Source organism: Dendronephthya gigantea, unplaced genomic scaffold (assembly GCF_004324835.1).
Source record: "Dendronephthya gigantea isolate DGI-Jeju-01 unplaced genomic scaffold, DenGig_1.0 000140F, whole genome shotgun sequence".
NCBI lineage: Eukaryota > Metazoa > Cnidaria > Anthozoa > Malacalcyonacea > Nephtheidae > Dendronephthya > Dendronephthya gigantea.
The window spans coordinates 496,905-568,208 of record NW_021163150.1 but is presented as its reverse complement, the minus strand read 5'-3'; the positions used below and the strand labels follow the sequence as shown (position 1 = coordinate 568,208).

The following is a 71,304-nucleotide window of genomic DNA, read 5'->3' as shown; positions in this document are numbered from 1 at the left end:
GAAAGAAAATGATTCGTTTGTTCGTTTTATGAGTGAAACTGAATCTATATACTTGCTAGTTGCTTACAGTGTGTTAAGCGGGCGAATTACGCAAAAATTTTATCAGTTGCATGCGGTACTGTAATAGATATGAGTGTTTAAACGTCAGATTGTACATCTCACTACTGTACTTGCAACACAGCATGCCTGCATCTTATCATTCAACACGTTTCTTAGTGCTCGTTTCCGTGAGACAATGCGGAATGCATTTAAGTTGCCTGTAAGAGAATAGTTTTACTGTTTACAATATGTTAAGACCACAGCACTCTCTATACTGCGCGAGACGATTTAAGTGGGTGGTAATTCCTTTTAAAACTCTTCAATTCAATCAGTAAAAATCCACCTTGACAGAGTCTCGGAAAAAGGGAACATTTTTTTCGGATTAGAAAATCACGCGATGTGTTTTTCCCTAATTTTTTTTGTCTTACATAATAATTGGGACTTTTAACGAATTAGAGAATGTTAAAAGCATTGCATTTTATGATCGTTGAGTAAGTTTAATGGAGTTGTATCTCTTGAGATTGTTGGTAGATGATGGTACATAGGACCGTTGACGTATTATCGAAGGTGGGTATTTTAAGACTTTTATATTTCTCTTCTAATCAACAGATTATATTCTGGTACGTTCGAACGAGTTTTATAGCATTACTGTATAAATGCCGACAGCAATTGATATTGATATAGCGTATATTTTCAAACGGAATGATATTAACAATATGGTCTTCATATTAAAGGCGATTAGATTGTGTTTAAAATGTCAAGAACAGAATCAAGTATGAAATTGATACTCCTATTTGCGATTATGAATTGAAAGAACAATATACGCCCTTATTATAGAATTATATATCATAAGTAGGACTGATTTGAGTGGTTCGTGTCTGCGTTTAGTTCGTTAAATAAAAATGTAGACTTCGACAGCTTAGCTAAGAGACCGCTGATCTTTCAACCTACAACGTTCGCGGTGGAGCACAACACTTCGTATATCGTTCAAAATGGACATAATTGCATGTACATTATCTTTCGTATTACTTTACATTAACCCTGTATCATGCACTATTAGCTAATCTGTCAAATCCTCTCAAAACCTTACCATTTGAGGTAAATTCGAGTTTTTTTTCTAAAATTACTTCGACGTATGGGCATCCATGCAATAAATATACTGCCCAATTCTTAAAATCATCAGCATGCACTAATGAGGGCCCTAGATACTGACACTACTTTTGTGTACAGTTGTTAGGAAATGCTAACCTTGGCCCGACTCCTAGTTCGCTGCTTGTTGAGTGAAGTGATTTATACGATTGCTCTCCGGAATACAATTATTGAGGATTTGTAGTAAAACCATGCATGTATGCATGCTTGCTTGCTTATACGCACGAGCAGTATATAACCGTAAGTTATTGAAAAAATAGTAACAAAGAAAACAATAACGTCCTGTCATTGCCGCGTCTGTCAGTAGATCATAAAGTACAGTACAAACGAAACTAAAATCATGGCTTTTTTTGGTCATAGTAAAAGTTCCACTGAATCCTATTCAAAGTTAGACTACTTGCATGCTGCCTAAAATGCAAGTCTTTTAACAACACAAATCGGTTAATCTTATAAGAATATCAATTAGTTTTTGAAGGAAACGAGATTTTCATTGAAATCGTTTCTGCATGGCGATACCAAGAAACCACCTACTACTGTCAGGAATGAGTTAATTAAGATCGATGTGGTTTCATTAACGCGTTTTATTGATAGCCACAGACGTCGCGTTATCGTTCTGAAATATACATGCTTTTAGCACCCTAACATAACAAATTATTTTTTAATTTTGTCGATTTCAGACAGCAACTTAATTCTGGTTATTTTCGTAGGCCGCAATACACACACACTTTAATTTATAAATCATCAGCTGGTGTTTCGCTGTCCAATCTATTATAAGAAAACCTTGTGGTATATATAGTTTGGTGTCATGAGAAATGAGAAATGGAAAAGGGTTAATAGCGACCTTAAGATGCACGAAATCTTCGACGCGGACATGACATGAAATGACTTTGTTTATCAAAAGAAGTCCATAATTTTTTTCCTGTTTTAAAACCGCGGAAATAACGACAATATAATACCTCACGTCCGCGTCGAAGAGATTGGGTGCATCTTAAGGTCCATAATAGGATATGTATCGACCTTTATTGTTATTACTGCAAGCCGAATATTAGGTTAAGAATGATTTTTTTAGGTTAAGAATGAACATATTTGCTGCAGGTTTTCGATGGCAAAGAATGTGTGTACTAACCACATGTGAATATTCACATGTGGTTTCTTCATGCAAAACTGAACAGATGCAGGCGGAAAGATTTCACGAGTTGTTTTCGTGTTCATCTTCGTGTAAAACGACTTAAAAGTTACTTAATGCACAAAACAAAAGTATTTCTCATAGCCATAGCCAATTACGCTAATTTATCGGAATGCGTGCTATTTTAATTACGTGGATTAGATGGAATTTGCCCGTTCGTTGCCAACTAATTGGAAAATAACGAGCAACGTCAGTGTAAAACAAAAACAATTCATGCACTCTGCCTTTTCGCTGTCGTGAAATTATTAATAATTATTATCCAATTAGGATTCTGAGTGAATTTCGAAATTCCGGCCAAACAAAACGACTCCCATCGCCTTAGTTCTATGAGCTCACTTCTAAATTCACACACGCGTACTTCCCTAAGTTTGACACTAAATTTGCTTTCCCACTATCGCGTCGGGCTGTATTTGCTTAATCAATAGCAAGGTTTGGGGAATAACATTTCAAACAATGTCTTAGTCGTGCGCATCTACTTTTTGTTGAATATCATTACGGTGAAAATCCAAAGTCTCCCGCTCCGATCACTTCTTGAATACAGCATTCGGGATATATGCTTACATTGCTTTGCTCAAATGCTCAAATGTTATTTTAAAACTGGTGGACGTTAGCCAGTAAACAGTTTTAATTGAGACTAGAGAAATATTTCGACAGCCAAAAGAGGGATGGCAAGTTGCCAAATTTAGCGCTGGAAATCCTAGTTTTTTGTATAGCATGCAGTGATATAACTTGGACTAGGCTTTGAAGTTACTCGTTATTCGTTAAACCCCGTTGTCCGGCAAATATATGCACGGATATAGTGGCTCAATTAAAGCATCAGAAATATCGAATATATAAGTTTCGCATCTAAATATCACATAATATAGACCTAATTTTATGCCTCAATTCATTGCGCGGCTCACCGTTCACACTAAGATAAAAACACATCTTGTATACTTTGCTCACGGACAACACCGTGGTCTTTGACAAAACACAACATTTTGAAGCATAACATATATTTGAATGCAAGGCTGAAACTACATATTGGTCTGTCAATGATGATGAGAACGAGAGTTCACGCTTGCACAAATAACGATGTTTGGAATGGATAGCGTGGGGTGCTTATCCCAGCTCTTTTAAATTGGCTTTGTTAAATACCACTGCAACCGTAAAACGACGTCTATTGTCTTATTTCGAAACACAATAATTAAGAATTAATTGTTACGCTTTTGTGACAAAAAAAAAATGCGTGTCAGAGCTGTAAGAGTTATTATAGACAATTAACGCCTTCTAGAACAACTCATTTACAAAATTTGACACAGAAAACACGGGTTTGCTAAGTATTCATTAAAATCGATCTCAATCAATAGTAAGAAAAATCGACTGATTCTTCAGAGCTAGTGGAGATCTAACATAGTGGATTGCTGGTTATAGCTATGTCTTTTGAGCTGAAGCGATTTCGACTTCTTATTTCACAATCGTGTGGGCGCATTAAAGTTTCGTAATTCTCGTGACATTAATAGTCGCATTTTGATATATAGCGGAATAAATTTTCAAATTTGAAAATAACGACGAGTGAATTGATATGGAACTCTTCCAAAATTACAGGGTATCGTTTCTTCAAACAATATTTCTGATAATTTACATATATCGTTCTTTCAGTTTGAAGTTGCCCTAATCAAACGCGTTTCATAGAAGCAATGTGAATCTCGTGCTTTCCAGTAACATAAGCCATTGTGGGTTTTAAAAGCTTCACAAATTCAATAGACCGTAAGCGAGATAATAATGAACTTTGCTTGGCCACTATTGTCCTGAGTTTCGCACAGTATACTGATCCTATAGATTATAATTATATGGTTGCGCGCGCGCGATACTTAATCGCGAATATAAGCTGTACTCGTATAGTTCTAGCATATTCTAATAAATAAATTTGTTCGGAAAGCAAATCGAAAAATAAAAGTTTGATTGTTCGCTTATAATTTGGTTACACTCACTTAGCTTTGGCATATCTCTCGACCTATTTTTCTTTTACTATTTCTGCAAGTCGCATTTGAAAGCTACATTACATATTATGGTTTTCCGGTCCCCTTTCTTTCTTTGTCTGTTCAAAAGAGGCTATTCATGCGCTTGGGATGAAGATAGATGCGTGCACGTATGTATACGGCTAATTTGATCAAACAATCGTTTTATGGCGTCGAGATACCATAAACGTAGATTAATATTGCCCTACACTTTCATATGTGACAGACAAGCCATTTAGACGTTGTGGGTTTTGTAAAATACGGGCTATATTTGTGATGTTATTTTTGAGGTTATACGTGTTTGGAGATTGGCGTCGCGAAAATCAAGTGATTTGTAGTTTATCGATTGCATGTGCTTGTTTTCGTAAGAGAAAACTCGAGGATCTTTATTGTTCTTTCGCCATGCATCGATATATCTTTTCATAACAAAATCGTACGAATCAGTGCACTGTGAAAAATTTCAGAAATAAATAATTCAGACTCTTGGAATATGAGATTAGAGCGATTGTCCATATAGGTGTTTCAAAGTACTGGGTTTACCCAATGTTAAAAATAACGAAAACACTTACAAGTATAAATTTTGCGAAATGACAGAAGTGTGAAAGGATCAACAAAACTTCGGTTAACGTATGCATTCATGTAGAGTTGTCTATATACAATGCTTCGTCGTGCGATTAAAATACTCCTATGCTAACCTTGGAAACAGCATTTGATTTTGATGATGTTTTAAACGTATATATTTCCACGAAGAGCAACTATCAAGCGAGACAGCTGCATGCACGAATGCTCGAGATCTATTTCACACCTACATATACTTGTATCGATTAAAAATTTCACAACAGGTAAAAATATATAGAAAATATAATCATTTAGTGAAGTTGAGAGTTTAGCTTGCTTCAGTTTCGTCTTCAAGATTTGTGGAGAACCTCAAACCACTGACTGTATGCCGAGCATAAAAAGAGGTTTTTTTGTAAATTTTTGTCAAGGAGTTTTGAAGTTCGCGGCGACATGAAGAGAGTGGCCAGGTAATAAAGTCACGCATTCGTACGCCTACTAAAATGAACACCTGTACGAGAATTCTTATAATATTTTTTTGTATCATTCGATTTCGTAGAAGTTCTAAGCTGTCTTCTGCTTTGTTTACATGTTCCTAGATGTTGTTTACATGATAGTATATCGGAGCAAATCAGCGCCCTGTCGGTGCTATTGAAAGTCACGCATCTGCACCCACAAGTCTTTTGCATGCAAGCTCGATTTTCCTGTATTACAGCAACTTTAACAAGTGTTAAAGGTATATGCATTTGAATAGCTGCTAAATTATTATCATTGAAATCTATTCGAACGAACTCAGATCGTCTTAACCCACGAGCATGAAGTGTGTACATCCTTGCTTTCAGTTGTGGACCTTGCTTATATAGAGTGTTATTCTTCATATAAGTGCCTTCTTTATCTTATAGCTGCATTTAATCTTGCAATAACAATGGCCTTGGACTCGTTGTTTAGCGTTTAAAAGATACATCGTACACTGGCAAACGGTGAAGTGGGAACGAATCAGATTTAAATCTCGGCTCCATGAGGGCGGAGTAAATTTAAGCTTCGTGCATGCATTTGTGTATAGACATCAGTGGTTTTGACTGGCTTTTGTGTCTATGTTTTTAGTTGTTCTAGAGCTGCTGAACCAAAAAGCTATGTTTAGATGTTCGATTAATATTACTATCGACGAAGAAGGACATAATATCAATAATCTTAGAAATTTTTGCTATGTCATTTTAGAACTGCGTTTGTGGTAAATTTCTCGTTGAAGACATGACATGGCCCAATGCCATTGACCTAATTTCAGTCAGTCATAACAGTGTCTATTTGTTTCAATAGTTTTAGAACTTGAATGAGATTAAATTCCGTCACTCAAACGAATCTTAGTTCTGCAAGAGTACAAACTAGAAATATTGTGTGTCATTTTGAATATATACATATAGCTATATAACAGTGTATATTTGTGACTCCAAAGTGCCTAGAATCGCTTTGTTCCGGCGGGTCCTCCTATAAAACCCCCTCTTCTATTTATAAATATACATGCATCTCTATATATTGTGTGACCAAAAAGCTTTGCTATTGTACAGATTTCATACAAGATTCCAATATATATTTGTGCGTGTAGCACAAGGAAAGTCCAAAATTACACTGTTCAAAGTGCGCACGAGTTGTTGTTTTTGCAAAAGCGTCCTATTCAGTACTATCATTGTTTCAGGTTGAAATAAATCATGTGGCTCCTCGATAAACCAATATCTTTTCGTTGACGTTTAAATGGGCCAAATTAAATTCGGCTATTGCTTATTTGTGCGTTAAACTTGGATGATATACAGGAATTGTACACCGCGCTGTAGCTATGTGAGACTGCACCTGTGGTATATGTTTATCTTCAAAGACCAAAATACTCTACTTCGTTCAAATGAACATCGCTTCAAATATACCCGTAGCTTTGTAAATATGTTGTAGCCTTGATTGCATGCGTATATCATAAAAGACTATGTACCGTTGCCTATTTGAAGATAATTTGCCACGAAAGAAGTATATAAATATATAGTAGAAATTAATTACACAATGTTGTACTTCAATTACAGACAGGGTTCATCCACGTATTTGCTTTTGTGGCATAAATGCCCTGTTCTTCGCAAAAGAGCTTTTATCTAGTTGCATACGATGCAAGGCTAGTCAACATTGTTTATAGTTTAGCCGTCAATTCCTCGAAGGATCAGAGATAAAGTAGAAATTTTTACCTAAAGCTGTTGTACTTGAAACTGCATTCGGGCTGATTCATTTTTAAGGACTCTTTAAAAGCGCGGAGCCTGCTTTGTTCAGTCTTTTGTTGTGTATCCAAAGAGCACTTGTACTTGGGTTTTATAGAATTCATGAAAAAGGTATATAGTAAGAATTTTATAATCTGCTCTACAAAAGTGCTTCCGTTCCCTTTTCACTTTATTTGTCTCGAATCTTGATTACTTTATTTGCCCTTTCATCTGCATGAATGCAATGCCTTGTAAGCGTGAATCATTGTTTGACAGGGCCCAACAAAAAGGTTCGAACACAAGGAACCGTTTCTACACGGGGTACGGCCAATTCTGCGCCTGTATTCCGATAGGCTTGAAAGATATTAAAGCAGTGCGCAGAGTTGTTGTGACCGAGCGTAACCCAAACAGACATAGTAACCCGTCAAAGAAATGCCATGCCATGGACACATTTTGGATTTGTGTTGCAAGTTACCGTCATAGCAGTTTGTTTGCCCTAACATGTAACTAACTACCTCCCCTGCTAGTCTTATATCGCACCGCGGCAACTTTGGGTTCAAACTATTTAAGCGTTTGTATCTCATTTAACGAAGTACATATCCGGAATTGTATAGTATCACCCCAAGCAAGAATTACACCCTAACACTTTGCAATTATTGTAAATATTGTTTGCTCGAATGACCTTTACGTTAACTGATTGTCTCAAGACTCGAATTTGCAGCAGAATTCAGTCTGAGTGGTGTGAAAAGTTTGGATGATTATACACAACTATGAAATTGACATCGTGCCAGTGATAGAATACAGGAATTTTCTCGATAATTCTTGTATTATCCATGGTTTATCCGGTAACTTTAAGTGTTTCACGCGCAGAATACAGCCTAGTCAGTGATAGTAAATTAGAAAGAAAGTCTTACCTCTTTCTGTAATCATAGTAGCTCCCCGAAAAGTGATTCAAATTTGACATAGTACAGCATCCAAACCTCGCTGCTGGCTAACACTACTATGAACTCACATCAAAAACGATCGACTGATGTCGCCCCAGTCCCCTTCCAAAATCCGCGCGCTATTTGTTGAGGTAATGAAAGGTATGCCATGATTGCCATTGTATCTTAGTGCTGGACGTGAAAACAAGCATTTATGTACACGGGAGGGAAATCTTTGCAATTTTCGTCACCCCATCCAAAGGTGTTACCTCTTGCTTTATTAAATTCTTACTAATATATCCATTAGCCTCTGTCCGTGAGCTTTTAAGTGCGTGATGCGAATTGAAGAACACGAATAGATTAAAGGGATCCGCCATTGTTTTATAATCTCGGTCGAAGGAAAGCCCAATTCTTTATGTGAAGAATGATTAAGTAAAGGCGTTAATATCGAAATGACATGTAACAGTATGTAGAGCAAAACACATTTACCTATCAGAGTGAAACAGATTATATTGCACGTTCGTAAAAAGCTGCTATGGAGGCCATTTTCTTGAATATTCCAAAGTGAACTTTCTCGAACTTACATCGCCTATATTCAAACAATATTGCTTTTCCCTTGTATACATGTGTGCACAATTTTAAGACTAATGTACGTCCCTTATTCGAGATCTGTAATCTGCTTTTATCTCATATTCGTGACTGATTTACTTGCCTATGCTTTATTCTCGAAGTAGGGCAATATAGAATGGTTGTTTATAATCAAATTTTTGTATCGATTTCTGACGTGTTTGCGTGGCCTTTCTAAAGAACCCGGATTTAATTCGTCAGGCTTTCTTATATATACGTGGAAGTTGTTTTTTTACACAGAAAGCTCCTTTACTCCTTACACAACTGACCCGAAGACTATGCAGTTAAGTGTATTGGAAGAGATATCAGGATATACTGCTCGATATATTCACCACGAGGTCTATAGCTTTCGTACAAGTTGGTCTTGTTAGCTTTACTAATAGAATATGTTATACTCGATCATAAGCTTATCTGTGGGCTTGGCTGCAAATGACGCAGTCAACTTAATTCTAATAATTTTCCTATACAAGCAGGAGAAAAACCTTTCAAACGAAGGAGGTTTCTCTGCATATTCGCAGCCGAACAATAAACAATTTATAGTCATATAGATAGTTGCTTTGGGCTGCATTGTCACCTTTTTACTGTTTTGTCCATCTAGTGAAACTTGCCTGTATCAAATTGTTCTTTCAATGCAACCTTCGACTTCATAGTGTCAAAATGTTTATTTTGTGATGCCTTTGAACAGCCATTTCACCTTGTTAACAAACGTACATTTACAATTCCATAATGCGGTGTATGTATTCTAAATATTATAGAGTATAGGTGCTTGAAAAACAAAGACAATTCTCTGTGCACATGCTGATGGGATGACGCACGTTTTAAGATCCGTTCTCTATAAAACACTTGACCTCGAGTACCGACGCTGTACTGTGTCCAGTCATTACAACGGATCGACCGTATTGTACCAGCCAGCCTTTTCTTTGGCAAGCTGGTACAAAGTAACTTTGCAAAACGCTGATATGAACGTCGAAGCTTGGTACAATGAATGGCACCCGTATTGGTTCTGTACTTTTGAATAAGCTTTGGGCAACCCCTCGAATGCGCCCAAAATTCTGTAAAGCCTTACCTATGTTTTTGTTTGTTTTTGTTGCACAAATCATGCACTTCATAGAGGAAATAAATGATTTCCCAACTGTCTCTGCTAGTGGCAGCTACTTTGAAGCGTCGATTGTTCAGATGTAGATGTAAAGTGCATCTCCTCGAAAGTATTCTAAAGACGCATGCTCGAACTTCTTGAATCGCAGCCGTATATACATCGATCATAACTCTCGAACTCGTGAATATATGGCGTGAAAGATCTCAATTTCTGTTACAACGGAACAAGTTTTTATTTCATCGCTGAGCCGGTCTTACTCAAACTCTCAATAAAAAGAACGAACAGCGCGAGTTTCAGTATCGCAGACACATAAAGCCGCTTGCTTTGTACACATCAGGCTTCAGTATCTGGAATACTGTACGCGTTATACAGTTTTTATGTAATATATATAATATGATACCGTACATTTATATATACCCCTACTTGTTTTTGTCAAAAAGAATAGTTGATATTAATATGAGTGACATAACAATTTCGGTTCAAATCAGTTTATCACATCCGGCGAGAAAAATTTCCTTTGATCAATGTGTGATTCTCAGTGTTTTTGTCTGATTAGTTGACCCAGGAAATGTTACCTCGGCATTGAACTTTGCGGTGTTCATTAGCACAATGTTACGGCACTTTTAAGTCAAGAAAAGTGAGGATATTACTATAGTATATGTAGACATAATATGGCAACACTTTGCTATGCAAAGGTGTACAGAATATTTCATTTATCTAAAATTTAGCTGATGATTACAGTCAACTCATATATTGATAATATAAGCATGGTCGTTAAAAGAAGACGTTCGTGGCGAAATAATCACACTTATTCCAGTGAGGAAAAAAGTGCGCGGTGATAAATAGATTAAATACAAAGTACAATCAGTGCAAACATGGATATAAGCTTATCGCAATAGGAAATTAAAAAAGCATTCGTTGTAGCTTTGTGTACTGTACGGTATTGTACATGCAGAAACAAATATTTGCGCGTGGAATTCCAATTACTGCAAACAAACTTGATTTAGTATGTGATAATGAGACGCAATATGGCGTTAGTGTTGGTATCTGGTGGTTTGGTGCCATTAATTTCACGCGGCATTTAGATTTGATCTCAATAATAATTTTCCAGATCATGATGGACGGCGGTGGCTCAATGATACCAGCCCAATTATTTTTCGTGTCAAAATACATCCGGTCGGATATAATTATACACAAACTGACACGAACGCTGATCATTCTGTTTTCTTTGAGAAAATACATGCAGGTATTAGAAGCAACAATCCCCTCACAGGAAACTAAGAGAGGGTGAAGCCTGGTACCATATTTATCGTACTGTATTGCAAATCTTCTAAACGTGGGGAAGTTTTCCCCCTCCCCATCCAGGCTGGTTCACACCTGTACATATATCAGTGACATGAACCTCGACACGAACCACACAGCTTTCCATTTTGTGGACCTTTTAAGATACACATATATTTATAGGGTTTTCGGTAAAGTTTGGTATGGTTTTAAATAAATATATTGTCATTGCATGGTTTCAAAAGGCCAGATTTTTTAGCACTATCGTAGCGTCTCCATCGAGTCAAATCATGAAGATAATCCTTGTTACAAAATGTATTTTGCATTTACAAGCGCTGCATGTGCAATTAATACGGTATTCACTTCGAGGCTTTGTTAGTGACCTCCTCGCGAGCTTGTAAAAAAATTCCAGACGAAACCTTGCCTATTACCTAAACCATTTAATAATGGTCTCACTTCGAAAACAAAATGGACAAAAGAGTGCAAAGTAAGATGGGTTATCTCTCACGAGGTACATTTCCTGTGCCTTGTCTATCGTGGACCGACTGCATAGCATAACAATCGTATCAAAGAATTGCTTTTGCACGCTCTTCAGATAATCTCGTTTTGGTTTAGCGAATATCCCACTTTATCAATTATTGACTTTCACAAAGAATTTCTAAAAGATTCAAAGGACGGGCGGATTAACTCTTTTTCTAAAGCCCGGAACCAAAGAATGAAAAGACTTCAGAGGGGAGGGGATTAATGTGATTTCTTAATCATTTGATAAAGAAACGTGAATTAAAATGAATGATACATGATAACAGAGCATCTTCGAACAACAGATAAATGTAGACTAGCCTCCTTCAGAAGGGTTTGACTATAATACCTAAAGTAGTTATATATACGTTGAAATTTTGGGGTTGTTTCCCAAAACAACGTATAGTCCGTAGAACTCGAATCAGTGTTCAAACCACTTTGATTATGCTATTTGTGAATATTTGTGTTCAATTCAAGCTAGAAATTCCTTTGGCTCAGGAAACGATTAAATGACGATCAGTTTGTAATGAAATCGAAACACCACAAACTCATTCAGGGACAGTTTGTTTTGATCCCGTATTTTGGATTTTTAGATGCTAATCTTGGGATTAAGTTCTATTTTAAAAGATTTGAGGTTGTTTATCTTTTGGAATTAATCCAACCATGAAATCGGTTTGGTTGCTTGGCCCTTTCTTATTGATTTATCACTCAGCAAACAACCAATGCGTTTCATAATAATTATATTTGTCGCCACAATTCTGGTCGTTTGAGTACCATTATAGATGTTCAACAAGGTAATTTATTGTGCACACTTAAACGGCACAACAAGATCTTTATCGATAAGCTTTTGCGGTCTCCTTGCTTTGAGCCAGCTGAGCAAAGAAGTGCTTCACTTCTAAATGTGGCGTTTTGGATTGTGAGAAGTGTTGATACGTGTTGAAGGCGGTACTGACTCGGTGATCTAAGGTTTTAGATGTTTTTCACAAGTAAAAACAGGCGTTGCCAAACTAATTTAGTTTGACCTAAGATGGACTATCGTTAAAACTGGAAGTTAATTTGATTAATTAACTAAGGTAAATTGTACTTGATCTCACTTGCATGGAAGGACAATAACTAGAAACTATATATTTACACTGCACTTAATTCGTTGGCACGATACGGATTAAATGTGAACACGGCAGCAGTAGAATTCATGGGCATGCACAGTTAAAATTAGTACTCTAACCCAATTTCATTCGTGATACAGCTACCTTGTACCATTTTTTAAACTAAAGGAGAATTCGGTTTTGAAAAAGGAGGTTGCAATGCAGAATAAAAGTTATTAAAAATAATGATTGCGTATAAAACGCACGTATTAATTAATTGTTCGAAATATACAGTTTGAATTAAAAGTTTGGTAAGTTTAGTATTTGGTAAAATTATCTGGCAGGAAAGGCCGGAATTTTAGAGTTTGATTCGTCGCCATAAATTCAGTCCTGGGCGAATGCTGTGGACGGTCGGTTTGTCGTGTTTCACCAGCCGGGGCTCTATTTCCGCCCGGCGCTGCGAGCTATAGCTCCGGTTGCGAGAAGTATTCCTGCCTGAAGGGATATATGATTCCAACATTTAACCCTCTATCAACAACATCTTTTCATCAGAAACGAATATCCAAATGTATGGTTATCAATTCAATAACACGAGAGAGAGCACTAGTCCGGAAATATATATGTCAATGATCGAACTATGTGGTCATTTTCTCAAGTTTAAGTGCTGACATACTAGCAAACAACTTCAGTTTTTATAATTTAAAAGCACTCAAATTAAATGGTTGTATTTTCAACGCTACGCAGTTGGTGCATTAATCTATTTCGATAGACCGTTCTATTAAAGATGGCTGTAAAAGCCTGGTATTTAACTTTAGAACGCTCAAAAGGGAACAAACGTCTTCGAGGTTTTTCTAGCGAGCCTCGCAAATATAGAAAAACAAACTTCTCCAAAATACGTGTGAGGAAGGCTTTAGTTTTGCTCAAGAAAACAAACCTACAAGTGGGATATTGGACGAGTAAGACGGCTTAGCATGAATATAAGGGTCATGACCCACGAACCTCAATTACGTGTTAAAGCTTATTTTCACGTTTATTTGCGAATGTTTTGCAAAAGGTGGTTTCATAGGACGCCTCCACCTGTGGTCTGTGGAAAAAGCTGGAAAATCATCCAATTAAAGGTAGTCCAGCTGAGCAGTAAACAGTTTTGTAGCCGCCATCTTTAATTGAAAAGTCTTAACGCTATCAGTCATACTGAGACTGAGACTATAAAGACTATAATATATGTATATTTAGAGAGGGCTAACGCAACATGTGATTTATTACAGGATATGAACTGAAGAACTACAGTCACTATATTTTGTCTACTTTGACATCTGCTCTTCAGTGACTATGGCCGTGCAAAAGTTTCCCAATATTAAAATCCACTCGTATACCGCAAGCCAAATCCTCGGCCCACTGTATAATTGTATATGTTTGGGCCTGTTTTCCATACTTCGCAATTTGTCGTATTGTGTCGTAAATGATTTCTCGTAATTCATTGTGATTCGGTTTGCATATTCGTACGAAATGCGACGAATTACGACATATGAATTACGATGAATTACGATGAATTACGAGATATGAAAAACACCAGCCTTTATAAAAAAAAACTCATATCAGCAGATTAACGGCGTGCAAATACTGCTGACGATTTTATGTGATAATTTATTGGTGGACATACCCTACCTGTCAATTTGAAGGTGATAAACTGTAAGGGGCTGTTCAAATGATCGTGCTTAGCAGAAGATTAAGGGAAACGGTAGTGTGCAGCGATTTTCAGGCATTAAAAATTAAGTAAATATTATATTCCTGTTAGTTCTGTTGTATAATTTTCCCGACAATATATACAAGGATTTGTTTGGTCTCCCAAGGACATATTTTAACGCCACAAAAATCATTGTTCATACGCTTCGTTTAATCTCGAGTAAGTAGGAACATGTAAACAAGCCTCGATATCATACCAAATATTTCTTAACCCTTCGTGGAAAACATTGTGTAGTGTTTACGAGCGGCATTTCATTTTTTATGGTTATTTATGGACTTATTTTCGCGCATCGAATCGTTTCTCGTTCATGAAACGAAGCTAATGATCTTAATCAGCTCAGTTGTGGGCCTGCAGTTAAAAAAAAATAAAGGATATGATATTGTTTGAGATAGCGTAAACATTGTGCTTTTGCATATTTTAAAGAGGGGATAAAGGGAGCCGCCACAGCAGGGGCTGGTCTATGCGTCATAAACTTGTTACTGGACTGTCACTGACGTCATTGTACACCAATTCCAATCAATTTTCATACTGACTTTGTACATCAACACGCCAAGTGTTTCTAGTAAAACGAATTGTTTACTCTTGCCTCCATAGTTTTGATCATATCACTAATTCCATGCATATTTTATTGTATTTTTCACAATATCTCAATCCAAAACCTGGTTTACTTTATCGCAATTCATCGAGCGATGTTTATCTACGGTCGGTATAAGAAATGCCTTGTCTGAAATGAGAATGAGACACTCTTTGTTGCATGATCGAGCGCAAATATTGGTTTGCCGTGCAGACTGATATAGAGGGGAATAGACTCTTGGGGGACATTTTTCGTCTTCAATTCGTTGCTTGCTCGTTAGTAACTTTGTAAACATCCAATAATTTACTCCATTCAGACGAATATGATGGTATCTGAAATTAAATCTAAATTACAAAATCCTCCTTACAACAGTTAATATATACACACAGACATATATTTTTCGAGAGAGAAATGAAAGTTTATGTAGATGTTTTGTTATTTTTGTTAACGGAATGCTTGGACGAAATGAACGGGTTTTTCCGTCTTCTTTATTAGTGAATACTGAAGTATTATATTTGCTAGTCTTTTGGATGTAACTTTCTCCAGGAACTGTTGGGTAGAGCGACTCTCCACATCGTACAGTAATTTCATTTAATTGGTGTATATCCAGCGTGTATCCGAACAAACTAGAAGATTTTAAAATGTTCAAAAACCTATCGTTTTATCAGTCAAAATATATCAAAAATATATTTACGTCAAAGTATTTTAGCATCTTCTGGCTCAGTCTAAAAGTAAATTAACTAGCAGAAAACTGATTAACCTCGAAAATTTCCCCTGTGTCTGTGACAATTTTCAAGCAAAGATCGACGTTTATACCTTTAATAGTTTGACGGAGATTTCGCTGGAGTCAATGTGCTCATTAATCTTCATTATGTTCAGGGCTGAAACTGGAAAGATAATTGGAGTGGGTGAGTGCAATAGTTTACAAAAGAAATCCGTTGGGAAGATGTTGCGTTTGGCGTTTTACAAAACGTTTGCTGTTTGCTTTGGAAAATTTGTTTACTTTTTTCCGTAATGGACCGGCGGTCCATCGCTACATCGCTAAAAATATTCCTAAGCCAATCAAAGCGCGCTATTTCATCGGAAGTGACGCTTGCCATATAATAAATAAATAAACACAGCCAATCCCAACTACCACCCCCCCCCCTTTTTTTAGTTTAAGTTCTGTGTGATTGAGCGTTTTTGAAACGATTTTAATGGCCTCCTTATTAGGTTATAAGCCCTGAGAAAATGTGAAAAAATTGATAGCGTGCAAGTTGTTTACAAAGTATATATTGAAACACCAGATTATACATTTTATCAACTTTGTACAAACAGTGAAAAAATGGCTGTTTGTCATATGATGTTTTTTAGAATCCTGCTTGTAAGTTGTTTATGAAGTCGTCAGGTAATGCTTTGAAATTCCTTATGAAATTGTTCACATTACATGACAAGCCAAGGTCAGAATATAAAGTTGTTATAAACCCTTTCGCCGAGTCTTCCAAATAATTACTAAATAAAATTCATCCTTCTTAATGAAGATTATCTGTCTTACTGTCAACACGAGAATACATGAAGCTATAAGCTGAAATTTTTACTCCCTGATGCGAGCTCAGCGCTGTCACAATGATATCCAGTGTACGAGTAATGTTTACAGGTCCCGCAGTCACCCGAGGCCGAGCTTTAAACGAAGCGTAAAATAGTTTTGAGGTATTGAAATAAGTTTTCGTGATATCAGATAAGCACATGCTGTGTTTGTTGGATTGACTAAATCACTTTCAGGATTACGTTTTTGCTTATTTCAATACAGTTAGAGTCGTGTCGCGATTCGTTTAATTCCCCTGTGTATAAAGTGCGATATTTGGACAGGCAGCGACGTAATACTTCAAACATGCACTCGTTAAATAACATTTTAGGCGATATAACATTTAGCAAAATTAGTAATGACAGTTCTGTAAAGGATGTTTAGCAAGGTTTTAATAAAACCATATTCTGTATACAAGAATTAATGATTATTTTTATTTTTATAGAATGAAAACAACAATGAAATTATATAACATGAAATTTACCTTAACCGCAGAGTATTATGGAGAGTTGAAGCCCACGATAAATCTCAGACGGAAGGGCAGGGGCCGGTTGTATCAAGCCCGTTTAGCTTAAACGGTGGATAAGTTCAAAATAGAAATCAAGTCTATCGTTTTATTCAACAAGCGAACAAAATGTTTTTAACCTTAATACAACGATACTGTTTACAACTACATATTCAGTGCATAATATTCAAGTTGACTCATTCAAGAGAGTTGTAAGAGTGTTATTTAATTTTGACTTATCCGCCGTTTAAGTTAAACGGGAATCATACAACCAGTCCCAGAACAGGACCTAGAGACTTTAGTAAGCTAATTATTGATATAGAATTAACTCTACCCTTGGTCGGGGTTGAATTAACCTTAGCTATCAAATTGAGCCCAACTGTGCTATCCCGGTAAAAAACAAGCAAATCGCGGCTCCTTTCCTTGTTCCGTTCTCGTTCTCATTAGATTGTTTCAACCACATTTTTTTTGTTCAATTCGTTGCTACGGTCACGCACATGTGGTTAGGTTCGGGCGACGGTACTTAATAGAAATGAATTCTGCATCTACCAATCAAAATCAATTCTGCATCTTGCGGTATTATAAGCAGGTATTTGCTATTGCTATTGCGACTCTAGCAGAGAGACCGTTATATATATGCGCCTGCTACCTTTTATGTGTATATAGCCACGTTTGCAGTGGTTCAATACGATAAGAGTTGTCATGTACGTGTTTTCGGTAAGTGAAGGCTTATGTTATAAGGATGTAATATAATATGTTGAGAGTGCATGTGCCTTTAATAAAAGAAGAAACTAGTTAATGTAACCCGTTTAATGTGAAGAATTTCCCTTGAAATAAAAAAGGACATAGCTACGACATACATTCGTATGTTTTTATTCAATGCAAAAAAATTATCATTAATTTCAAGTTGTGTTGTATCAGCCGGATACGTGTAGGCACATAACTGACATAAGTCAGTATGGAGGCCAAAGATTTAAGCGGTTGTTTTCGCGGTGCTTGTGAAGGAATTTCAGCGGGAAGATATATTTAGCCTCAATTAGCAATTTAGCCTCTCCAGATCGATAGCATAGTTTATTGGGTTTGTTTGTTTGCTACAGAGCATTTCCAGTTATTGAGCGATGCTTGGCTTAATTAAATTCAATGCCGGTGACGACAATAGAATTGAAAACGGTGAAACAGCGTTTCGCACCGGCACCTTTGTCTGTTTTTGTTTATAATTTGAGTTTCAAATCTTAAATAATTAATCGCTAATAATATATTGCCATGAGATGATATACGTAATGGAATATGGCAACTCATGCAATGGGAATGAGATTACCCAATGGTAGAGCAATTAATTAACTTATGATTTAGCTAACAAGAAGGAAATAAATCACCACAAAAAAGAGTATATATAATATACTGAAATTAGTATCATTGCCAGGCTTGGATACAAACTTTGCAAATGTTATGAACTCCAAAAGCCTTTCACGAAGCAGCATAATTATAACTATTAACATAATATTATCATGCTAAATAGATCTGAACTTTCAAACTAAGCATTTGCATGGTGTGACATTACAACATGGTACCAAAACTACCAACTAAAAGCTGTTGAGGCAAACATGATAAAATCAAGTCTTGTATATGAAACAACGAGCAATTGAAAGTGATTGAAAAAAGTTATAATGGAAAGCGTTACCCACCTATCGTGAAACTGGGCCCTGAACACGTCGAATTTTTGATTACGTTTTTCGCTTAGATAGATTTTTACGCGAGAATATTAACACAGTTATTTTACAATTTAATCTTTTAGATTCTGCTTTTCTTCTCCGTATTGGAAATTTTAAAAGGTACGCAATGTTGATTTTACAATCTGTTTTCCCAATAAGCGGAAAGATCCCCCTAATTGCAATTCAATTTTTTATTACATTAATTAGCTTGCAAATCAGTCCCTGCTGGAATGGAAAGCACGGCGATTCGTGATTCTGAGATCAGTGCTTCTTCCAACTACGATGTCTACCATCGTGACATTTACGCCCGATTGAATCACATGACAGGCTATTGGACTCCAGCCATCGCTGATTCCAATCCATGGCTGCAAATCGACTTTAAATCGACGACAACTGTGGACTCTATCAGTACACAAGGAGCGAAAACCTTCACTGTTAGCTATGGAGACGATGGCGTAGCATTTACAGTCTTTACAGATTTTACCGATCTTGACAAGGTGTGTGTAGTCAATACCTAGAAAGGGAAGGGGAGGGGGTACAGCCCGAAGTAAAAATGGTGGGTAACTGAAAAGAACAGCAAGATATGGGGTAGGGTGGAAAAAACGAGAAAGTGAAAGGTGAGGTAAAAAAATTACCAATAAAACTTTTTCATCGTACGAATCTAAAATCAAAATAAACATCTAGTTTAGGTATAGTCAATGGTATGACTTTGTTTAACCCCCGTAAGCAGAGTAATTTACGACTGTCCTGAGATGCATTTTACTGGGGGAATTTTTTCAATGTCTTACTCACGCACTTTTCGTACACTGCGTGTGTTTAGATCTTTCCTGGAGACTATGATTTGCAAACTACGAAGAAATATTCGTTTTTTCCGCTTATCGAGGCACGATACGTTCGCGTCAATCCGCAAAAAACCGTATATCACATTGGTCTACGAGTGGAATTCCATATATGCGCTCAAGGTAAGACAGTTGAAACATTAGAATTGATTTAATTGATTAGGGGCGTGGCGAACGAGGCTTCGAGGGGAGGGGGGTTAGGAGGGGGGGTTAGGGGTATGTGATGTTGACCAACTTTTCAAGCCCCGTTTTTTACTCTGGAACGGTTTTCGGTCGCAGCACGGTAGCTTTGAAGGTCAAAGCAATACCCAGGTTGGATTTCATTCGCATGCAGAATGGCGTTTCAACGTTCCTGTGCATGTAACGATGACTGCGACAATAAAAGACGAGTACTCCCGAGTCTGTCTAAAAAGTATTTCTCTTACAGATTGTTTTCCTACCAACCCATGTCAGAACACCGGAAACTGCGTCAGTTCAGAGCTGGGTCTTTATAATTGTGTTTGTCCTGCACTAACTAAAGGCACTCGTTGTGAAAGTGAGTTCTTCATTTATCAATAAGTTTTCCTGGTCGCGAACAACTGGCTTTCGTGTGATTACCACTTAAAGGAAATTGGACTATTTTCGTGAAGATATATAAATGTATTTGCAATAAACAGGAGACTCTTACCTTTTTATAGCTTGCTCTGGTTCAATTCCTCTTGGAATGGAAAGCGGCGATATTCTGGACGCCCAAATCACAAGCTCGCCAAAGGGTTCGCGTTACGGCCTCTACAACGCAAAATTCGCGAGGTTGAACCAAACAGCTATACCTCACGTTACACTTGGTGGTTGGAGTCCAACACCCTTCTCAAATTCCTATCTGGAGATTGATTTCACGGCAAGTTCCCTGAATTTTTCGTTACGATTTCGATTTGGGTGCGGCGGGTCGGAAGCAGTTTTCTCGACCTGGGGGAGGGGAATGATTAATATCCTCCTCATGCGCCCCCCTCCCTGTACGCTAATGGTCAAAATGCGAAAGCTCACTTAATTTCTGTTTGTTATCAGATGAAAACAACGTTGACATACTTGTTGACGCAAGGCAAGGAAGCCACTATCGGCGTAACGGTGACCAAATTCAAAATGACCTACACAGCATCGTCTAGCCGCACTTACTTTTCGTACATATCAACTTCATCTGGTCAGGTATAAAGCATTTTATGCACTGTCTATACAAACATAAGCGAGCTCAGATAATCACATGCTAGAGCAAAAAAAAAAGGTCCAGCTTGAAATGAAAAGACTTATTTCAATCAAATACGATTGAAGATACTTTTTTGGTCTCATTTGCACTGAAATTCAAACTCGTATAAAATTATATGAGAAGAAAATGAAACGGACGATTCCGCTTAATTCAAAAGTGGGTACGCAAGGCGGTCTTTTTCACACTCTATAAGACTAAACAATTACTTGATGGAAAAGCGCGCGAAACACGAGCCGAAGTCGAGTGATTTTGCTCCAGCAACATTTCCGCGTGTTTGGATCAGGCCATCAAAACACGGGAAACCATTAAAACGTCCATGTTTGCATGGCCTGATCCAAACACCGGCCTCCAGAAATCAAAACACACGTTATTATACATGTTATTTTATAATCTGTAATATTTACTAACTTTGAAGGTTTACTGGTTTGCTAACTTTGAAGCTGTAACAATGAAATTTCCTAGTTTTAAATTAGTTTAAAGGGAGAATGGTCCATTTTTTTTTCGATTTTCTTTTGATTATCCCTGTTTTGTTAGTTGCAAATTCCCTTTCTTTTTCATTCTTTTCATATATCGGTTAATACATTTTCAGCAGTTAAGGACTTCCGTTCACAAAACGAAAAATTACCTCGACCGCTGCGTATATTCGCGAGCAGGATACTTTTCATTACAACTGAAATCCATACGTTTGATTTCCTATGCTCTGTCGCCATTTTGACAATCAGTGACATTCACGTTAAGTCACTCAACGATTTTTTGAACAGTTTTTTTATATGGATGCGAACAACAAGAACATTACTCGCAACGATTTTCAGCCCATGGTCATAGCACGTTATGTGAGATTCTATCCACTCGAGTACAACATTCAACCAGTTGTGAGGATGGAGTTCTACGGATGTATGGGGGGTATGTGTAGATCATTCTGCTATGGTTTCTCTTTATAGATGTATTCCTAAATGACTGTTTCGCTGAAGCTTGCCCGTCGACGAAATTGCAGCTACCCACATGAACTCTAAGCGTACCTATTTGTTCTCTTTGTAGTCCATCACTGTTTGAGTTATCCATGTCTAAATAACGGAACATGTAGTCAATTATCCAACGGCTACAATTGTATTTGTGTTGATGGTTTTATTGGGTCGCGATGTCAAAGTAAGTTATCACTCGTTGTAATGGACCCTTCTACTCTTAATGACGTCAAGTCTGATACTACACGCAGTTTGATTGTCAGCCATGAAGTTGTTACAATGAAGTTACTCCAACAAATATGTCGAAGTGCCGCGGACGATAAAATCATAACAATACTGAATAAATAGAAAACGTGTATTATCAGTTTGAGCCTTATGCCGCTAGACTGCATGTGGTCTGTAGAATATTTATCATCCCTTCAACTGACCATGTTTAATTTATATGACAAAAATATTTCTCGGCCAGTAACCCATCAGTTCAATTTTAAGCAATACTTACTAACAATTATGATGTGCTTTTTTACAGCTCCAGCCCCAACTACGTCTCCTCCTAGTAAGTAGTTCTAAAATTTTTAAAGGTTCTGGAATTTCTGACCGTTCTGGAAATTCTGAAGGTTTTCCGATTTCTGACGGTTCTGGAATAGTTAATAGTCCCAGAAATTTTTCATTTTTTTAAAAAACATCCGTAGTTCTTCCTACATCCTCAGAGACTATCTCATCCCCATAACCTCATTGAATACAACATCTTCTTTATCAATTCCTCGTCTACTTAAAACCGAACTCATGGAAATTTGTTCCTACCCATTTGTTCTCTTTATAGTCAACTACTGCTTGAATGATTCATGTCTAAATAACGGAACATGTCGTGAATTATCCAACGGCTACGATTGTAATTGTGTTAATGGTTTTACTGGGTCGCGATGCCAAAGTAAGTTTTGACTTCCTTTATTGTAAAGGACCCTTCTCTTAATAACGTCAAGTCTGATACTACACGCAGTTTGATTGTCAGCCATGAAGTTGTTACAATGAAGTTACTCCAACAAATATGCTGAAGTGCCGCGGACGATAAAATCATAACAATACTGAATAAATAGGAAACGCGTATTATCAGTTTGAGCCTTCTGCCGCTAGACTGCATGTGATCTGTAGAATATTTATCATCCCTTCAACAGACTACGTTTCATTCATTCAACAAAAATATTTCTCGCGCAGGAACCTATCAGTTCAATTTTAAGCAATACTTACTAATAATTATGATGTGCTTTTTTACAGATCCAGCCCCAACCACGTCTCCCCCTAGTAAGTAGTTCTAAAATTTTTAAAGGTTAAGAAATTTCTGACCGTTCTGGAAATTCTGAAGGTTCTCCGATTTCTGACGGTTCTGGGATAGTTAATAGTCCCAGAATTTTTTTCTTTTTTTTTCAAAAACCTCCGTAGTTCTTCCTACTTCCTCAGAGACCATCTCATTCCCATAACCCCATTGAATACAACATCTTCGTTATCAATTCCTCGTCTACTTAAAACAACTCATGGAAATTTGTTGGTACCCGTTTGTTCTCTTTATAGTCAAATACTGTTTGAATGATCCATGTCTAAATAACGGAACATGTCGTGAATTATCCAACGGCTACGATTGTAATTGTGTTAATGGTTTTACTGGGTCGCAATGTCAAAGTAAGTTTTGACTTCCTTTATTGTAACGGACCCTTCTCTTGATAACGTCAAGTCTGATACTACACGCAGTTTGATTGTCAGCCATGAAGTTGTTACAATGAAGTTACTCCAACAAATATGTTGAAATGCCGCGGACGATAAAATCATAACAATACTGAATAAATAGAAAACGCGTATTATCAGTTTCAGCCTTCTGCCGCTAGACTGGCTGCATGTGGTCTGTAGAATATTTATCATCCCTTCACCTGACCACGTAGTCCACGTTTCATTCATATGACAACAGTACCTCTCGCCCAATAACCTATCAGTTCAATTTTGAGCAATACTTACCTAATAATGCTTTTCCACAGTTCCAGTTCCAGTCCCAACCGCTTCTCCTTCTATAATAGTTCCTGCCCCCCCTGGGGCCATCTCAGTTTTTCCAACTGCCGTATCAACGCCTCGTCTGCTTAAAACAACTCATGGGAATTTAGGAATTACTACAAGTCCTTCGCCTATTCATCAAGCAACTCGAGCAGTTTTGCAATCAAGTTCAATTCCGACTAATTTGGTATCGATCCCGCCAGGCTATGTTTCAATTGCTGGCTTCGCACTAAATCCTTTATCACCTCAGGAATTTGCGCAAAGTTTCACTGTTGTGTGGAACATGACCGCTGGCACAAATGTCACAATTGCTGTATCATACAACGGTATCCCATGCTGCAATGCAGGCCCACTTACCAACGTTAGTGGACAATGCGATTGCTTAGTGTCTGATCCAGGCCACTTTGACCCTGATGGGGTTGTTAATATTAGCGCCGTGGCTTCAAATTTACTGTCTAGTTCACCCTCATCAATCGAAGTGGAGGTGTTGAAAATCATCACCCAAGCGGGCTTCACAGCGTTAGCAAGTTACTCGGACTTCGGGGTCAACATCGAGGGTCGTGGGAGCCAGGGAAATATCTTCCCAGCTGAACATCCCGTGAAATTCAATTGCTCGTATGCAGGTAATATGTTGCTGTAAACATTGTGTACCTCTGTTTAACATGCTGCCCTTTATCACTCGCTAGGAGTGAAATCGATTAACAGACCGTCCCTTCTTATAATGCGTTGAAACTGAATTTCAGATGTTTAAGGCGGCGTTACACTGTGCAACTTTCCTTGCAACTTGCAATGCAATTCTACTTCTGATGTATCTAAAGTTGTCAAATACGAACATTCTTACGATATGCTAACGTTTTCTTAGCATTTCAAACACATTCACAAATTAGCATCCCTTAAAATTATATTTGCATTGAAGTTGCAAGGAAAATTGCATTGTGTAACACGAGCAAATGCACTTTATAGCTTGGTATCAGGTTTTCTTGGTATCAGTTTTAACTTTTGCAAATTTCATCGTTTTATCTAACAATAGGAGGTCCAGTTACAACTGTGACTTGGACGATTAATTGTGATACAGATGGCATGATCATGGAGTCCCAGTGTGTTTTCGACAAGATCTTTCCAAACAAGACCAGTCAGACCTGTCAGATTACCCTGCGACTGGAAAATGTCGTCAATTCAACGTTTGCACACGGTAGCATTGAACTTATGGAAAGCGTCGTTTTGTCAAGTCTAACAAGCGACGGTCCTGTGAAAGAAAACCAAACCATCACATTCACAATTTCACTGGAAAAACTTGGCACCCAGACCTGTATATGGGTTGATTTGGGAGACAATAGTTCTCTCCTGGTGTTTGGTAACGACTCGTGCGCCACAAAGTTTGATGTTACTGCTATTAACCCAAATATCTTGACTCAACCTCGCTTCAAGTTTCTCCCGAATTACACTTCGAATACCCAGGAGATCGTCTTCCAGCATGTCTATCCTGATATTGGCTCTTATGACGTCAGAATGAACGCGTCAAACGAGGTTTCCATGGTAACAAAAGACATAGTTGCCGTTGTCTTGCCTTTCGTTTGCCATAATCCAAACGTGACAATAAAAGGTAATTCATATTCTTCCGTAATTCACCCGAGCTGTGTGGTATATTATCTCAAAAGTACAGATTCATGGTTTTCATATTTTAGGAATTAGAAGCATATACATGTTCGACGAATGTTCCTAGACCCAGGAAGGAAAAAGCGCTCCACCCCTTCCTTAACCGCTCCCTCTTTGTGAAAGATTCCCCCAGTGAATGCCCCCTTGGAGTGTAAATATTAGCAGCATAGCCATGTTTAGAAACTTCTTTGGGTTTAATAAGAGTATAGCGAAAGTCTATGCTATCATCTCATCTTTTTTTCCTCCTCTTAAGCCCTGGTCAAACGAGAATGATAGTTGATGAGAGTTGAGAAGCGAGAGTTTTCCAAACTCTCGATGCGACGGTCAAACGAGAATGAGAGTTGATGAGAGTTGAGAACGAGAGTTGATAACTCTCATCAACTCTCATCAAAATCTGAACCAGTTCAAAGTCGATGAGAGTTGATGAGAGTGCACGAGAGTGTATGAGAGTTCGCGGTCAAACGCAAGCGAGAGTTGCAACTCTCATCAACTCTCATCAACTATCATTCTCGTTTGACCAGGGCTTTAACCATTTGTTTCTTTGCATTTTCATCCGCATTTCTAATGTTTAGGTTTACCTCCAAATACGTCCAACGCCTTGAATGCGGCTCAAGTATACCGCTCAGTCGTCATTGCTTTGTCCACCCAGAACGACATTGATTGCGAGACCACGGAACAGACAAAGACAACGTGGACTGTGCTTAAATTTGACGATGATCCTCGCGAACTGACAACACTGCCTATTTACAGTTTCTCCAAGTCACCTTATCACTCCAGTATCTTTGGCCCCGATCTTTTACTGCCCGGGAATGATTTACCCTACGGTTTCTATGAGATCAGTGCCCGGGTCGAGATGCGTGGCTTGCCTGATGTTTTCGGAAGCGACACATTTTACATCCAAGTAGTTCAAACCCCCTGGCTTGAAGCTGCTGTGGTTGGTGGGTCCTTCTATACCGCACCTTTTGGCTTAACTGTAAGTTGATATGCGATAACCTTTCGACTCCTAACAGTTAAAGCGTTTCTGATACTTGATTCTTATCCCAATTTCCAGGGCATCTTGAACTCTTCCGCATCTTCGGATCCAGATTTTACTGGTACAGACGGCATGAATTTCGCATGGTATTGCAGGGATGTCGAAGATAAAGAGTTTGTTCAAAGCAATCTAACAAGTGAACCACTTGTCTCTGACGACGATAATATCGTTCTCCCCATTACTTCGGTAGGAACGACAAGAATACCGTTATTGAACCATCGATTGTGATTAACATAACCGATTTAAACTTGCCAGCCAGTGGCTTAACCATGACAAGTCACTTTATTTCACAGATGAGCGTCTTTTTTCCGCCACTGTTCCATGTTTTCAGCGATACTTTGTTGAAGATGAACTCTTCACATCATATACAATGCTGTTCTTTTCTAGTTTCGTGGCTGTTTTGGGTCAGGTCGGGGTCGTATAGATACCTCAAATTCTACACTTGTACTGGACACCAGTAACATGATGGAAATGAAAACGTAAGTCGAGTGTTCTGTAGCCTGCTCGAAAAATGAATTTTGAAGTGGAAGTCAAAGCCGTATGTAAACAAACTGATTGTTCACATTTTGAACTTCTGTTATTTTTGAAATACGTCGTCCTGTTAGCCTGCTCTGTCTGAATATCATAAAACATTTAGGTTTGCTATGTCTTTAAATGAATACGAACTTGTGTTTTTGATGAGAAAAATCTGAAACATACGAAATTTGGTCAAAATTTTTATTTCACGACCTGGCATTGTTATGATCAGAACCGATGCGCAGACTTAACATCCACTTCAATCTTCGGTTAGTGTAACCTTTTTATTTCAGTTACGAAATTCTGCTCGTTGTATCAAAGACTCATCCAGAGTTTGGTCTCCGTCAGGCGATGACAACGATCTTCTTTTACGTCACAACTGGTCTTCCTCCAACGCTAACGCTGGGGTAATGTCGCATCGAGTAGCACATTTAGACTAGATTTACTTCATAACCACTTCATTCACTTCATACTCACTTTATCCACTTCATTCACTTCATACCCACTTCATTCACTTCATACCCACTTCATTCACTTCATACCCACTTCATTCACTTCATACCCACTTCATTAACTTCATACCCACTTCATTCACTTCATTCACTTCATTCACTTAACTCACTTCATTTAGATTAGATTTACTTCATACCCACTTCATTCACTTCATACCCACTTCATTCACTTCATACCCACTTCATTCACCTCATACCCACTTCATTCACTTCATACCCACTTCATTCACTTCATTCACTTCATTCACTTCATTCACTTCATTCACTTCATTCACTTCATTCACTTCATTCACTTCATTCACTTCATTCACTTCATTATTAACAAGTGATTTTACAATTTTGCAGGTGCTCCAAGAACTGTCAATCAAAAATCACTGCTGAGGGTAAGACCATCATGCGAGCCGACTGTTCGTCGTTTTGTCAAGGGGAGTTAATGTTCAATTGGACTTTACATTTATACGATGACATTCACGACCCTGAACCGCTGAATCTGTCAGCGTTGCATGAGATTTCATCGAAGGAATTTCAGAATATGGTAAGGAACCCAATCAACGAGCTGGATCTGTCGATTAAACCTGACGCGCTGCAACCTGGCAAAAAATATACGCTGGCATTTCGAGCGACGCGTCCGAGTGGAATATTCGGGGAAGTGAGGACTACCCTTCTTGTGAATGGACCACCGCTTGGGGGTGAGTAACTCGTATTATTTTTTTTCTTGCGGTCCGAATTCATATTTTAGCGTTTCCTGTAATCTGATTAGCGTACGGAGCGCTCGTACGGACCGCGCAGATTTAGAAGCACGCACGCATGGGGGACGGGTAATAAAAAAGATAAATCTATTATTTACCAGTTTAGTCGGTCCGTATAGGGAAATATTTCCCTATACGGACCTCCAATCTGGTAAATAACATATAATTATGATGACATTTTGAGCAACAGCTTATCATGTTTCAGACGATCAATTTTAATGTCTGTTCAAATGATCCAGTTTTGTCTAATAGATGTTTTAATTATGGTTTGTTGACTTGCAATGTATGTGGGCAGCAAATCAACTGCAGCAATGCAATACTGTGAATGCAATAGCAAGTCAATGCAATACTGTGACAAACTACATTCCATATGTCAAAAGTTGATCAGCCCTGTCAAAATTGGTTTATGTGAATACACCCCCTTTAGGGACCAATTGCTCAAACATATCATTCACACTACTTGACTTTATTCAATCCAGGCACGTGTTCTGTTACTCCTTCCTTCGGAATATCACTCTCGACAAATTTCACTTTCGCTTGTGAGAGATGGTCCGACCACGAATCACCGCTGACCTACAAGTTCTTCTACGGAAGCAACCAGAGCAAGACACTGTTCTATTATCGTACAATTGCATCTGGTGTGAGCATCAGCCACACTGATAGGCTACCAGCTGGGGAGGAAAGTAACAATTACACCTTAAGTGTCTCCGTGGAAATTACGGATGCGATAGGGTCAAGTTCATTTGAGGAGTTTCTTTTACGGGTAAGCTGGGACTTTGACGTTTTTGAATGACTTTGAAATTTGTGTTTTCCCAAGTGGATAAAAGTTGCTTTTGCTACTGAGGATTTTGTTCCCGCATGATTCAGGAATATTCCCCAAGATTCAGCTATTTTTATATAGTTATTTTCAGTATTTTTACCAACATAAAGTTATATTTTGAAATAAATTTTTTTTGCTGTTCAGCTCATTAGCGTGCTCTGGAAATTAAACTGATTATATACTGTACTGCACATTATTTAGACCAATTCTATCCGTCTCTTCAAATTTCGTTTGAGGTCGGCATCATGAGTTACATACAGTAGGAAGCTTTAGATGTGGTTTCATTATTCTAAGATCTTTTGAAATTAGAATTTTAAAACGTTTGCAAAGACCATCGCGCTTGTTATACACTTGCTCAGAGGTTTTCAAAAACGCTTAAAAGAAGACAAGGTGGTATTGTTTGTTTATTTTAGAATAACTTTAAGGTCTAAATGGTCAACGCTTTTTTTCTGTACGATTTGCATTGTAGGTCGTTCCAAGCGATAAACTTAGTCTTACCGAAATGGTACTTCTGGTTGCTGAATATGCAAAACTTGGAGAAAATAAAACAGCCATGAGTCTAGCTTGTAGTGTGGGGACTACTTTGAATTCCCTGGGATCGAAAGTTAGCGAAGCCTTAGAAGCAGGACAAACGTCTGACCAGGTACAGTTATTTGTTATTGCCTGACTCCGATCTATAAAGCCTGGTTTCTAGTTATATAGTCGGAATAGTTTACAATAGCAATCCATCGGGCAGAACTGGATATATCAATATTCAGCAACCAACACTCCCCCCCCCCCAATTATCGTTTTATAGTTACGCAATTGTGCCGTCAACAATGGCCGATTTAAATGAGAAAATTAAGACACATTAATTTGCATCGTGAAAATGACTTTTTCACGACAATTATGACTATAACGAAACCAGGTTTGAAAGGTAATCCAGGGCGCTACAAGTCTAGAATATTTTACTGGGGATTTAGTGACGTTTCAGAAACAAACACGCCAGCACAGCTCTTTCAGATTATCTCATTGGTTTTAAATTATAGATACGAGAAGATATGCTGACGATTATTTCTGGAATGAATCCAAAAGACTTGTCCGAAACCCAACAAATCAGCGATTCAGTTGTTGCTCTTGTTGGAAATGCAGAACAGTTAACTGAAAAAGCACAGGTATAGGGATAAATGAGGAAGAATGAGGACGCGCACGTATACCACTTGATAACTAATTGAAATGTATTTTCAGGATGCGGCGCTGACCACTATTAAGACTACAGCGGATGAACTGGAGAAGTTAACGCAGAACGATATGATATTCAAAAACGCCAAGCCTGCAATTTCTGACATACTTTGGATCCTCGGTGCGTTAAATTCCCGCTCTGAAAACAAAACTGAGGTATGTGCTGGTACATAAGCGTACGGGGCCTCGGGGCGAACCGGGGACCTGCTCTCTGGTTGTTCAAAAGCCAACTATTTGAAGCGTAGCCGAGCTTTTTTTCAATGGGTGTGATTTTGTTCAGTTGGTTGCTCAATTACATGTCAAGTTTTGACATTTAAAAATTATTTGTATACTTCGACGAACGTTTCAAAAAAGTCTCCTTTATTCTTTCTGCTTTCACTGGTGGAGGATGCAAGCGTATCTCACCTTCTTTGTAAACGTCTTTTTTCTAGGGTTACGTCAAGCGCATTTTTAATTTAGTCGAGAAACTTCAAGTTATTCTACTGGATTATTTGGTATCAAACGAAGGGCCGAGTATGATCGAAACGGAAATGCTTTCAATGAGTTTGGAGAAGGTATCTGCCTACGCTTTAGGAAAGAAAGAAAGCGAGCTAAAAGGTGCTCGCTTTAAACCTCCGTCAGGCTCTGCCTTTGGCTTAGGCGATGGTAAGTAGTTTATTATGTTCAGATTTAACTCCTACTATCATGAACCAATCATGAGGCATAATCAAATCCGATCACTCTCTCAGATTAACCAGTCACAAGCGCAATAGATTAGCGAGAGGAAGAAGGATGAGCTAATCAAATCCGATTACTCTGTCAGATTAATTAATAACAAGCGCAATAGATTAGCGAGATGAGGAGGTATGAACTAATTAAATCCGATAACTCTATTAGATTAACTAATCACAAGCGCTATTAGCGTGAGGAGGAAGCATGATTAATGAACCAATCAAATCCGATGACTCTATTTATCCCAGGTGATTTCGCGCTTTTATTTCAGCCAATAAGCGCTTAGAAAGGGTTGTCCAAATAGAAATCCAATTTTCAGTATTTAACCGCTTATGTCTTTCGTTATTCTTTATAAAACTTGTCAAATATTTGTCATTGCATTTACGTACAAGAACTATAGCACTGACATAAATTTCGAACCGAAAAAAAGGTTAACCATATCTGATATATGTTTCCTCACTTCAAGTTCTGTCAAATCCCAACAAAAGCTATCTTCACGTCCAACCGATCGCTATCGAGGTGAGAAGAGATAAAAATGATGCAAACTTAGCGTCAGCTAGTGCATTCTAGAAAACGTATTCATCCTGGAGGACTTTCTTCGATTATACGCCTTGAAAAAACGATAAGTAAATAACTATACTTCCACTTGTTTTTTAACAGCTCACTTTGTTTGACAAGAATCCTTTCACTTGGGATAACTCGAGTGAAAACGTCACGTCCAACGTGATTGATATTGTAGTTGAATCAAAGAGCCTGAACATGTCATCTTCCAACCTTACAGAAGATATTACTCTTACAATAACCCGAGATCCATCATTGATTAAGGATGCAAACAATTCGTTCTACCTAAAACCTCTTGAAATTTTGAATGAACGAGCAAAAAAACAAGAGACTATTTGAAGTTTCATTGCTTTACTCGACGGAGTAACTACACCGCCATGAATTTCGAAATGAAACCTGAAGACGTTGGAATTTCTTATAATGTAAGTAACAGTGGTTATGTGAAGTAAAGTAGAGCTGTGGAGGTAGTTCATAACCGTGAAGAAAAAGACAAACGTACGAATTTAATTAATCTCATTAATTCTGTTCCTTAGCTGACACGAATTGAGTGATGCCAGCCATTAGCAGAAAATTACTACTACATTAGCAGAAAATTACTACTACATTAGCAGAAAATTACTATTACTAAATTATAGCAAGCGAATCCTGAAATATTGCTTTTTTATTCTACGTAAAAATAGTACATTGTCCTCTTGACTTCCTACTTTCATTTCCTGGCTTTGTTCAGGACTTGGACATGTATCAGGCTTCTGAGTATCTTTCTCTGTCTACTTCATGTTAGGTATTCCTGAAGAAGGGAGGAAAGCCCGACGTAAAAGCAGGAGATTACGAGTTCGTTTACAAATTGCCAGACTTCAGTACTTGTAAAGTCGGTAACGACAGCGTGTTTACATCACAATCACAGTCGGGAAACGCTAAACCTGTTCATATTGACCCAACAAAGTGTGCAAAAGATCTTTACACAGTGTTTGTATCGAATTTGGATTTCAACGGTACTGGGGAGTACTGTTTCGGTAAGAAATTATTGAAAGTAATAATACATACATATCTTTTTCCAAGAGTACGTCAAACCGTTGAAATTCTCTTTGGAAATTTTGTGCATGCACATGAGCTTTGCCGCCTTTGCGGTTTCAAACACTTTGCGGAAGGACAGAGCTGGTTCTCGAGTACCGTCCTTGAGTATCAGCTCTGGATGAAGTCTTACCGTGACCAAGTGCCTCTTGTTATCACTTCCTCAAGATTCAAGGCATTGCTATTCTGTTTTACTCTAGCTGTACAACACACTGAACAATTTCATAATGAAACTTACCCTGATCCAGAGTCGTCCTTCAGCTCTCGAAATCGGCGTTCAGTTTCCTGTGAAGTTGGCGCCAGACGCGTTCGTCGTTCGTGTGTCATTATCCCCCCTGCCCCACCGAAGCCAACTGACCCTCCTGGAAAGCTTAAGATCCTCGTGGCCGACAATCTAGGCTTTGATGGCAATTTCTTTCATCCCAACCAAACTCCGAACTACAACCTGACCATGTTCGAATCCAGCTGTATATTCTGGGATGTTGTCAATGAGACATGGAAAGGTGAAGGCTGCAGGGTAAGCCTGAAAATTGTTATTCGAAATTCGACGTGTGAGATTTGTGAACTCGGCTATTTACACAACAGTGCGTTTGAAAAGTTCATATAACCTTTTTGTAAACAGGTTGTAATAGGAACGAACAGAGAACAAATCCTCTGTTCCTGTAATCACTTGACGTCGTTTGGAAGTGATCTTCTTGTTGCTCCAAACCCAATCGACTTCGACTCGGTCTTCAGTAATTTTGGAAGTCTTTCCAACAATGTTGCTGTGCTGGCTTTGATATCGACCATTCTTGGTTTATACATCATTGGAGTGATCTGGGCAAGACGAGCGGATAAAAAGGATTTGTTATTGGTGAGTTTGTTTCTCCTGCCTGCCGTTTCTTTCTAAACCGCCATGTCATGTTATCTTATCTTACCTCGTAATGCGTCAGGTTACCTTGCTCCATTTATGCATTTACTTACATTCAATAATCTTACTGCATCTTAAGTCTTCTAATCTTTCGTCTTACATAATACCCCTACCTTGTTCCTCATTTTACCTATCTGATGTATATCACCCAACCCCGCCTTATCTTTTGTACATCACCTGTCATCTATACATCAAATCATCCACATGCACCTATATATACCCCATCTACCTCTCACCTCATTTCATATCACCAAACCCCACCTTACCTTCTGTACATCACCTGTCACTCTATACATCAAATCATCCAAATGCACCTCTTTACACCCCACCTACCTCCCACCTCATTTCATATCACCTAACCCCACCTTAGCTTACCTCTGCAATTCACAATAGCTAACCTTGCGTGCTTTGCGTCAACTTCTTTTCCGACAAATCAGGTTGGTCCAACGATCCTTCAAAAACCTCGTGCAGACTATCACTACCTCATCACCACCGCCACAGGTAGCAGACAGGGAGCCGGCACTACAGCAAGAGTTGTGTTTACGATAACAGGCGACGAAAACGAAACACTACCAGTTTGGTTACACGATCGAGAAAGGCCATGTTTCCAACGAGGTCAAACCAACTCTTTTGTAGTTTCATATCCTCACGGTGTTGGTGATCTGAGCTATATTCAAATATGGCACGATAACTCAGGTAAAGTTAGTGTAAGGAGCAGGTATATGCGGTAAAATGTCTTTCATAGATTTAAAAACACCTAACATTTGAAGTTTAATTTCGTCCACTCGCCCACCATGATTTTTACATAACGAATTAAGCCTTCTAGGTTTTCAAATGTAACCTTTCATGCTATAGGTTCCTCGCCATCTTGGTATCTCAGTCGGTTGACCATAAAAGATCTTCAAACAGGTGTAACATGGACTATGGTTTGTGAAAATTGGTTGGCTGTTGAATCAGAGGACGGGAAAGTTTGTCGGATACTGTCTGTGGCCAACGAAGAGGAATTGACAAGCTTCAATCATGTCTTCTCGAAGAAAGCAATCAAAGGTCTTGCAGATGGCCATATATGGTTCTCCATTGTATCCAGACCTCCCACAAGCAATTTCACGCGCGTCCAACGTCTCTCATGCGCTCTTTGCTTGCTGTGTTGCACGATGATTACGAGTGCAATGTTCTATAACATGGGAGGTCAGGGTCCAAGTCCTTTCGCTGTTCAAATAGGTTCGATGGTTATCGACCTAAAGCCGTTCGTGATTGGTCTGCAGAGCAGCATCATCATTGTCCCAGTGAATGTGCTAATCGTGCAGATTTTTCGCAATCTCCGGCCGAAAAAAGAAAAACCTGAAAAAACAACCGTTTCCGAGGAAGAGGGAAACGACGAAGAGGGAGGCGCAATAAAAAGGAATGATACAGTCGAAGGAGTTCAAATTGAAAACCAAACTTCACCAAAAGGCAAACTTCCATATTGTTTTATCTACATGGCCTACGCGATTTGTTACCTCGCGTCTGCCGCTTCGATATTTTTCACATTGCTCTACAGCATTCAGTGGGGAGAGGAAACTTCAACAGAATGGGTGATTGCCATGGTTACATCATTTTTCCAATCAGTGTTGCTTCTTCAACCAATCAAAGTCGTTGTTGTCGCCGTCGTGTTTGCATTGTTTATCAAGAAGGCAGATGACAGCGAGGAGACTGGTGACGAGGGACTTGTGGTCAATAAACCTGACGTAGAGGAAAAACAGTTGGCTGAACGAAACTTGGCAGAACTGAAACGGAAGATGGGAGCCATTGGCAATCCAATAGGGAAAGTAAAAAAATATTACAGGTAACTTATACCGGAAGTGTATGGGCTCTTGTTAAACGCAATGCCTTAACTAACTTCCCACATTGTGTACTGTTGATAAATGCTGTACTGTTGTTAAAAATTTGTGCAGTCAAACTGCCTTTGATACGGTTAAGCATACAATCGCTGACATTAGTTTCTTCTCTGGGAAGCAAGGTGACGCGCCATTTTGTTCCTTTCATTGCAGTCCTCCAAGTGCGGCCAAGCTGAGGAAAGCGAGAGAAAAACGCCTGAAAGAGCTCAAGATGAACGCTGCCTTGAAAGAGATGTTTGCTTTCTTTGTATTTCTGATATTGCTGATGGCCGTAGCCCAATACCACAGACATCCAGACACGTTTTTATTAACGAAAACTTTGTACGAGACTTTCGAAGAAGTTGATGCCTATGGACTTGACCTAACGACAGTAAGTATTATTAAATGAAATAAAAATTTTACAGATCTGTCGTGAATGTACTTACGAAATTCTTTATCAATTCATGATACCAACTATGCATTACCTTTGACTGAGAACGCCCTCAGTGCGCATTAACCCAGTTACTCTCCTACAGATGTGTCATTTGTCCTATGTTCGAGCCTCATTTTGGGTTTATAAACGTTTATACGTGATAAAGTATTGCAATGCGATTGGTATTTCGACTCGTTAATTATTCCCGAGTTTCACAGTTGTTGTCACAGTTTCACATAGTTGTTAACGTCTTGCCACAATTTGAGCGCCACTTTGCACTAAACATAGTACCACTTTTCTGTTCTCCGTGCTGTATGTCTGACATGTGTATTTCTGCAGATCTCTGATACAGATTCTCTATGGATGTGGGCACGTGAAACGCTCGTTCCTGGACTTTACGCAAAAGAGTGGTATAACGGTGAGGAAATCCCGAAAGGATGGCTGGGGAATATTCACGATTATCTCGTGGGTGTCCCGCGTGTAAGATTACTTCGCGTGGAGAAGGGTAAGTTCATAATCCTGCACAGCAAACCAGAAGCATTTTCTGGGTAACGTATCGGCTAATACGGGTTCATCCAATTAAATTTTAGATTCGTGCCCAGTCTCCAGCTACTTCAAAGACATAATCCCCCATTGCTACAGTGGATATGCCCTGAGCGATGAGGAAGATGAGTCTTATGAGGTAAGCTGGAAACCACTAGGAAAGGGAACCTCCCGAAAACGTCGCGATATTGCAGGGCCTAAGACCGAGTCGGAATGGTCGAAACTTTTGCTCAACGGGAACGAAGTGGAATATGGACACGTGCAGAATATTCGGCATAAAAGAGCACTGGATCCAATCATGGGGAGTCTGAGCGGCAAAAAACGAAGAAAGAAGAAGCGTTTGCTGGCCAGCGCTCAACCAAAGGAGTATGTCGTGAACGACAATGCATTGTTACCTGATGGTAGAGTTTTGTCGTGTCTTGAAAGATGGAAACATCAATCAATGATAGATCTTCGAGGTTTTCCATACTGGGGTACAATCACTATGTACAGCGGTAGCGGCTACGCAGCAAACCTTGGTTATGACACTGTCACTGCTTACACTGTGGTTGCTGACTTGCATTCGAACGGCTGGATTGATGTTCAAACGCGTGCTGTGTTTGTAGAGTTCACCGTATACAACGCGAATGCAAACCTATTTGGCATCGTTTCGCTCTTTGTAGAATTTCCACAATCTTCGGCTGCCATCACCAGTGCCCAGTATCAAGCTGCGCGGTTTTATCTTCACCTCAGTGGCGCCCAGACTCTGGCTCATGTCCTGGTCATCTTCTTCATGATGTATTTTCTCTTCAGGGAAGGGAAACTCGTTTACAAACAGCGCTGGTCTTACTTCAAAGGCTTCTGGAATTGGGTTGAAGTCATCCTCATTGTCAGTGAATTCCTATTGATCGTCTTATTCCTGGCACGTCTCTACGAAGTTGACAGAAATCTTCTTCAGCTACGAGAGAATCCAAATGATTACGTTGGTTTCCAATATGCTGCGAATGCAGACGCCATGATGACCTACATCCTTGGTGTCCTTGTGTTCTTCTACATCTTACGTTTCTTGCGATTGTTGAGGTTCAACAAAAACTTCCTGGTCATCGGGAAAACATTGGAGAGAATAAGCTCGCCTATTTTGAATTTCTGTTTGCCGTTTATCGCAGGATTCCTCGCGTTTGCCCTTCTCGCCTTCGCTATGTTCGGTTCTGAACTTGAAGATTACAGCTCGTTCATGAGGTCAATGGTGGCTCAATTTAGCATGCTCTTGGGAGATTTTGACTTCGAAGCCATCTTCATGGTCAACCCCACCGTAGCAACACTGTATTTCTTTTCTTTCATTGGTTTAAACGTGATGGTGCTCATGAACATGTTCATCGCCATCATCAACGACTCCTTCGCTGAGATTCAAGAAGAAACTGCTGAAATTCAAAACGAACTGGAAATTATCGATTACGTTACGGCGAATATTTCGCAGGTCGTCAAAAAAAGATTTAGGCGTGGTAAAGTGGTACTTGTTAAAAAGAAACAAAAATCATTAAAGCCGAAGAAAAGTGAAAAGGCTTCTTACAAGAAGGCGTGTTCCATGCTGGATTCTCGTGCAAAGAAGTTAGATCTTTTTCTGGAAATTATTGACCAAAGTTTGGGCGAGGATAAGCTGGAAGAGAAACGATTTTTTTCCGTGCCAAAGGACAAGCAACAGGATTTATTCTTCCGCGTTTTGTGTTTGATGGAAAATATACTGGATGATGATGATGATGATGATGATGATGATGATGATGATGTGGATGTGGAAGAAAGCGAAGAATATGAAGACAGTGAATACGAGCGCAGATCACATTCCAGTGACGACGACTAGTGTCAAATTGTAAGGAACTTGTGTTCGAATCTGCTCAAAGCTGGACGGCTCCTGTGCAGCTTCTCGCCTGAGATGATCAGATGAATATAAGTACCTTTCCTTTAGCCTGTACAAAACATTAGTTAGCAGTCTAATATTCGTTTATATACACGTAGGAAAGAAATTTCTTGCCCTTAACCTTTTATATGAGGTATTTTAATGTTTGTATCTGCGTATTGGCGTAGCTATATCCAGTAATCATATTATAGTATTTAGTATTTTTATGAGTACAGAACTCAGTTTGGTTCATAAAGAATCGCTCTATAAATAGCGTTTTTAACGCTAACGACTGATTTACTATTTAAATTGACAAAGTCTGGCAGTATCTAGATTGTTATATCAAAACAGGGGTTTTCCCCGCCGTCTTACGGGGAGGTAAAATACCCCTTATATGGGACAAGTTTGACTATACACCTAGGTATAGGTATATCAGAATATCTAAATGTATTATAATTTATTTATATCTGTATTTTATATATTTATTAACTAAATTTATGCACAGTTGAATCGTGGATAGTTAAAAGACGTGATTATGAAAGTGATGGTTAAAAGATAGTGATTTTATTATCCATGGTAGAATATTGAAATAAAAATCGTTCTTCACTCAGTAAATTGACGTTGTGCAATTCGATTTTAAGAAATTGCCCTTTGGCATTTTGGCGGTAATTTGTTTGCAATTTTTTGGCGGCAATTCTTTTTCAAATTAGTCTCAAATATAAGAGGATACAAAGATATAATGTTGAAATTTCAAGGCATTTTACTCTCAACATATAAAATCTTTTTCCGAACACCTAGTCAATGTCAAATTGATCTCTACACACATAAAATAAATTCGTTTTGCAGCCTTTTGAAACTCGCACTCGATGACTATGAAGTCATCTTTGTGACTAAATATTTATTATGACTAAATACCTTTATAATATAAAACATTTTCCGTTATATAAATATTTTTCTCACAAATTTAAGTGTTAAGGGCCGGCGGAATGTTTTCAATGCAGTTTTTTTCATAAAAGAAACACTCCATTATTAATCATCATTCTTTCTCATTACCAGGCCTCGTGCACGTGCGCGAAGCAAATACATTTTAATGTTTATAATTCGTTGCTAAGGTTATGCACAGGTGTTTTGATTGGTTTATCTTGTTCCGCGGTTGGTTTGTCCAATAGAATTCGCTGTTTTATATTGTGGTTATGGCAGGTACTGGTCTCCGTCTGAACTGCGTCGTTGTGACAAACGGTCCAATGTCTTCGGATGGCGGGACGTCTCCTATGCGCATGATGTTTTGCGTATAGATTTATGGTAAAGTTGAAATTCGTTTTCCGAAGCAACGAATCGTACGATGTATATCTTTATGGTAAGTATGAACGTTGGTTTGGGAACTGTTTCGTGAGTTTGGTAATGGTGTGTTTACAAAAAGGCGAAAATTGTTATTGTAGCGACAAAATTTAAAGACGGAGAGAATTGCGTGAAAGTTTTATTGCAAAGGCAATAAAATGAGAAGTGCGAAAGATATTTTGGTTATATCCATTTCGAACACGCTGGGCTTGGAAAATATTCAATTGTAAATTTCATTAACACCTTAGCATGGGCTCGCCTAACTGAATTAGTTTCCTGGATAAAAAATAGGAAATCGATTCGAAAGATATTTTTTTAGTTCTACAGAAAGTGAAAAATAACTGGGCAGCATCGCCGGCTTTCCAGAATCCGTCAGCTTTGCAAAAATAATCTAGTTATCGTAAAGTATGATATGAAATTATTTTTTTGTTCAACATCATATTCAAGCTTTAATAATTCATCGCTAATTATAATGAATAATAAATATATCAGAAACATGTATACATATGTATCTTAGTTACCCTTAAAGCGCATAAACCAAATAAAATGAATTGAATCTATCAATGTATAGCGTTGCTATGCTCCTCAATACTTACGCTTCCGGCCATAAAACGAGGTTCTCACCTCACTGACAAGATATATGCTTGTTGCATAGTTGTAGAATTTTTCACCAAAGCCGTTATGAAGATTAGCTTAGAATTTTTGGGGCAGAGCTAAAAAATGCTAGGGATGTTCAGTTCCTCGTAAGCTATATGCTTGATTAAAGTTCACTTGTATATTATTTCATTAACATCTTAGCAGGAGTTAAGCGCGTGATTAAATTAGTTTCAAGATGAAATGATGTGCCGGACTTTGTCGTTTGTATTCATTTAGACTGTATTTACAAAATATATAGTTATCGCATAATATTCAAAGTTTTCACAAACCTGGTGAAATAAATGGAGGTGGGGGGTTCTCGTGTTTAACCCTTGAGTCATTGATCGATAAACTGTGATGTGATAAAATGACTTAATTGGGTGGCGAAACGTCCCGGGGGCATCTACAGGCCTGGGGGTCGGGGCAGATTGTTTTTTTACCCCCCCCCCCTGCCGCGTTAGAGATTAACAATACAAATTATACCAATTCTATTTACTATCTGATTTTCTAGATTATACTTTTTTCCACCCTCTTGGGATTATCGGAAGGTATGTAATGTTTCATGAATTAGTCCGTCAGCATTAATCCGTCGCTAGAAAAGCAGAGTAACTTCAATGCAGATACGACGGATAAACCACCGAATATAGACCATTAATTTTAAAATTTTTCCAATGCGAATATCGCGGGGCAGTATCACAATTCAACCTTCTCTCTTTTTTCAAATCAGTCTGGTGCCTCTTCTTTCGGTGTATACACGAAAGTTTCTGCTGCATCTTAGTTCAGGTCTCAATTTTGTCCGGCTCTGTAGTTCTCCTGCAAAAAAAACGCCGGCCGGAGAGGACTACGAACCAATACTTACCTTTGTAAAAACATTGACGGTATAATTGCCTGTCCGTGATTGTTGGAGTTCATGCCCAGGAATAGCTTTAACTTCAGCCATCTTTGGCTTTTTTCAGCAATCAGTGAAAACCAACCTTCGATATAATTCAATGTTTACAGTCCATATAACCTTGAGTTTCTGTTTTATATATAGGCTCATGTACGCAACCCATACGGATGGGTATTGAAGATGGTCGTGTTCAAGACTCTCAACTTTCGGTTTCGTCCTATATTAGCCAAAATCTTGATGCAAAATCATCTCGTCTTAATACGCCGCGAGCTTGGCGAGCTGATTTGGGAGACAGCAAGCCATGGATACAGGTTGATTTCTTGCGGCCTGTGACTGTAACAAAGGTCATCACACAAGGTCGCGAGGATTCTGGACAATGGGTGAAAGAATATAGGGTGAGGTCCAGGATTGGTGAAGGTACATGGACTTCTGTCTCGGATTCATCGGGTGCCCCAAAGGTAAGTCTCGATTGCATATTTATGAAGTTTTTTTTCCTATCGCAAACCATTAGAAAACCTGCTTGAAATTTAGTGTGTTTTCATTTTTGAAATTCAGTGTGTCTCATTTTTGAAATTTTGTGTGTTTCCATTTTTGAAATTCAGTGTGTCTCATTTTTGAAATTTAGTGTACCGTATTTACTCGTTTAATGCGGCGCTTATTCGAGGGCGGCGCTCAATCGGGGGGCGGTGCTTTTAAAAAATATTATTTGTGAATTGTAACAAGAACTTTAAAAAAAAAAAGAATTGAAAGTTAGATGTAGCCCAATGTCCCCATTTTGACAGCGGGCATTTGGACATTTTACAGAAAATAAACCTCCTCGCACAAACCACTGGAATCTCCGCCTTCACGACTGACCTGTACCTTACGATAATTCTAAAGACCGGTTTAACAATGGCGCCTCTAACAATTTTGACGGTGCGTCGATTAAGCGCCGAATTTGAAAATAATTAGTGCGGCGCTCATTCGGGGGCGGCGCTTAATCGAGTAAATACGGTATTTCCAATTCAGTCTGTTTCTTTCGTAATTTCTCTCATTTCTCTTCCCGATTGCAAATAACGAATTTCGATCACATATAAATAAGGACATTTTTTTAGGACTTCACTGGTAACAGAAATGATAAATCACCTGTCACTCGTGATCTTCCAAGCCCAGTAACAAATCAGATTTTTCGTATTACTGCAAGAACGTGGAGTAAATACTGTACTATGAGATTTGAACTTGTTGGCTGCTATCCAGGTAATCTTTATTTATTTCTGCTTCACACAATTTGCCTTGAACCACTTAAGGAAAGGAATCGAAATGTTCGCCGTCATCATTAATCAGTAGCGAGAACTGGACCAACTGGCTAGTTCCTTCCAGTCAGAGCCAGCCACACGGCCCCCATAACAAACTGGAAATGAATTTTGTTCAAATTCTTCGTCTCATTGGAATATTGTACCTAACAAAGCGACCATGCACTGATATATTATATGTTTATTATCGCGGCAATCCTAACCCCTCTCCATGGAGACGTTTAACGCATCCAATAAAGCGAATGTGACTTAGCAGACGTGTTCTTTTTATGGTTTCAGGCTGTCGAGATAGGGCAGCCCTTGGTTTCGAGAACGGCCTCATCCAAGATTCTCAAATAACTGCATCCTCCTTTTCGTCGTCCCGTACAACTCCGCAATTAGCAAGATTGAATCAACAAATCTCTGGTCGTGATCTGGATGGCTGGCGTGCTGCCCCAGCCGATTCGGCGCCCTGGCTCCAAGTCGATTTTATAGCGAAGGTCATTGTGGAAGGTGTACAAACGCAAGGACTCGTGGACACTGTTATGTTCGTGAAAACGTACGAACTACATTATAGCGATGATGGCTACAGTTTTATGGGATATAATGAAACTCAAGGAGCACCCAAGGTATACTAAAAATTACCATGCGGAAATCAAAATTATTTTGGGGAGGAGGGGGTGGTTGTGGGGGGAAGGTAGGGGGTAATGAACCGAACCGACATTATAGGAAGGGGTAATTTAGAGAAGATGGAAATTGGAGAGGTATCTAGGGATGTTTTCCCCAAAAATATTTGTGGACAAAGCAGTTCTTTGGGGAACAAAGGGGACATAGCATTTGCCTCTCTTCCCAGCTTATCCGTCAAGGCCTCAAGTTTACATGAAAGAGAATTTGAATTTAAAAAACTGTATGCCATCATTATTATTTGAGACAAGAAAGAGAGTTTAGCAAACTGAATGTTTCAGCAAAATTTTGCAAAAGAAGTCAACTTTGCCGTCGCTCTCAAGGCATGACATATTATCGTCCATTTATCGCCATGATGTATTTACCATGCGGCATCACTCTCGTGTTAAATTATCTCCTTGATTTATCTCCTCTTCTGCCAGGTGTTCAATGGTAATACTGATAGTTCAACAGTTGTCCAAAATGAAATATCACCAACCATTGCACGGTATTTTCGCATAAAACCGTTAACATGGGAACATCTCTGCGGATTTCGAGTGGAATTTATTGGATGTTACAAGGGTAAGAAGGATCTAATCACTACCCTAATCGTTTATGACCCTCTTCAACCATTACTATCCATCAACACCATGCACCCATCATCATCATCATCATACGAGGGTCGTGTAATAAGGCTGTATTTTCACAGTTGAAAATTTGCATTGTTAAATCCCAAGCGAATAAAACGAGTTCCCTGTTTCAGTTTCCTTGAATATTTCAACCAAATACTTTGAAACTCAGGATTCGACGTTTGAAGATTCCAACTGTGACCACAGAGAATTTGACAGTGTAAACCGGATGCAAAAATGCCTAAAATGCAAAATTAATACAAATAATGCATCTTAAGGCACAACCAGAGCGTATCCATGCACCCCAGAAATATAATAAATTCTTAGTAAAGAGCGATTCAGCTCTACAATTCCAGAAACGGCAGTTTGAAATACTGCGCTGAATCTGATAGCGCGACATAACTTCGTTTGCATGCCCTGACAGAATATCTATAACATTGATGCACTGTATTTAAAACTTGGATATGATATAATGTCATTATCCGCCATCATTCAAAATCATAATTTATTAGAATCATTAAGGTAATCAATCTTATATAGATTGCCGAATTTTCACAATGTTGTTTTCGTTTTTAGACTGCGTGTCGTCAAAGGCTCTTGGCTTAGAGGACGAGACTATAGAGAAAACGCAGCTGATGTCGTCGAGCAGTAAGGGTGATCGCTATTCCAAAAAGTACGCTAGGCTCAACTCTAACGACTGTTGTGGATGGCAACCAAATGAATCAGACTTAGACCCGTGGTTTGGAGTTGATCTTCTAAAAGACGCATTGATCAGTGGTGTGGCTACGCAAGGAGACGTAAGCGACAAATTGTGGACGAAAAAATTTAAGTTCTCGTACAGTACAGATGGAGAGAACTTCGCGTTTTATAAATTCAACGGTGGCGTCAAAGTAAGAATAACTTCGCGTTTTATAAATTCAACGGTGGCGTCAAAGTAAGAATACTACTTTTTGTTGTATTCTTCATCAAAGTCGAAGTTTCGACTGTATAAGAAAGAAGGAGTAAAATGAAGAGATAGCGAAGTCTTAGGGCTCCGTGTACATATTGCAAGTTACATGCTATTCATTTCTCAATATGTACAATTAAACGTGGAATTTCTTTTCATTTCCATAACGGTTTGTACGTATTGAGAAATTCTAGGTCCCTGTGATCACAGTAAGAACGTTTGAGGGACCATAGACTGACACTATACGGTTATTTTAGAATAGTAAAACTTCAACTGCGATGACAGGCTCTCTTAATTATACCATAAACCACGCCTTTTTCTTACCGTAACTTTTCTTTGTAGACTTTCCAGGCTAATAATGATGCAAGTTCCGTCGTCAAACATAATCTCCCTTCACACATTTATGCTCAATTCGTCCGTTTTCACCCGGTATCGTGTAATCAAGCGTGTGTCTTGAGGGCTGAGATATACGGCTGTTTTGACGGTAGGTTTTAAGCTGGTTGTTCAAGTTTAAGGAAGTAATATTACTACTATACAGTATTGATGATAATCCTATGATAATCGATGATAATTGACATGATAATCGATAATAATTTATATGATAATCGAGGATAATTAATATGATAATCGATGATAATAATTGATGATAATTGATATGACAATCGATGATAATTGATATGATAATCGATGATAATCGATATGATTATCATCGATTATCATTGATATGATAGTTGATTAACACTTTAATTTCAGGAATTGACAATTGTGCATCAGTCACGTGTCGGAATAACCAAAGTTGCACCGACCAGTGGGATAATTTCAAATGCGAATGTTCGTCATATTATCGTGGAGATCTATGCGACATAGGTACGATTTTTTAAATATTGTTCGTTTAAGAATACTAATGTTTCATGAATACTAATGCTTTCCCCAAATACTACAAATGGTTAATTTAAAATTGTGGGATGTTTATGAATGATTTCATTGCAGTATGTCAAGTTGAAGAAGATCTTGGTTTAGCGGATGGAAACATTAGCGATTCTCAGATAACGGCCTCTTCCGTGTTCTCTGCCTCGTATCCTGCGAGTGCTGTAAGATTGGGCACAGCAGAAGACGGCTGGCGACCTGGGGAGAATGATTACAACGCCTGGTTGCAGGTGGATTTTGAAGAAAGCGTGAAAATTTCAATGGTTAAAACCAAAACGCCGAATGAAATGGGGTACTTTCTTAGAACCTTTTCCGTTAGCTACGGAGACGATGGCATAAACTTTGCAGATTACCAAGAAGATGGAAGAAAGAAGGTGTTTATTCTGTCATGTGCTAATTGAGTCCTTCCTCGTTGATTTTCTATCCGAATGGTGCATTTTCAACCTCATAATAATCCCTCTTCACCCTCACTTTTGACTCCCCTAATTATCAATTAACCTTCCTAACCTTCAGGCAATCCAATCAGAATACCTACATTTTTAATACTTCATGTAAAATTGTAAATAATGTGCCTTTTTACCGGAAGTAGTGAAATTTATGCATTCTGATTGGGTTACTAAAAATGTAAACAAACTCGCTGATTGGTCTAAAGCAAATTTTCCGCCTTGTTTATCATCCTCCAAAGTGTCTCACGCCATAATGTTCTTTCAGGTTTTTAAAGCAAATGTTGACAATAATACCATGGCTGTGAGTCTCTTCTCGTCGAGTATCAATGCTCGATATATTCGGATTCACCCACTATCATTTAACTCGCGACCCATTTTGAAAATGGAGCTTACAACTTGTAAAACACGTAAGTATTGTTCGTAAATATACCCTAAACTAGCATTTTTAAAATCCGCATCTTTCAGCATCTTCTTTTGAGGAATTATCTTAGCATTATGTACTTCACTTGAATGTTGGAAACAAAATTTCACATGATTATAGGACTGCAGGCCCTGTTACAATTGATGCGATATAGGCCTGTCAATTGTTCCAAATCCTCCCAAAATGCGGTTCAATTTTAAACTAAGAGTATTAAATTTTATTACATTAGCTTGTTGGCTAGTTCCTGTTGGAATGGAAAGCACGACGATTCGTGATTTCCAGATAAATGCCTCTTCCAACTACGATGTCCATTATCGTGACATTTACGCTCGACTTAATCACCCAACAAACTATTGGTCTCCGGAAAATTCTGATGACAGCAATCCATGGCTACAGATTGACTTTTTGTCTGTGAGAACTGTTGGTGCGATCGAAACGCAGGGAGGTGGCGCGTCTTCTCGTGTGGAAACCTACACTGTTAGCTATGGAAATGATGGCGTAACGTTTCAAGTTTATATAAAAAAAGGCGTGGCAAAGGTGAAGAAACTATCGATGTTAACTTGTTTCATATCATTTTGATCATTCCTCTTTTCCACTATTTACATTGAATTTGAAATCCATGAGGTATATATATAAAAAACGAAACAGATGGGGTGAGTAAAACACGTACACAAGACGAAATAATTCTGGTTATATTTCGCGACTTCATTCCTAAGTCAGTCATTTTAAAACAATCAGTTTTTGTAGTTGGCTTAACAAGAACTTTGGACTAAAGTCGAAATATCACCCAAATTTTGCGTCATTAATAACTCAACTTTTTGGTTCGCAAGATGATGTTTTTCGGAGCTAGTGCATGTGTTTCGTTTATTATGTATTTCATCAAATTGTGTGCTTGTAAAAGATTATGAATCAAATCAAAACCAGAGAATCGATAATTACGATGGGTTATATACCTGGTTGCCGTGAACTCATTAACTTCAAATCCAAAGTGCCGTTTTATGTTCCACATTTTAATTTTACACTTAGCTGTTTGATTTGGCATTTCAATGTTTGATTCTGCTAATTACTTGTTAATTACATGTAGGTCTTCACTGGTAACAGTATTCTTCAAATTTCGACGATCATACGACAAACTTTCTCTCCGGAAATAGAAGCGAGATACGTCCGCATTAATCCGAAAACATGGGGAATGTTCATAGCGCTACGAGTGGAGTTCTTCGTCTGCTCTGAAGGTAGGATTATAGAAGGACCATCTCCCGAGATCTGGTAATGTTTTCGTCCTTTCTGACGATTGCCCTTCATGTAATCTCTTAAATTACTCTATATAAGGATTACTATTTCTTTTACAGTCTGTCTTCCGACTAACCCATGCCAGAATACCGGAAAATGCGTCAGTTCAACGTCTTGCACGTGTCCTGCATCAACTCTCGGCCCTACATGTGAATGTAAGTACTTCATCTTGCAGCCTATTGTTGATTCTACATACCCGTTCGCTTAAAGTAAAGTCGGTTTGAACCATAAACAACGACATCTACCGAACAGCATACGGGGCATGCATGTTTGATATAAATTGGCGTATCGTAAAAAAGTGTTGATTCGGAAATAAGAACATTGACTAGTGACAGAAAATGTTGTTCTGTGAAATCGTAATTGATTTGACACCGTAGGTATCTGTTTGTTTGTTTACTTGTTCGTTCGTTCGTTCGTTCGTTCGTTTGTTTGTTTGTTTGTTTGTTTGTTTGTTTGCTTGTTCGTTCGTTCGTTCCTTCGTTTGTTTGTTTGTTTGTTTGTTTGTTTGCTTGTTCGTTCGTTCGTTCGTTCGTTTGTTTGTTTGTTTGTTTGTTTGCTTGTTCGTTTGCTTGTTCGTTGGTTTGTTCGTTCGTTTGTTTGTTGTTTGTTTGTTTGTTTGTTTGTTTGTTTGTTTGTTTGTTTGTGTGCTTGCTTGCTTGTTCGTTTGCTTGTTTGTTTGTTTGTTTGTTTGTTTGTTTGTATTAATTTATCGTACAATTTATCAACCATACTAAATTATTTTCATCCCGCGACGGAAGACATAATGTTCCTGAAAGCACCATTTTATTAACAATATGGAGGTAATTAAAACAAATTTATGCGGTTGCCTCACAGCTTGCAAGAATTCAATACCTCTTGGTATAGAGAGCGGCGATATACTGGACGCTCAAATCACAAGCTCTTCGGAGACTTCCGACGGTCTCTATAAGGCAAAGTTTGCAAGACTTAACCAGAAACCAATTGCTGACGTGACAAATGGCGGTTGGAGTCCAAGTACTTTCGAAAATTCCTGGCTACAAATTGATTTCACGGCAAGTACTTTGCTGGATTTCTCTTAAAGGCTGCTGTCTCTTAAAGTTTTGATTAGTGAAATTGCAAAAAACTAGCCGATTGGTCTAAAACGAAATTCCTCCTACATTTAACTTGCTTTTACTTCAACAGATGAATACAACGCTGATATATTTCCTAATGCAAGGCAAGGAAGGAGCATTCGAAGCGAAAGTTACAAAATCTAAACTTGCTTATAGCCAAGATGGCGTAACGTTTCAGGATCATCTAGTGTCCGATGGAATTAAGGTAAAAATGCACTACGCTATCATGTTTAATCCTTTGAGGACCTGCACGATCCATTATAATAATGATCCTGAGCGTAAAGCCTGTATCCTAAAAGCTCACTCAATTCTTAAACTCATTGAGTGAAAGGGTCTTAATTTCGAGTGGAACTATGCACATGCACACTTCATTTGAGTGAAACGGTGAAAGGCGCCTCAATCTTCTCATAGCTTTTCCTTCACTGTGCGAAGAAGATCACCTTGATCAGTTGAGGAAATCGAATATGAAAACGAAATGCCAGCACTCTATAACAACCGATGGCATTCATATGAAACACTTACTTTCATGACTTTCTTTAAATAGACTTTCACTATTGGAGAAATGGAGCTTTTCGATAATGTTTCTCGCAGGAATATTGATCCTATGATCATGGCACGCTATGTGAGATTTTTACCACTGGAATTTAACATCGAGGCAGTGGTGAGGTTGGAGTTCTATGGTTGCAACGGAGGTATGTAAAGGCTAGTTTCCATTCAGGAAAAATCTCCTTTGGATCGGAACGGACAGGGAAATTTCCTTTGTCGGCGAGTTCTAGGCAGCGTTTATACAAAGGAAACTTCCCTGTCCTGTCCGATCCAAAGGAGAATGTTCCTGAGTGGAAAGTAGCTTTAAGTTGAATATATTTATTCAATAGGTTTTTTCAGGAAATATTTCGCGACGGGTTTTCCTGCCTCGATTCTCTCTATCTCGTCCCTTCTGCAAAAAATTGAAAACCATAGGCATGACACCTTGACGATCACGGCAAAGGGTGATAGTGGAAAGTGACTGGATTATCAAGTGGATGATCTTTGCTATTAACTCGGTTCTAGAAAGGATCTCACCAACTATCTTTCTTTGTAGTTCATTACTGTCTACGAAACCCTTGTCTAAATGGTGGAATATGTAATGAAATATTACCCGCTAGTTACGAGTGCATCTGTGCTGCCGGTTATACTGGACCGCACTGCGAAGGTAAGTGTTTACAAATACTCAATCTAACAGTTAATTGTATAGTTGTTGATTCAGTTTGATACATCCTTCATTTCAAGACGTTATTCTAACGTGCATATTGTCTAACACATGCAATACACCGTGACAGTTCAAAACGGCTACAAGCGCAGCATATCACACAGGGACCGCGGAGCAGGGTGGTTTGCTGGGCTTTAGCCCCACCAATAATTTTCCGTAATTAGTCTTTAATTTCGAATATTTTTCAGTTCGCTCAAATTTACAAGCAATACAAGCGGCAAAATGCTGGAAACTTTACATAGGACAAGCATTTGACCATTAAAACAGCGTGGTTATCCATTTCAAAAAATTTGACATCATAACCAAAGCATGGTTATATTGTTTAATGTTTGTATATGAGCGCCAAACATGCTGGATACTTTACATTGGACAAGCATTTGACCATTAAAAAAGCGTGGTTATCCATATCAAAATATTTGGCATCATAACCAAAGCATGGCTATATTGTTTAATGTTTGTATATGAGCACCAAACATGCTGGAAACTTTACATAGGACAAGCATTTGGCCATTAAAACAGCGTGGTTATCCATTTTAAAAAATTTGACATCATAACCAAAGCATGGTTATATTGTTTAATTTTTGTTATGAGCGCCAAACATGCTGGAAACTTTACATACTATCTATTATTTTCCATTAATCCTTAAATTGAGAGGCATTTGCGGCGATTTCAGAGACCATATTTCAAAATTTTCCCGGACTCTCCTAGCAGGCGCGCGGCTCCGAGCCCCAGCAATACGAAAAACGCTCCGCGGTCCCTGCCACAGTATGTCCATGTTTCATACTTACACAGCACCACGCACAACTTCATTTTCCTCATCAGTGCAAACATTTTTCATCCCGTCACTTTATCTCACAATTAAAACATCGCACACAATATCCTGAAATACAATACTATACTCCGCTTCATACCCTCCTATACTGATCTTACAAAGACACTATATATACCCTACCACCCCTCCTTTTGTACACAAACATTCCACAGTATCATGTCGTATCATAACATACCACATGTTATGTTACTTGATTGCACTATATTTATCATAAAGGCCCGTTTACACTTGCGATTTTTGCTGCAGTTTTATGTGCGATTTTTCTTCTTTTGATAGATGTAAACGAGTGAATAAGTCACGGATGTTCAAAAGCATTCGTAACTACTCAATCGTTCACATCTACCAAAAGAATAATCGCACTGAAAGTTAAAAGTGTAAGCTGACTTTAAGAACAAACTTTGGTATTCAATATTTAATCATCCTTTCTCAATGTTGTTTTATTCATTTGTGCAATTATAGTCGAACAGTTATGTGCAACATCACCTTGTAACTATGGAGGAACTTGTTTCGAAACAGACGATAGCTATATCTGTCGATGTACGGAATATTATAGTGGTCCAAACTGTGATAAACGTAAGTACGAACAAACCTATGGTCATAAGGGAAACGTTCCTAACACCATAACATTTATATTCACCAACTTTAGATTGTAGTGTATTCGACGCGGTTGGTATCGCAGACGAGTCTAAAATACTAGATGCCAAAATCACTGCATCCAGTTCACAACGTGACACATTTGGCCCGAGGTATGCTCGCTTGGACGGCAAAAAATGTTGGTGGCCTGATATTAATGATTTAGAACCATGGATAATGGTGGATTTAGGCAGCGAGGTTACTCTTACTAGTATTGCTACTCAAGGCAAGCCGAATTCGGAAGACACCTTCGTCAAAACATACTCAATCTCGTATTCATTGGATGGAAACAACTTCGTTAATTACACAGAAAACGGGACAGCAAAGGTGAGTAACTAGAAATACCTTGTTTTAGTTGTTTATTCAGAGTAAACAACATATTTCCGGGATTCACACATTGCCATTCCTAGAACATCTATTTATAGAACACCCAACTTGAATGTAATTCATTCTAAAAGCGTCCATATAAACGTTTACCATAAAACTGGTGATATTCAAGAATGATGTCAGTAAGCAATGTATAGGCCAATGCTGATGTAGCTATTTAGCAGAACAGTATTTTTGGCTTTGCAGTACGTTTTGCACGTTCGCCGTAGGAACTTTAATGCTTAAACGACTGCGTGCGTAAACTCACATGCAGCTGTCGAAGCATTGCATTTTATTCGCGAAACGTGGAACACAAACAACTGCATGTCGTGTTTGCTTTCTTGCATCACCGCTTAATTAATATTACGAGTTTTATGGTATAACACAAATTTGGAGAGGGATTTGGCGTTTGCCTTAAAGGCGCCAACCTTAAAGTCTCTGTATTTTTGCACTATTTTTTTCTCCATCAGCATGTTAGAAATAGGTTTTTAGGGCTAGTTCACACTTGTCCTATAAGAATCTGGGATTCCCTTTGTCTGAGGTCGCTGGTGCGCAAGATCCTTTGTCTATCGGGAAATAATACAATGGGTCCCCGATTCTTAGGAGCTATAGTGTGAATCAGGCCGAAGAATTTGCTCAGATCCCGTGTAGTGGGCTTTGGAATTTTTCAACATAAAGTCTGTCCATAAGTGATTAGTTTAAGCCCAGATTTCATCCAATTAAGCAACGGTGGGGTAGCTAATAATTGTCTTGAAATGCATCTTTTTTTAGATATTTACAGGGAATACGGATGGAAATACTGTTGTAGAAAACGATTTTTCTTTTCGTTTCTCCGCAATATTCGTAAAAGTTCACCCAAAGACATCAGGAAATGGAGGAGCTGGACTGAGAATGGAACTTTATTCCTGTAAAAGCCGTAAGTAGTCTTTTTATAAGGGGTCGGTTTTTGAAGGCTGGTTAACGCTATCCACCGGATAGTGGTTTTTTCAATCATTGTAAAAGTGCTTGAAAAGCAATGAAACTGCAATTATGAAAGCCCCGTTTACACTACACTAAATTTATTGGCACGAACTTTCGTACACCCTTTGGCGTTTTCATATTTAACCAGCTCAAAAACTGGTGGATTTAAAGGTTCCCACTCGCTAATCCCAAAAAAACAACCCGCAAGCTTGCTGCGAGTAATTTTGTCCAATCACATTGCTTGCAGTTTATTTTATTTCGAAGCAAACACTCGTAGCAAGCTTGCGAATTGATTTTGCGATGAGTGAAAAAGAGCGCCGTTATAAGAAAGGTCCTTTTTCATAATGACGTCAAACGCGAAAAGTCTGATGTTACACGAAGTTTGATTGGCTTGATAGTTTTGTGGAGCCAATCAAATTTCGTGTAACATTAGACTTTCTGCGTTTGACGTCATTATAAGAAAGGTCTATTATAGAGCATAGTTTTGGAGAAGGAAGTCGGGATGTTGGCATGAACATGCATTTATTTCTAGTTATTTTAATTTTTTAGCATGCATTGACCACCCTGAATGTCAGAACGGCGGTGCCTGCGGAATGTATTCAAATACTGGCGATGCTGCCTGCTTCTGTCCATCTAACTATGTTGGGGATTTATGTGAAAGTAAGTTCCACTTTTGTTGTACTGAAAAAAGAATCTCGTACACAAACGTACCTGATGTGCAAGACTTGCACTTAAACGTATGTTTCAAACCTTAGAGGTTTGAGACAGAATAAAACAATTGTAATGACCTCTGCTCTGCACTATTTACTAGAAATCAAAATTGTAAACTACACGAAATAATAAGAATTAAAGAAATAAGGGTATTTTCCCAAAATCATTCCGCTAAATTGTTTCCTAAGCTTCACAGCATGATGCAACAAAGTTCAAGCGATTTGCTACTAAGAACAGTGGCGTTATTTTGTATAAATTGTTAAATTATTTGGTTGGGTAAAAACACTGCCAACTTCGGGTGAGCATTAATAACTTGTCTTTTTACAGCTTATAGCCCACCTCCTACAGTCCCTTTAGCCACTGATGCAAATCCTCCACTTGGAACGACTGCAAATCTTCCACTTGGAACGACTGCAAATCCTCCACTTGGAACGACTGCAAATCTTCCACTTGGAACGACTGCAAATCTTCCACTTGGAACGACTGCAAATCCTCCACTTGGAACGACTGCAAATCTTCCACTTGGAACGACTGCAAATCTTCCACTTGGAACGACTGCAAATCCTCCACTTGGAACGACTGCAAATCTTCCACTTGGAACGACTGCAAATCCTCCACTTGGAACGACTGCAAATCCTCCACTTGGAACGACTGCAAATCTTCCACTTGGAACGACTGCAAATCCTCCACTTGGAACGACTGCAAATCCTCCACTTGGAACGACTGCAAATCCTCCACTTGGAACGACTGCAAATCCAGTATCGACCACGCCAGGCTATGCTTCAATTGCAGGCTTCGTACTTAAACCTATATCAGCTCAGAAATTTGGGCAAAGTTTCACTGTCGTGTGGGACATGACCGCTGGTACGAGTGTCACAATTGCTGTATCATACAACGGTATCCCATGCTGCAATGCAGGGCCACTTACCAACACTGGCGGCCAATGCGATTGTCTGATATCCGATCCAGGCCTCTTTGACCCAGATGGCGTGGTGAATATTAGTGCCATAGCTTCAAATTTAGCGTCCAGTTCTCCCACATATATCGAAGTCGAAGTTTTAAAAGTTATCACCCAAGTGTCTTTCACAATGTTAACAAGCTACTCAGACTTTGGGGTAAACATCGAGGGTCGTGGGAGTCAGCGAAATGTATTTCCAGCTGAACATCCCGTGAAGTTCAATTGCTCGTATGCAGGTAAGATATCAAAAGATATGAAAACCTTGTGTGATGTGAAAATCTTGTGTACTGTAAACATTGTTTCTCTATTCAACCTGTCTTGTCTCCCGCCCTGAGTGAAACCGTCCCGACCAAATCAAATGATCTGAATTTGTGACGTATTGATTGTCCAACGTATCGTTATCTTTTGAAAATTCGATCATTTCATTTACCAATAGGAGGTCCAGTTACGACTGTGTCTTGGGTGTTCAATTGCGATGCTGATGGTACGATCTCTGAGTCTCAGTCCTTTTTCGACAAGATCTTTCCAAGCAAGACGAGTCAGAACTGCCAAATTACCCTGAAACTAGAGAACAGCATCAATTCAACATTAGCACACGGTAGCATTGAACTTAAGGAAAGTTTTATTCTGAAAAGTCTAACGAGCGACGGTCCTGTGAAAGAAAACCAAACCATCACGTTTACAATTTCGCTGGAAAAGTTCGGCACCCAGACTTGTATGTGGGTTGATTTAGGAGACAATAGTTCTCTCCTGGTGTTTGGTGATGCCTCGTGTACCACAAAGTTTGATGTTACTGCGATTAACCCGAATATCTTGACTGTACCTCGTTTCAAGTTTTTCCCGAAGGCTTCAGGTACACAGGAGATCGTCGTCCAGCATGTCTATCTTAACATTGGCTCTTATGACGTCAGGATGAACGCGTCAAATGAGGTTTCCATGGTAACAAAAGACATGATCGTCGTTGTCATGGCCTACGTTTGCCATAATCCAAACGTCACAATAACAGGTATTTTATGTTTAGTGCCATTTAAACCGAGATTTAGAATGCATTACCTCAACTTAATACATTTTTGATATTTTCCTGCATCCATCTGATGTTTAGGTTTAGCTCCAAATACATCCAACGTCTTAAATGCGGCTCAAGTATACCGCTCAGTCGTCATTTCTTTGTCCACCCAGAACGACATTGATTGTGAGAACACAGAACGAACAAGGGCAACATGGAGTGTGTTTAAATTTGACGACGACCCTCGCGAAATGAGAACAGTTCCTGTATCCAGTTTAGCGAAGTCCCTTTATCACTCCGGTATTTCCACCCGGGATCTTTTACTGCCCGGAAATGATTTACCCTACGGTTTCTATGAGATCAGTGTCCGGGTCGAGATGAATGGTTTGCCAGATGTTTTTGGAATTGACAAATTTTACATCCAAGTGGTTCAAACTCCCTGGCTTAAAGCTGCTGTGGTGGAAGGATCCTTCTATACCGCACCTTTTGGCTTCCAGGGATCCCTAGATTCCTCTGCATCTTCAGATCCGGATTTTGCTGGTACAGACGGCATGAGCTTCGTTTGGTATTGCAGGGATGTCGACGATAAAGAGTTCGTTCCAAGCAATCTGACTCGAGAACCACTTGTCTCCGAGGCTGACGATGTACTTCTGCCTATCAATGCGGTAGGGTAATGGCAATACTGTTTCCATTACAGTAAAATATTCTCGCTTAAAGATGGCCGCCTTTCTTCTATGTTTATGTTCTCGATTAACTTAGGTTACTCTACATTTCTAAACCATGATTAGCTTAGCCGAATAGAGTTTATTCGTTAACTTTATTTGGAAAAAATGGAAAATCCTTCCACACAATGGTTCCTACGAAATTTTTCAGAAACAATCCTTCAACTGATTTACTGTTGTTTTCTAGTCTCGTGGCTGTTTTGGATCAGGTCGTGGTAGAATAGATACTTCAAATTCTACACTTTTGCTGGACACGAATAACATGATGGAAATGAAAACGTAAGCAACTATCTGAATAGAATTTCCATGCAATTTCCACCTGAATGCTAGTGTCGCGAAGGAAGATTAGTAATACACTGCATAGCCGAGAGCGTGCACACGCAGTATTGTCAAAACACCGCTGTCACTTCGTCAAACAATAGAGTAAACAGCATTTTTATTATAGATACGAAATTCTGCTCGTTGTATCGAAGACTCATCCAGAGTTTGGTCTCCGTCAGGCGATGACAACAATCTTCTTTCACGTCTCAAGTGGTTTCCCCCCAAAGCTGCAGACGAGGTAACATCAAGTATTAAGTCGCTCAACGAGCTGAGTTGACAAAAGTGTCCATGTTTCGATGTTTGGTGGCCATTTTCCCATTCCTACGTTTTCCATTCTAGCTGCTCCAAAAACTGTAAATCAAAAATCATTCCTGACGAGAAGACCATCCTGCACTCAGACTGTTCAGCATTTTGTACAGGAGAATTGGTGTTTAGTTGGGCTTTATATCTGTACGGTGACATTGACGAGCCTGAACCGCTGAATTTGTCAGCGTTGCATGAAATCCCACCCAAGGACTTTCAAAATTTGGTATATAATCCAATCAACGAGCTGGCTCTGGCGATTAAACCTAACGCGCTGCAAAGCGGCAAAAAATATACGCTGGCATTTCGGGCGTCGCGTCCAACTGGAGTGATTGGGGAACAGAGAACTACTCTTCGTGTGAATTCACCGCCCTCTGGTGGTAAGTGACTATGATACGAGACTTTTTCACATCGTTGGACCAGTTTGCCCTGATTTCCAAGACCTTTTGGGCAGCATTTTCCATGTCTGAAGCATTAATCATACTTTAAAGATCAATTTTATCAGCACGTAACACCAGGACCTAAACAATTTTCTAATATCATTTTTTGTTATTATTACCAGGCAAAGCTCAGACATACTTTATTTTTGTCCATTTCAGGCACGTGCTCCGTTACTCCTTCGTCCGGTATCTCCCTTTCGACAAATTTCACTTTCTCTTGTGAGGGATGGTCCGACTCTGAATCACCGCTGACCTACAAGTTCTTCTACGGAAGCAACCAGAGCAAGACACTGTTCTATTATCGTACAATTGCATCTGGTGTGAGCATCAGCCACACTGATTGGCTGCCAAGTGGAGAGGAAAGTAACAATTACACCTTAGCTGTCTCCATGGAAATTGCAGATGCGTTCGGATCAAGTTCAATCGAGCACTTTCCAATACAAGTACGTCAAGACGTTGACATATTTTAATGAGTCTAGCTTAATCTGTATATCCATATCTGAATAAACCTGGATTCATTATCTATATATCCATAACTAGATAGACCTGGAAGAAGTATTTTTCAAAAGTAACTCATTATATTCCTAAATCCTAATCACCACGCATTAATTCAGCGGGGCTAATCCTTTTCTTCTTTGCCATTTGCATTGCAGGTCAGTCCTGCTCCAACAGGAGAACTGAATTTGACTGAAATAACCGATATATTTCACCAACATGTAAAAAATGGAGATACTACAGCAGCCATAGGTCTGGCTTCGGAGTTAAGCTCCACTTTGAATGCTCTCGGATCAAGCGCTGGCAAATCGTCAGAAGAACAGAAAACACCTGGACAGGTAGAGTTTTAGCCCTTATCCGAAAACATTGCGAGCTACGTGCACAGTATGCCATCAAAATCTGGGACAAAACGTGCCTACATGTCTAGCTAACTGCGAAAAGAGATTTCATGAGCCTTTCTTGGTAAATGCAAGTAGTCTCCAGTGCAATGACCCAACTTTAGAATAAAGCAGAAACTCCCAAAACAAGAAATCTTATATATAGCAGGAGGTCTTGCGCTTCACCTCAGAGCAGTGAAACAATTCTCTAGCAGCAAGTAGTTCGCATACATTAATTTTTTGTCGTAAACGTGTATATTTGTTCTTTAAACAGGTACGAGAAGAAATGCTGACGTTGATAACTAAAATGAAGCCAAAAGATATGTCCGCAACCTTACAAATCAGCGGTTCTGTTCTCTCACTTGTTGGAGAAGCTGACCAGTTAACCGAAAAGGCACAGGTAACCTTTGAATCATGCAAAATTCGTGTTGACTGGGATCTAGAATTTTTTACCCAAGATTTCATCTGGCTCTTTTCCCAATCAATTTAAAAGATTGCTGTTCCATTCATTCAGGCATCGTTAATTTTTACAATTCAGTTGTGTTCAAATAAAAATAAGGTCTTTATCTAATAAACTATTCAAATTATATTTATAGGATGCGGCGTTGTCGGTGGCTGAAGTTCTGACGAATAAACTGAAGAATTTAACGCAGAACGATTCGGGATTTAAAAACGTCAAATCTGGAGTGACGAACGTTCTTGGAACACTCGGTTCTTTGAATAGTGGTGGATCAAAGGATTCCGGATCGCTTTCCAAAAACGATACAGTCACCGCGGTAAGAAACTCGTGGAAAATGTAGGAAATTGATTCTCACTTTGAAATGTATGTTATTGCCTGGTGGTTGTGTACCCACCAATTGCTGTCTGTTCAAAAACCGATTAGCTTAACCAAATATTTTTTGCAAATCTGGAAACAAATTTTTTGACAGCATATATCTTTGTTAGGTGTTTCAGTTTTTGCTGAAAATGTTAGCGTTACTCCCCAAAACGTTTTCAAACGAATGAATAGGCAGAAAAAAAAACAATACGCGAGTGCAAATTCTTGCCAGCAGCAGGCAGGTTTGGTATTGATCTGGAGTTGAATGCCTAATTCTTAGCGTCACAGTGCTTGCCCTGAAAGCTATATTTCTGGTTTATTTCATCTCTGCTTTTCTATCGCGATTCATTACATGCAGTCGGCATGTTGTGATGGTTTTCACTACATACATGGTCGAGGCTGCATTCATGTGTTTCAATTCTAGTTCATCTTCCTGTAGGGAAATGTTCAGCGTACTTTCGATTCGGTCGAGAAACTTCAAAGTGTCTTGCTGGATTATTTGGTATCAAACGAAGGTCCGAGCAACATCGAAACAAAAACGCTTTCAATAAACGTGGAGAAAGTAGCTGCTTACACTTTCGGAGAGAAAGAAAGCGAACTAAAAGGAGCTCGCTTCAAACCTCCGTCGGGCTCTGCCTTTGGCTTAGGCGATGGTAAGTAGCTTTCTTTTTTATAGTTCTTTATATTTGCGAGAGGTGCATAGTTCTAATTAATTTTATTGTGCGGAGCAATTACTCTAATTGGTTCAGTTTGTACAGAACAAGGACGAATTTAGTTTTAGATCAATCAGCAAACTTGTTTACATTTTCATTATCCCAATCAAAATGCATATTGACTATTAAAAGGGTACATTGTTTACCATTTTACATAAAGTATGAAAAATTAAGCCATTCTGCAAAATGTAAACAAATTTGGTGAACAGTTCAAAACGAAATTCTCCCTTTGTTTATATACATTCGTTTCTTTCATCCTCTCTGATTCATATTTCTTTCACTTCAAGTTCTTTCAAATCCCAACAACTCTTTTCTTCAAATGCAGCCCATTGACACCAAGGTAAGCAAAGTAATCACGCAGTATTTTTAGTGAAGTCTCGACAGCAGTAGCCTTCCTAGAAGTTCACCTTGCCGAGTTAATTCGGCGATTTGCATGATCTTAGCGTTTATAAATAGAAAAGTTACTTTTCACTATGACTTGATCGCTATGTCTGTGAGATTTAGCACGTTGTTGACCAGAAACATATATATCTACATCAAAAAGTGTAGTTACATCTACACTTACAGCCTTCACATCATGTTTATATATACTAGTCTTTCTAGTAGCTCTGCCTCAGATAGTTGCCTTTTGTAAACAATGAAAGTTTGCTCCATTGAAGCAAAGACTTATTCAACAGTACTGAACAGTCGATCAGTCTTACTAAAGGATACCGTTTAAATCACATTTAACTACAGCCTTTTTCTATAATTCTCTGAGGTTTGGCCCATATTACTTGAAGGACAGTTTGTGATCGAAGCATATTCTGTTTTTTAACAGGTTGCTTTATTCGACAAGAATCCTTTCACTTGGGACAGCTCGAGTCAAAACGTCACGTCCAACGTGATTGATATTGTAGTTGAAGCAAAGAGCCTCAACATCTCATCTTCCAACCTTACGGAAGATATTACCGTCACAATCACCCGAGATCCATCATTGATTATGGATGCAAACAATTCGTTCTACCTAAAACCTCTTGAAATGAATGAAACGAGCAAAACAAGAGACTATTTGAAGTTCCATTGCTTTACACGACGGAGTAACTACACCGCTATGAATTTCGAAATGAAACCTGAAGACGTTGGAATAACTTATAATGTAAGCATGATTCAGTGGTTACCGTGTTTGCTATTATCCAGCGTTCAATAAATAATTTTTGGATTATGTGAACCAACTTCCTCAGTATCGTCTTTCTCTGTTTACTTCATGTTAGGTATTCCTGAAGAAAGGTGGAAAACCCGACATCAAAGCAGGAGATTACGAGTTCGTTTACAAACTGCCAGACTTCAGTACTTGTAAAGTTGGTAACGACAGCGTGTTTACATCTCAATCACAGTCGGGAAACGCTGAACCTGTTCATATTGACCCAAGCAAATGTGCAAAAGATCCTTACACAGTGTTCGTATCGAATTTTGATTTCAACGGTACTGGGGAGTATTGTTTTGGTAAGTAAATGCAAGTACTAGCATCTTTGAAAACCTTCAGATAGCTCATGATGGATTTTCTCGTGTTATCTAAATCATCGATATTTTGTTTTACTCAGCTGTACAACACACTGAACAATTCAAGAATGAAACTTACCCTAATCCGGAGTCGTCCTTTAGCTCTCGAAATCGGCGTTCAGTTTCCTGTGAAGTTGGCGCCAGACGTGTTCGTCGTTCGTGTGTCATTATCCCCCCTGCCCCACCGAAGCCAACTGACCCTCCTGGAAAGCTTAAGATCCTCGTGGCCGACAATCTAGGCTTTGATGGCAAGTTCTTTCATCCCAACCAAACTCCGAACTACAACCTGACCATGTTCGAATCGAGCTGTATATTCTGGGATGTTGTCAATGAGACATGGAAAGGTGAAGGCTGCAAGGTAAGCCTGAAAATTGTTATTCGAAATTCCAGCAACCATTGAATATTACAAGTAAAATGAATTACTAAAGTTAACAGGTAAGTTGGTAGTTTGATAGATGATTGAGTGATGTTTTTTTTAAACAGGTTGCAATAGGAACGAACAGAGGACAAATCCTCTGTTCCTGTAATCACTTGACGTCGTTTGGAAGTGATCTTCTTGTTGCTCCAAACCCAATTGACTTCGACTCGGTCTTCAGTAATTTCGGAAGTCTTGCTGAGAATGTCGCTGTGCTGGCTTTGATATCGACCATTCTTGGTTTATACATCATTGGAGTGATCTGGGCAAGACGAGCGGATAAAAAAGACTTGCTAATGGTGGGTTTGTTTGGGCTATTAATCTTGCATTCCTCTTCTTCTCATGTCATTTCTAGTTTATTGTAAATTTCCTTGCTCTACTTATCTCACATAACACCTCACACACCGACTTACTTTACATTATGTTACCATAAATATCTTACCATACCTTACCTCACCGCTAAACTCACCTTCTCCCAATTATCTCACCTTGCCTCGACTTTTAGCTGACCCTAATGCTACCTTACCTGTCCATCTCTCACCTTAACATACCTCCCACTCACCTCTTTTTTCTTTTCCCTTCATCTCATCTTTTCTTACCTCCTCTTATCTTATCTTACCATTCTTCACCTCACCCCAAAGCTACCTTACCTCTCTCTCTCCCAACTTAACTCAACTCCCACTTCCCTTATTTTTCTTTTCCCTACCACTCATCTACCCTTCCTCCTCGTATCTTACTATTCTTTACATAACCTCATTTTTTTCACCACTTGCATTTTATTTCATTTTATTCACCCCCTTACATTACTGGACTGTCTTATACCTCTTTTCTCTCTCCTCCATTCATTTGCATGTTGATTACCTAATAATACATGTCTTGCGTCAACCTTCTATATAAAACAGGTTGGTCCGACGATCCTTCGAAAACACCGTGGAAACTATCACTACCTCATCACTACTGCCACAGGTAGCAGACAGGGGGCTGGTACTACAGCAAGGGTTGTGTTTACGATGACAGGCGACGAAAACGAAACACTACCAGTTTGGTTACACGATCGAGAAAGGCCATGTTTCGAACGAGGTCAAACCAACTCTTTTGTAGTTTCGTATCCTCATGGTGTTGGCGATTTGAGCTATATTCAAATGTGGCACGATAACTCAGGTAAACAACACTAAAACACTTAGAGCTGGCGCGGAAAGTGCCCACTCGAAAATGATTCTGTACTCAGGTCAAATCAATTTACCGTACAAAGCTTTCCTGATAAGCTTAATCCTGAAGACTTGACCTGATAAGCTTAATCCTGAAGACTTAACCTGATAAGCTTAATCCTGAAGACTTAAAGTTATAGTTCATCTATTCACCAACGACAATCTCGATTTTGAATTAAGAAAAGACCTCAGGGTTATGAAATCTAACCTTTCACGCTATAGGTTCTTCGCCATCTTGGTATCTCAGTCGGTTGACCATCAAAGATCTTCAAACAGGTGTAACATGGAGAATGGTTTGTGAAAATTGGTTGGCTGTTGAATCAGAGGACGGGAAAGTTTGTCGAATACTGTCTGTGGCCAACGAAGAGGAATTGACAAGCTTCAATCATGTCTTCTCGAAAAAAGCTATCAAGGGTCTTGCAGACGGCCATATATGGTTCTCCATTGTATCCAGACCTCCCACAAGCAATTTCACGCGCGTCCAACGTCTCTCATGCGCTCTTTGCTTGCTGTGTTGCACGATGATTACAAGCGCCATGTTCTATAACATGGGAGGCCAGGGTCCAAGTCCTTTCGCTGTTCAAATTGGTTCGTTGGTTATCGACCTAAAGCCGTTTGTGATTGGTCTGCAGAGCAGCATCATCATTGTCCCAGTGAATGTTCTAATCGTGCAGATTTTTCGCAATCTCCGACCGAAAAAAGAAAAACCGAAGAAAACAGCCGTTTACGAGATAGAGAAACACGCCGAAGAGGAAGGCGCAATAAAAGAGAATGATACAGTCGAAGGAGTTCATATTGAAAACCAAACTCCACCAAAAGGCAAACTTCCATATTGTTTTATCTACATGGTCTACGCTATTTGTTACCTCGCGTCTGCCGCTTCGATTTTTTTCACATTGCTCTACAGCATTCAGTGGGGAAAGGAGACTTCAACAGAATGGGTGATTGCCATGGTTACATCATTTTTCCAATCAGTGTTGCTTCTTCAGCCAATCAAAGTCGTTGTTGCCGCTGTCGTGTTTGCGTTGTTTATCAAGAAAGCAGATGACAGCGAGGAGGAGACTGGTAACGAGGGACTGGTGATCAATAAATCTGACGTGGCGGAAGAAGAATTGGCTGCACGAAACTTGGCGGAGTTGGAACGGAAGATGGGAGCCATTGGCAAACCCGTAGGAAAAATAAAAAAATATTACAGGTAACTCAACGTGTAGTGGATTTTGTTTGACATATTAGAATGATTTTTCATATTTTAGGTAGAAAAGCACGAAAGATTTCGATATAATTGAGTTTACTATCGCTTGGATTCAGTTTATAAACATACATGTCAAGTACTTGGCGTAGCATGATACAAAATACAGCGGATTGTTGCTAACATTTTAACTAAGTACAATGGATTACATCGTCACATGGTGTGTGACGTAACACCGACTGATTAAACAGTGCGCAAAGTGATTTAAGGAAGTTCAAAACAGTTCACATTTATCATTTATCATATATTTATCATTCTATGTAGGTCAATATGTTTAAAACAAAACTAGTTAGAAAATTCTTGCAAAGTGGTTGAACTTTCTTCATCTCATTGCAGTCCTCCAAGTGCGGCCAAGCTGCGGAAAGCGAGAGAAAAACGCCTGAAAGAGATCAAGATGAACGCTGCTTTGAAAGAGATGTTTGCATTCTTTGTATTTCTCATATTGCTGATGGCCGTAGCCCAATACCACAGACATCCAGACACGTTTTTATTAACGAAAACTTTGTACGAGACTTTCGAAGAGGTTGATGCCTATGGACTTGACCTAGCTGCAGTAAGTATAAGCAAAATATGAGAAAAACATTCGGATCACTAACTATTAGCAATCATTTAAATATCTAGCAAAGTCTTCAACGGCCCAGGACCTCCACAGTCTATGTGTGCATGCTATTATATAGAGTGAACATATTACCTTTTGATATTGAATTTGGGAGTAAAATTTATCAAGTCTTTAGAGTCTTGTTTTTCAAGTCTTGCTTCTTGTATCCAAGGCCGTCAGCGCATATTTCGCCCGAATGATATTTACTCGTTTATTTTGCAGATCTCCGATACAGATTCTTTATGGATGTGGGCACGTGAAACGCTCATCCCAGGACTTTACGCGAATGAGTGGTACAATGGTAAGAAAATAGAGAAAGGATGGCTCGCGAATATTGAAGATAACCTCGTGGGTGTCCCGCGTGTAAGACTACTTCGCGTGAAAGAGGGTAAGTTTTAAGGTCTGCATAAACAAACCAGGAACAATAATGTATAAAGTAGCGATAACTTCAGTCAAATTTCCAGAATTAATGATCGATGGGAATTAACGGTTAGTCGGTTTGAATTTTAGATTCGTGTCCAGTCTCCAGCTACTTCAAAGATGTCATCCCCCATTGCTACAGTGGGTACTCTGTGGGGGATGAGGAAGATGAAAATTTTGAAGTAAGCTGGAAACCACTGCACGAGGGAAAGTCCCGAAGACGTCGAGCTATTGCAGAGCCCAAGACCGAGTCTGAATGGACGAAACGTTTGTTCAACGTGGACGAAGTCGAACACGATGGCGTGAAGATTCGGCGTAAAAGAGGACTGGATCCAATCATGGGTGGACTGAGCGGCAAAAAACGACGAAAGAAGAAGCGTTTGCTGGCCAGCGCTAAACCAAAGGAGTATGTCGTGAACGACAATGCGTTGTTACCAGATGGTAAAGTGTTGTCGTGTCTTGAAAGATGGAAACATCAATCAATGATAGATCTTCGAGGATTTCCATACTGGGGTACAATCACTATGTACAGCGGTAGCGGCTATGCAGCAAACCTTGGTTATGACACTGTCACTGCTTACACTGTGGTTGCTGACTTGCATTCGAACGGCTGGATTGATGTCCAGACACGTGCTGTGTTTGTAGAGTTCACCGTATACAACGCGAATGCAAACCTATTTGGCATCGTTTCGTATTTTGTGGAATTTCCACAATCTTCAGCTGCCGTCACCAGGGCCCAATACCAAGTTGCGCGGTTTTATCTTCACCTCAGTGGCGGTCAAACTCTGGCTCATGTCCTGGTCATCTTCTTCATGATGTATTTTCTCTTCAGGGAAGGAAAACTTGTTTACAAACAACGCTGGTCTTACTTTAAAGGTTTCTGGAATTGGGTTGAAGTCATCCTGATTGTCAGCGAATTCCTATTGATCGTCTTATTCCTGGCACGTCTTTACGAAGTTGATAGAAATCTTCTTCAGCTACGGGAGAATCCAAATGATTACGTTGGTTTCCAATATGCTGCGAATGCAGACGCCATGATGACCTACATCCTTGGTGTCCTTGTGTTCTTCTACATCTTACGTTTCTTGCGATTGTTGAGGTTCAACAAAAACTTCCTTGTCATCGGGAAAACATTGGAGAGAATAAGCTCGCCGATTATGAGTTTTTGCTTACCTTTTATCGCTGGATTCTTCGCATTTGCCCTTCTCGCCTTCGCTATGTTCGGTTCTGAACTTGAAGAGTACAGCTCGTTTATAAGGACATTGTCGACTCAGTTGAGCATGCTTTTAGGAGATTTTGACTTTGAAGCCATCTTCATGGTCAACCCCACCGTAGCAACACTGTATTTCTTTTCATTCATTGGTTTGAACGTGATGGTGCTCATGAACATGTTCATTGCCATCATCAACGACTCCTTCGCTGAGATTCAAGAGGAAACTGCTGAGATTCAAAACGAACTGGAAATTATCGATTATGTGACGACAAGCATTTCAAAGGGTTTCGACAAGGCATTCAAGCGCGGTAAAGTCGCACCTGCGAAGAAGAAGAGACGAAAACAAAAACGAAAGTCGAAGAAACAAACTCCTGAGGAGAAGATCTACTCCAAGTTGGATGGACGTGTGAAGAAATTAGAGCTGTTCATGGATATTATAGATCGAAGTCTGGGAGAAGATGAAATCGAGGAGAAACGATTTCATTCTGTACCAAGAGAAAAGCAACAGGATTTATGTTTTCGCGTATTGTGTTTGATGGAAAGTGCACTTGGTGTCGATGAAGAAGAACACAACAAAGAAGATGAAGGGAACGAAGACGTGCCTGAAACACAGTCAGATGCCGACGACCGAAGTCAAATTGTATGAATTAAACTAGAGAGGGGTCAAAGCTGGACGACGTCAATTTATTCCTTATCTGGAATGAGTAGAAGCACTTTTTTCAAGGAAAAGAAATTTGATTTTTTTACCGAACTGTCGCACCACTTGGGACTGAAATTGTTCTTTTATGTATTTTTGAAATTTCACTTCCATAATTTTTTAATGGTTTAGAAAAGAATTACCAGCAGCAACTATTAGATCAGAAGTAGTAGGTGTCACGTGATGATATCATGTGATCGTTATTGGAAATAGATGCAGTTAGCGCCAACGGAAATAGATGCCAAGTCACGCTGGAATATGTCACTTTTGTTTGATCTAAAATCTAGTGCATGTACCAATCATGCACTAAATGACAAGCATTATAGATGTGCTTAACGAATCAGCCAATTCATGGGAATAAAGTAACAGTTTTATTTAAATTTATTTCATGGAAACTTTATACTCCTTCTAGTTTTATATCACTACAATTAATTGTAATTTTCACAATTTTCAACCGGATGTTTGAACTAATAATTACTACACCAAACAAATAAAAATATAATTAATATTGTTTTATTTTTATGTATTTATAACCTTATATTTTGTTTAATTGTTTCTATTCGCCTTGACACAGTGCATGGTATTTACATGCTATAGCTATCTCTGTTTGCCTGGGTAAGTACGATTATATATATTAAGACTATTGAAGAAATATCATGGTTATTTCATTAACAACATGCATATTCGTTAATGCATGGTTATAAATTAACAACACTTGAATGATTTAACTTGTGGTCTTCTCCGTGTGGCAGTGCATGTATATCAGTAAAATTTCCAGCTCCCCGAAAAGGCGGACTTTTAAACTACAAATATTGTTTAAACGGAAAAAGCCTTAACATTGTGCACTTTAGCGTGAAATGTTGACAGAGTACATATAATAAATATCGGCTTTTCAAGACTGTATTTCACCGTCCGTCGGTATCATGCATGACGTAAATTACTAGTGTATACCAAAAAGGATTTTTGTAGCGTATTGTCTGTCTTTCTGTCTTTTGCGGAACCTTAATATCGTATAAGAACTCAAACTGAGTATAGAAAGTTAAAAAAAACAATTGTTTTGTAATTATTGTTTTCATATACGCAGGGTAAATGTTTCAGTATGATGACTTGGTTTGGTTTTTTAGTTGCCTGTTGTATCCAAGACGTCGAGGTTTGGACTTGAGATATATTAGGTATATATATATTTATACGCGTTTATGTATTTCGACAAAATTTTCGCCTTTATTAACAATTGTCACTTTAGGAATTGTCTATCCACCGTCCGATGGAACGAACTTGACTTTGCTACCTGGAACAACTGCAAAAATAGCGTGGACATTTGATGGTGCTAGCTATATTTTAATTAAGTGCGTTATCGGATTTGGTATTTCTCAAGTACTGACGGTTCCTTCAATTCAAGAGAGCTTGCTGATATTGATGATCGTAACAGTACAATATTCGTCAATTTTTTTGCGATCGCAGTAAAAAAACCTTCAACGTTGCTACTGAAAAAACGTTTATCGCCGTTTGCACATTTTTATCATTATCAAGTTCTGGCCATAACAATGATAAATTCGCTTCCGTGATATCTATGGCCAACAGCCAACTCGGTATCGCTAATCGCCTCGTTGCCTATCAGCTCATATAGCTACGACTCGAGATCATACTATACTATAATTGTTATAATTACCATTATAATATTGCTACTTTGCAGTATATGAGTTAATCTGCCATCTGATTGGTGGGGATACTCACCAGATATCAGCTCATATATACGGTGAGTACCAAAAAAAAAAATAGCCGACAGTTTTGCTCAGATCCAAAGCCGATCTAGTTAAATTTTTTATACAATGTTTATATTCGCTCATAAAATGGTATATTTATAGTATACGTAGCTATATTATAAAACATATATCGTCGTATATGGATAGCAAAAATTGAATATTACAATGCCACTTGTCAAAGTTTGATGTTTGCAGCGTTTCATTGGTCGAAAGCGAATCACGCGAGAGTGATGAAATTTTTATGTCGCCAGCACGACCCCCTCCAGAGGGAGACAAGTTATAGATATTTAGTTGTTTACCTTGTTGTTAAATACAATAAAAAACTTATTATCCCCATTTCGAACACCGGGGACCCTGCTGTCCCTGTAATCGTCCCCTTGTAGAGTCATTTCAAATGACACAAAACTTTTCCGCTAAACTTTCTTTCATAATTAATTACAATATATGGTTATTATTATACGCTTTTAGTTTTATTGATCTGCATGGAAGGAATTTCAAAGCATGCACTTGTCAAGGAATGGACGACTTAATTGTGCTTAAGACTAATTTTTGATAGGAGTAACAAGAAGGAAATAAATCACGAGAGCTAGAAAGAGCGTACTTAAATTAGTGCAAATGCAAAGTTTGCCAGCGAAATTCTCTAAATTGCGGCAAATATAACAATGCGAAGTTGGCAAATTTATATACTTTTGTATTACGGGCTGAAATGTGTAACCCACTGATTGTAACTAAATTAGTTACACACTTCCGGCCGTAATACAAAAGTATACAAAATTCGTCAACTTCGCATGGCTATATTTTCCGTAATTTACAACAATTCCCAGCGAAACATGGCAGTTTTACTAATTTTAATATGCTCTTTCAGAAAATGTCCTTTTTATCGCCGGGGTAAGAAATTAATCTAAAGCGCAAGTCGTCCATTCTGAACATCATCTATGTCCAGATAGTATGGTAATTATGGTTGCCAACCAGAGTTGAAAGATATGCAAATATTTGAGGCCAATTTGTCATTCGTGCTACCAAGAAAACAAAGAAAAGAAAGAAAATAAAAGGTCAGGGCAAAGAAAACAAAGAAGTAGTGTGATGTTGTTTGGCCTTAAATTTGCACCTATCTACCGACCCTCGACAATTAACCAGGAAGTGAAACAAGGACTAACTAGTACGCCGAAGCTAAATTTCATCAGTTCTCAAGCAAGAAGACCACGCGGTATGTTATTATATTGTGTTTCGTACCTAGACTATTGCATGACATTAACGGGATATTTGTACCATATAAACCTCAAATATTTGGTCACAAAGTCTGTCTTAGTCTTGAGAGATTTAATATGCATCAGGCATGTAATTCTATTTCTCCGGTTTCGATCTGCAAAATCTGAAGAAAATTAAACCTAAAGATATTTACTATTACAGTATTTTCTTCATGGAGGTTTGAACAATGCATGAAACAGACGTCTATGATTCAGAGAAGTGCGAGTGTTGGCATTTTTGTATATTCGTCTTGTGCAGCTGTGCCTGGGTGTTTTTCCTAAACGTTTATTTTGAAACATGAATATTGTTAATTGATCAGAAAACGATGGAATAATATTGAGTTCTATTGCACGAGGCTTCTGATTTGCTGACTTATTTAAAACTATCAATTGCGGCATGCTTTTGTCGTTCAAATTGAGTATTTGACTGAGTGCCTTTAACTTAACGGCGATATTTTTGCAAAAAAGAACTTGTCTTATAGACCCAGACATTCCAACGATTCTCAAAATTCGCGAGATCTCCCTGTCTTCCCCATTTTAATCAATTTCTCCGGATTTTCCAAAATATTTAGAAAATATGAAGTTTAGCATCAACTTGTCATGCAAAGTAGATTTCTCGTGCATGTCTAGACACCTGGCACTTAATGCCTGATATTTTATTTATAGGACAGTTTCCTGTTTCCAAATTCATTATAGTTTCGATTCATAGTTGAATTGTAATATAACATGCTGCAATACAACAAACTTGTTCACAAGTAGTTGGACTGAGGAAGGCTCGGGTTAACGGACCGAAAGCTTTGCCCTATATTAAATTCTTATACATGGTATGCTTACATCTATACGTGGCTTTTGTTAAATTGTTCCCCGGAGAATGAGTGTAGCTTTATTTACGTTTTGAACGAGAAACAAATAAATATAATTTCCAAAATGTCTTTCATTTTCATACAGGTTAAACATCAAAAGATGAATGGTTTTGATTTTCTCATTCTTTTTGGTCTCAGTTGTTATATAGTTTTATGCGACGGTAAGATATTTACATTTTTTGTTACAAAGTAGATCAGTGTGATCTATGTAAAAGCCTGTAGTGTTCCTATATTTTATTCAAAAATTAGCTTCACATTTTGGGAATCAAACACATACCTTTGGAGGGGCGTATTGGACTGATAAATCAG

General features: G+C 38.7%; 5 protein-coding genes across 5 annotated transcripts; all 5 read left to right on the top strand.

Moving 5' to 3' along the window:
* The first annotated feature begins 18,506 nt into the window (after positions 1-18,506).
* LOC114536576 lies at positions 18,507-31,986 on the top strand. Its single transcript, XM_028557921.1, has 26 exons — positions 18,507-18,910; positions 18,998-19,287; positions 19,611-19,752; positions 20,057-20,164; positions 20,307-20,506; positions 20,674-20,811; positions 21,631-21,772; positions 21,908-22,015; positions 22,358-22,384; positions 22,652-22,759; positions 23,104-23,130; positions 23,398-23,505; positions 24,072-24,491; positions 24,899-25,471; positions 26,097-26,497; positions 26,576-26,743; positions 26,945-27,036; positions 27,367-27,480; positions 27,931-28,274; positions 28,814-29,097; positions 29,624-29,797; positions 30,183-30,308; positions 30,382-30,531; positions 30,807-31,020; positions 31,553-31,605; positions 31,747-31,986. Exons 2-26 carry the CDS (start codon positions 19,021-19,023, stop codon positions 31,984-31,986), a joined length of 4,728 nt encoding a protein of 1,575 aa, XP_028413722.1. The 5' UTR covers positions 18,507-18,910; positions 18,998-19,020.
* Positions 31,987-34,784: 2,798 nt separating this feature from the next.
* LOC114536575 (polycystic kidney disease 2-like 1 protein) lies at positions 34,785-38,297 on the top strand. Its single transcript, XM_028557920.1, has 4 exons — positions 34,785-35,453; positions 35,659-35,875; positions 36,257-36,422; positions 36,508-38,297. Exons 1-4 carry the CDS (start codon positions 34,810-34,812, stop codon positions 38,295-38,297), a joined length of 2,817 nt encoding a protein of 938 aa, XP_028413721.1. The 5' UTR covers positions 34,785-34,809.
* A 3,066-nt stretch (positions 38,298-41,363) lies between these two features.
* Positions 41,364-45,200, top strand: LOC114536574 (lactadherin-like). The gene is made up of 7 exons (XM_028557919.1): positions 41,364-41,654; positions 42,291-42,432; positions 42,483-42,554; positions 42,768-43,096; positions 43,574-43,712; positions 44,336-44,649; positions 45,048-45,200. Exons 1-7 carry the CDS (start codon positions 41,364-41,366, stop codon positions 45,198-45,200), a joined length of 1,440 nt encoding a protein of 479 aa, XP_028413720.1.
* A 4,242-nt stretch (positions 45,201-49,442) lies between these two features.
* LOC114536573 (EGF-like repeat and discoidin I-like domain-containing protein 3) lies at positions 49,443-52,884 on the top strand. The gene is made up of 6 exons (XM_028557918.1): positions 49,443-49,572; positions 49,962-50,072; positions 51,421-51,534; positions 51,608-51,707; positions 51,807-51,921; positions 52,732-52,884. The coding sequence occupies exons 1-6, from the start codon at positions 49,443-49,445 to the stop codon at positions 52,882-52,884; spliced, it is 723 nt and encodes a 240-aa protein (XP_028413719.1).
* Positions 52,885-53,511: 627 nt separating this feature from the next.
* On the top strand, positions 53,512-67,071 carry LOC114536572. The gene is made up of 22 exons (XM_028557916.1): positions 53,512-53,580; positions 53,959-54,825; positions 55,026-55,595; positions 55,692-56,260; positions 56,505-56,596; positions 56,763-56,876; positions 56,978-57,321; positions 57,541-57,824; positions 58,035-58,214; positions 58,528-58,653; positions 58,850-59,029; positions 59,510-59,723; positions 60,071-60,123; positions 60,601-60,918; positions 61,034-61,265; positions 61,364-61,680; positions 61,806-62,036; positions 62,640-62,898; positions 63,168-64,140; positions 64,531-64,747; positions 65,015-65,180; positions 65,303-67,071. The coding sequence occupies exons 1-22, from the start codon at positions 53,514-53,516 to the stop codon at positions 67,069-67,071; spliced, it is 8,142 nt and encodes a 2,713-aa protein (XP_028413717.1). The 5' UTR covers positions 53,512-53,513.
* The last annotated feature ends 4,233 nt before the right edge of the window (positions 67,072-71,304 follow it).

Excerpts from the sequence above, each read along its gene's own strand:
- LOC114536576 (XM_028557921.1), top strand. The coding sequence starts at position 19,021 with ATGGAAAGCACGGCGATTCGTGATTCTGAGATCAGTGCTTCTTCCAAC. Across the intron at positions 24,492-24,898 it reads ATTCAATTGCTCGTATGCAG|GAGGTCCAGTTACAACTGTG; the intron begins GTAATATGTTGC and ends ATCTAACAATAG. Across the intron at positions 31,021-31,552 it reads TGCCTTTGGCTTAGGCGATG|TTCTGTCAAATCCCAACAAA; the intron begins GTAAGTAGTTTA and ends CCTCACTTCAAG.
- LOC114536575 (XM_028557920.1), top strand. The coding sequence starts at position 34,810 with ATGGGAGGTCAGGGTCCAAGTCCTTTCGCTGTTCAAATAGGTTCGATG. Across the intron at positions 35,454-35,658 it reads AAAGTAAAAAAATATTACAG|TCCTCCAAGTGCGGCCAAGC; the intron begins GTAACTTATACC and ends CTTTCATTGCAG. Across the intron at positions 35,876-36,256 it reads ATGGACTTGACCTAACGACA|ATCTCTGATACAGATTCTCT; the intron begins GTAAGTATTATT and ends GTATTTCTGCAG.
- LOC114536574 (XM_028557919.1), top strand. The coding sequence starts at position 41,364 with ATGGGTATTGAAGATGGTCGTGTTCAAGACTCTCAACTTTCGGTTTCG. Across the intron at positions 42,433-42,482 it reads ACTTGTTGGCTGCTATCCAG|GAAAGGAATCGAAATGTTCG; the intron begins GTAATCTTTATT and ends GAACCACTTAAG. Across the intron at positions 42,555-42,767 it reads CAACTGGCTAGTTCCTTCCA|GCTGTCGAGATAGGGCAGCC; the intron begins GTCAGAGCCAGC and ends TTATGGTTTCAG.
- LOC114536573 (XM_028557918.1), top strand. The coding sequence starts at position 49,443 with ATGGAGCTTTTCGATAATGTTTCTCGCAGGAATATTGATCCTATGATC. Across the intron at positions 49,573-49,961 it reads GTTCTATGGTTGCAACGGAG|TTCATTACTGTCTACGAAAC; the intron begins GTATGTAAAGGC and ends CTTTCTTTGTAG. Across the intron at positions 51,535-51,607 it reads TGGTCCAAACTGTGATAAAC|ATTGTAGTGTATTCGACGCG; the intron begins GTAAGTACGAAC and ends CACCAACTTTAG.
- LOC114536572 (XM_028557916.1), top strand. The coding sequence starts at position 53,514 with ATGTATTCAAATACTGGCGATGCTGCCTGCTTCTGTCCATCTAACTAT. Across the intron at positions 53,581-53,958 it reads TGTTGGGGATTTATGTGAAA|CTTATAGCCCACCTCCTACA; the intron begins GTAAGTTCCACT and ends GTCTTTTTACAG. Across the intron at positions 59,030-59,509 it reads AAAACGATACAGTCACCGCG|GGAAATGTTCAGCGTACTTT; the intron begins GTAAGAAACTCG and ends ATCTTCCTGTAG.